The sequence below is a fragment of the Sceloporus undulatus genome, chromosome 1, assembly GCF_019175285.1.
Source record: "Sceloporus undulatus isolate JIND9_A2432 ecotype Alabama chromosome 1, SceUnd_v1.1, whole genome shotgun sequence".
Classification (NCBI taxonomy): Eukaryota; Metazoa; Chordata; class Lepidosauria; order Squamata; family Phrynosomatidae; genus Sceloporus; species Sceloporus undulatus.
The window spans coordinates 230,003,057-230,075,145 of record NC_056522.1 but is presented as its reverse complement, the minus strand read 5'-3'; the positions used below and the strand labels follow the sequence as shown (position 1 = coordinate 230,075,145).

The 72,089-nt window shown below is 40.9% G+C and overlaps 1 protein-coding gene across 2 annotated transcripts; it reads left to right on the top strand.

Moving 5' to 3' along the window:
* The first annotated feature begins 35,080 nt into the window (after window positions 1-35,080).
* LOC121918548 (carnosine N-methyltransferase 2-like) lies at window positions 35,081-61,164 on the top strand. 2 transcript variants are annotated; one of them, XM_042444582.1, is made up of 10 exons: window positions 35,081-35,167; window positions 35,540-35,746; window positions 42,972-43,109; window positions 43,225-43,283; window positions 46,683-46,821; window positions 50,435-50,487; window positions 53,375-53,482; window positions 53,764-53,891; window positions 56,242-56,335; window positions 59,937-61,164. In XM_042444582.1, the coding sequence occupies exons 2-10, from the start codon at window positions 35,721-35,723 to the stop codon at window positions 60,290-60,292; spliced, it is 1,101 nt and encodes a 366-aa protein (XP_042300516.1). In that variant the 5' UTR covers window positions 35,081-35,167; window positions 35,540-35,720; the 3' UTR covers window positions 60,293-61,164. The 2 variants fall into 2 exon arrangements, with proteins under 2 accessions (XP_042300516.1, XP_042300512.1); XM_042444578.1 differs by having other exon boundaries at window positions 42,969-43,109.
* The last annotated feature ends 10,925 nt before the right edge of the window (window positions 61,165-72,089 follow it).

Sequence of the window (72,089 nt, the reverse complement as noted above, 5' to 3'; positions counted from 1 at the left end):
TTCAGGGTTTCTTTTTAGAAATTATAATTATGTCTTTCTTCCACCACCCACCCTACTGTATCCCACCACTCACAGTTCTATAGTTTGCAGTGATATGTTATTTCTTAGTGCAAATTGCTTGTTACAGTTTTTTTTAATGGAAATGTGGAAGGGAAGGGAGGAGAGAAAGAAGGTAACAAAGTAGTGGATCAATGAAAAGAAGATGAAAAGACTGAATTTACAGCACATGGGTTTGTGTGGTGTTCCATGCCACAACTATTATTGATACAGGTTTTTAGTTTGCATATAGTTCAATAAACCTGTGCCAAATTGTTTGCTATTTGTCTTGTTTTTGTAATCTAATACAAAACATCTTTTCATGGGCTACTAGGGGTGTGTGTGTGTGTGTGTGTGTCTCTGTGTCTCTGTGTGTGCGCCTTCAAGTCACCAGCTGACTTATGGCAACACCACAAATTTTATAGGGTTTCTTAAATCCAAGAGTTCATATTCAGGATAGTTTTTCAGTTTTGTAAAATTATGTGTTGAGCCATCACTATGGTTCTGGCAACCCATACACTCTATTACCACCAGTGGCAACTTCTGCAGGAACACGTTTGGGATCGGAAAACTGTTTGAAGGCTGCATGACATAATGCAAGGATGGGAATCATGCTGCTAGATGTAATAACTTTGCTCAAAACTCTGGGGGGAATAATAATAATAATAATAATAATAATAATAATAAGTTTTATTTATAGACCGCTATTCCACGTTGATCATAGCGGTGTACAAGTAAAAAATTGCAATGACAAATACAAAGTACAATCAAAATATTTTAAAAAGAAATAATTGATATTAATTAAAAAAGAATGTTGTCTTCCAGGCGAGCCCTGTTGTTGCTGGCCTGCCTCTCTCCCCCTCAAGATGGTGGTCAGGAGGAGGGCTCTTTGTCTTCCAGGCCAGGCCTCTCTCCCCCTCAAGATGGTGGTCAGGAGGAGGGCTCTTTGTCTTCCAGGCCAGGCCTCTCTCCCCCTCAGGTGGTCGGAGGAGGGCTCTTTGTCTTCCTGGGCGGCTCTCTCTCCCCTCAAGATGGTGTCAGGCAGGAGGCTCTTTGTCTTCCAGGCCAGGCCTCTCTCCCCTCATGGTGGTCAGGAAGGCTCTTTGTCTTCCAGGCCAGGCTCTCTCCCCCTCAAGATGGTGTCAGGAGGAGGTCTTTGTCTCCAGCCAGCCTCTCTCCCCCTCAATGGTGGTCAGGAGGAGGGCTCTTTGTCTTCCAGGCCAGGCCTCTCTCCCCTCAAGATGGTGGTCAGGAGGAGGGCTCTTTTCTTCCAGGCCAGGCCTCTCTCCCCTCAGGATGGTGGTCAGGAGGAGGCTCTTTGTCTTCCAGGCCAGGCTCTCTCCCCCTCAGATGGTGGTCAGGAGGAGGGCTCTTTGTCTTCCAGCCAGCCGCCTCTCTCCCCCTCAGATGGTGGTCAGGAGGAGGGCTCTTTGTCTTCCAGGCCAGGCCTCTCTCCCCCTCAAGATGGTGGTCAGGAGGAGGCTCTTTGTCTTCCAGGCCAGGCCTCTCTCCCCCTCAGATGGTGGTCAGAGGAGGGCCTTTGTCTTCCAGGCCAGGCCTCTCTCCCCCTCAAGATGGTGGTCAGGAGGAGGCTCTTTGTCTTCCAGGCCAGGCCTCTCTCCCCCTCAAGAGGTGGTCGGAGGAGGGCTCTTTGTCTTCCAGGCCGCCTCTCTCCCCTCAGATGGTGGTCAGAGGAGGGCTCTTTGTCTTCCAGGCCAGGCCTCTCCCCCTCAAGATGGTGGTCAGAGGAGGCTCTTTGTCTTCCAGCCAGGCCTCTCTCCCCCTCAAGATGGTTGGTCAGAGGAGGGCTCTTTGTCTTCCAGGCCGCCTCTCTCCCCCTCAAGATGGTGGTCAGGAGGAGGGCTCTTTGTCTTCCAGGCCAGGCCTCTCTCCCCCTCAGATGGTGGTCAGGAGGAGGGCTCTTGTCTTCCAGGCCAGGCCTCTCCCCCCTCAAGATGGTGGTCAGGAGGAGGGCTCTTTGTCTTCCAGGCCAGGCTTCTCTCCCCTCAAGATGGGGTCAGGAGGAGGCTCTTGTCTTCCAGGCCAGGCCCTCTCCCCCTCAAGTGGTGGTCAGGAGGAGGCTCTTTGCTTCCAGCCAGGCTCTCTCCCCCTCAAGATGGTGGTTCAGGAAGGGCTCTTTGTCTTCCAGGCCAGGCCTTCTCCCCCTCAAGATGGTGGTCAGGAGGAGGCTCTTTGTCTCCAGGCCAGGCCTCTCTCCCCTCAAGATGGTGGTCAGGAGGAGGGCTCTTTGTCTTCCAGGCCAGGCCTCTCTCCCCCTCAAGATGGTGGTCAGAGGAGGGCTCTTTGTCTTCAGGCCAGGCCTCTCTCCCCCTCAAGATGGTGGTCAGGAGGAGGGCTCTTTGTCTTCCAGGCCAGGCCCTCTCCCCCTCAAGATGGTGGTCAGGAGGAGGGCTCTTTGTCTTCCAGGCCGGCCTCCTCTCCCCTCAAGATGGTGGTCAGGAGGAGGGCTCTTTGTCTTCAGGCCAGGCCCTCTCCCCCTCAGATGGTGGTCAGGAGGAAGGCTCTTTGTCTTCAGCCAGGCCTCTCTCCCCCTCAAGATGGTAGTTGAGGAGGGCTCTTTGTTTTCAGGCCGGCCTCTCCCCCCTCAAGATGGTGGTCAGGAGGAGGGCTCTTTGTCTTCCAGGCCAGGCCTCTCTCCCCTCAAGATGGTGGTCAGGAGGAGGGCTCTTTGTCTTCCAGGCCGGCCTCTCTCCCCTCAAGATGGTGGTTGTAGGAGGGCTCTTTGTCTTCCGGCCAGGCCTCTCTCCCCCTCAAAATGGGTGTTTGGGGAGGGCTTATTTTAAATAAGCATCCTTAAAATGAATGTCCCACCAAGAATGATTTACACCCACAGATTCCTCCTCTTTCCAATACCCCAGAAAATATAGCACAGCTAGATCAGCTAATTAGGAAACTCCAATACAGTCCAGAGGCAAAGGTATATGCATTATATGCACTATATTAAATCTGCCAGCTTCACCATTACACCTAAATTACACCTGCCAGTTTCACAGCTACCAGCAGATCTTGCAATTACTTCCCTAAAATCACACATACTTGGGAGCACAGATGGAAGTACAGTACTATCAAGAAATCCGCAATGCAGACCATACTAGCGACAAGAAATAGCCTCCAAGTTGCCAGGACAAGCTTTTGGGGCTCGGTGAGGGTGTGAAGGCAGCAGAAGCTGACATTACCCCACCACCCGACACTTCATCCTTCTTCATCTTTGCACGGGCTTCTATGTGACTAGCCAATCAGGATGCAGGACCTTTTCAGGGGTGGGGAAGAGACCAAAGTTTTCCCTCTGGTCCACCAGGGAAAGATTTATTGACCACCCAGCTGGCTCCAATCAGCCCAGCTTTGGCACCTTCCCAGCCCATCTTCTCATTTTGTGTGTTTTGATTCATTACTGTTAATTGCATGGTATGGTTCATTTTTTACTTTGACACAGTAATGGTGATGTAGTATGTGGACTGGGTCCACTAAACTGGGAGGATAACATGGTTGGGGTACCAGATGTGCCTCTCTGGTTTATGGGAGGATCCTCTTAAAGGATTTTGGAGTGTGGCTTCAAGGCCTGGGTCCATCTGAGGAGCCAAGGTTCATGCCACACTACCAGGTGGGCAGGGAAACACACTGTGGTTGTGCACCCACATGATAGCTGCTACCCCTAGATTTCTCTAACAGTCAGATTGGAGAAGATCTATTTGTTCAACAGCTGGGTTGGCTGACCAGCAGATCCAGACCTTATGCCAAGCCAACATTACACAGCTGTTATGAATAAAATTATGGCCTAGTTATATGCAAGAAAGAACATGGTGTGTGTTCTTGTTCAGCTCCCCTCCCTCTGTAACTACTTTAATACTAGGCTCACAGATGTACCAAAGAACTAACAATAAATTTAAACTTTACTCCACACTGGAGTGCTGATCTGCAAGTGTTCGAATCATTCACTTTGTATATGAGGATGAGATTACCACAACAAAAGTAAATGTACAGAATTTATTGGAGCCTGGTTCTTATTGATTAATACATAAGATCCTCGAGGACAAGAGATGGTAACACAAGCATTCACAAACTAATCACATATTCCTACTGTGTATGAGTCAGATCGCAGTCCCTCTGCTGAACAATAGTTAAGGGAAGAATTAACAATGTCTCAGATAAATCTCTTATAACAGAAGATGTGCAAACCTAGAAACACCACATATCCAATATCTGGAAATAGATCAATAGGGAGCCATGGTGGCATGGTGCCGGTACTGCAGCACAAGGTTGTGAGTTTGATCCATGGGCATTGAGGTTGACTCCACCTTCCATTCTTGGTATGTCAATTGGGGGCAATTGGCTTACATATTGTAAACTGCATAGAGAGTACTGAGTTCACTGTTAAGCAGTATAAAAATGTAAATGCTAAATACTATGGGTGGGAAAAGTTTGACCCATGGGCAGATGAGGCTCCAAGGCTTTTTTTGTGACTACTGTCACATTTTTTTAAAAATTGGTGTTGCAAGTGTCTCTTTAAATTCAGTGAAAACAATAGGAAACAGGGAAAGGAGCTAAATACATTGTAGTGGTGTGGTCAGTATCATAATACAGTCGGCCCTTCTTATACACAATGTTTTTGTACACGGATTCAAGTATCCATGGTTTGAAAATGTTCTTAAAAAGTATAAATTTCAATTATCAAACCTTGATTTTCCATTTTTTATAAGGGGCACCATTTTGCTATGTCATTATATTTAATGGGACTTGAACATCCATGGATTTTGTTATCCACAGGGGATTTTGAAACCAAACCCCAGCATATAACAAGGGTCCACTGTTATATTTAGCACTTCTCCATATAATCCTGCCTGAGACTTTCTATAGTTCTTTCATGACATGATCCCATGAGTCCAAACTTTAATCAGAGTTGTTTTATTGCTGTTGTTAAATTCTACTGTGGCTATTGCTTCTTATATTATAGTTTTACTGCTTTAAGTGTATGCCACTCCACTCTTCTCAAGGAAGGAAGGTAGGAAATAAATTATTTTAAATTTAAAAACAAATTAATCAAAGGCTAATTTCATTAAAACATCCCCACTCATAATTAACAAAAATATCCTCCCACTCATATTTATAACAAATTTGTATTTATCTATACATGAATCTTAAATGTACTAAGGTGACTTTAATTAATATAATAAGGACTCATTTAATCATTCATTCTTAATTCTGTCTTCCTGCTGGAAGAGTGCATTTGATCTCACTATGCTGCTGAAACTATGGAGATCCTTGGAGAACAGTGACATCATGCAGATATAAACTGACTACAGGTGTGAAGTTGATTAATGTTCCAACTAACTCAGGGACTCCCCTCATGTGAAAACTAACACAATACATGCAAGCAACAGTGACATGTGGTGGGCACATCTGCAGTAATCTCTGTAATTTGGCACTTAGAGCTGTTAAATTCTTCTGATGCAAAACAAGACACTTGCTGGGAACATTGAATGATGGGTAGCAGCCGCATGAAACAGAGCCTACCCTTGGAGTTGACAGATTGAAGGTCTGAGCTGATTTCAATGGCAAGGTCGCATCTCAGCTCACTCAAGTGATTTACAAGAAATTTGATACTGTTGTTGTGAATCTATGAACTAGCTGGCTCATGAAGTGGTTATTAAAAGTTCAAACATTCACTAAGAGTAGACATGGTCCATCCACTGGCCAATCTGACAAATGAACAAGAAATCTCCTTAACTAAGGATGCTGCTGGTAGGGGGAAAAAATTACCCCAGAATGGGTCTGAAAAGCAGCTCATACCTCAGGGGACATCATAGATGAGTCAGGGTGAGAGGCGGGGGACAGCTGGATTATTTTGCTGTGGCAATCCTCCAAGGAATTAAATTCAGTGAGATATTGCAACCCAATGTGCTGCATAGGAACCTTCTCTGGAGACTCTCCCAGACCTCCAGATCAAGATGCACAGTTAACAGGAGGTGAGACAGTAACCTCTTTCCTGGTTCTCCAAATAAGATGGCTCACTGGCTCCTGGCCTAGATTTTTGGATATGCCCCCTTATTCCAAGGAAAGATCCACAAAACTGTCTGCTTTGCAGTGGGAGTGCATGTACAGATCATACCCTCTGTGTGGGTTGAACCACCACAGGTGTGTTTGAATCTTTCTGAATGACTCTGCCAATTTGAAAAATGCACATAAAATTCACTAAGGCATAAAACTGTAATTTTTGCAGCGGGATCATAAAACCCACTTCACATATTAAGGAAGGCAATCAAAGACATTGTTTGCAAATCACTGTTTCTGTCAGAGAAAATAGTGGAGATGTACTTCCTGGAAGTAACTTAAAATAATCAATTGTGATTTAGCTTTAGGCAAAGACCATGTTGAGAGCTATTAGTGGCCTAAGTGCTGCAGGCATGTTGTTAAAATTATCTCTTTCAGTCCATTAAAAGGATATGGTTTGTCTTCTCCCACAGTGGCAGCTCTGTCTTAGCTCCACTATAACAATTATAATCTGGAAAGTTAAATATGAATTGAAAATAATAATAATAATAATAATAATAATAATAATAATAATTCAAGTGTCTGGTGAGCTATAGCAGCACAATGCTACCTCTTGATTAACATGCTCTGTAACCAAATGTGAATTCAAATAATTTCTGTCACTAATTACATGAGACTGTTTATAAACCAGAACCATTGGCTGAAGAGATGTGCCTTCCTTTCTTGAAAGCCTTGTCTGATAAAGTATTCTTAAAGGACCTTCTCCTTTTGCCTTTGTGAGACATTTAGCCTTCTCTGTCAGAGAGCTCTGGTGCCACCACAAAGTACAGTTCCTAAGATTTCCTAATACTGATGTTAAACTGGATTATTTCTACAGTGTATTTTGGAACTAAGGCGGGGTACAGACTGCCGCTTTGCGGCGGTCTGCCGCCGCCGCCAGTAGGTCTGCGGGGGAGCCGGAGCCTTCACACGGCCCGACTCCCGCGCGGACCGAAAAAGAAGCTCCAAAATGGAGCTTCTTTTTAAGTCGCGTTTATGACGTAGTGAGGCGCCAGGGGCGCACTTACTACGTCACAACGCCCGCGACGCGTACGGACGCTCAGCGTCCGATACGTAAAGATGGCGGCGCCCGTATGAACAGGGCGCCGCCATCTTGTACGTATTCAATACATACTAGGGTTAGGGGGGTGCGGAAGCACCGCCCCTTCCTAACCCTAGTACGTATTGATGACGTACTATTTGGCGGTCTGTAAACCGCCTAAGACTCTTTTATTTGGTAGGCCCTAGGTGAGGTGTTAGAACTGGTTGTTGCTCATCTTCTGCAGGTGAATTCTGATTACAGTTGGCCTTCCACATTTGCTGGACTTGGGGGCACAGGACCTTTGTGAAAGTGGAAAATCAGCAAATAAAAAACACTCTGTTTTTATCTGTGAGAACAACTTTCTAGGAATCTCTAGGTCCTCCATTGCAACTCTGTGATCAACATATGCCAGAAGCTGACCACAGAATCATGCTGGAAGACCTACAAATGCCCAGAGAAGTGTTTTCTCTAGTTCTCCAGTGCAACTCTATGGTCAATTTTCAGCAGAGTTGCACTGGAGAACCGAGAGATTTCTAAAGAGAACATATAAATCAAATCCACAAATAATCAAATCTGCAAGAGTCAAACCCGCAAATATGGAGGGCCGACTCTGCCTGCAAGATACATTGCTATCTCTTACCAACATTGGTTCTTTGGGACCAGACAGCACTGGAGAGATAAGGTACCATTGTAATGTGAAGTCGAAGGCCATGCCAACTACTACCATGTCAGGATGCACAAGGAAGCCATTGAAATCCACAAACACCTGGACAATTTCAACAGGAAAGAGGAATCCCTTAAAGTAAACAAGGTTTGGCTACCAGTCCTGAAAGATAGCAAGATAAAGAATCAGCAAATGCAAATGAGAAATCTCCCAGGGTCAGGGGTTTCCCAGCAGACAATGAGCACTAATCAAGCAGACATTAATCCTCTTGTGCAGACCCTCACACCCTGAGGACTGCCATTAGCAACAAACAATATACATGCAAATCACTCCTGCCTTTCCAGATCACACAATATATATAGCCAAGTCCTTTCCAGGCAAACATTCCCTGAAGATGCCAGTCACAGATGTTGGCAAAACGTCAGGAAGAAACTCTGCCAGAATATGGCCACTTAGACCAAAAAAACCCACAAAAAAACTACCATTGTAATGTTTGCATTATTTTTAAACATGAAAGACAAATCAAAGAGGATGCACCAAAAGGCACACTCCTACAAAGAATGGGAACAGAATGTGGCCTAATTCATTAGGAAGAGTGAGGCCATGACAGAATATTTATAGAAAAGCCATAATATATTTCATTAATAAGTTTCACCTTCCAATGCTTTCACATTAACATTAGGGCGGGACTTTTAATACAGAAAGTTGCTTTTATGCTCTAATGTTGACTGTTAACTATCGTGATTGTCATTATCATCATCAGTTCATACAAAGTCACCAATGCACATAGCACTTCACAAGACCATGTCAGAAACCACAAGCCTGAAACAGAAAAATAGCATTTTGTGCTCCCAAGCAGCATGTTTTGTTAGTGTCTCCTTCAAAAGTGCTCCTTTGCAAGACTGTGCAAGACATTCTACAAACTAGCAAACTATTTCTGCGTGTATGTAGTATTAATTGTATGATTAGCACACAACACTATCTCTTTGCCCCATTTTTAAGTCATTGTTTTTTTGTCATTTCAGTTTAGCATCTTTAAGTAACCTAAATAAAATCTGCCTTGTGAAGATAATTTTATTGTGCCCTATTTTCCTAACTCTGCTTTCAGCTAGATAATCTTCCTTGTGTGCAAGTGTGTGTGCATGTGTGCCTTCAAATTGCCTGTTGATTTATGATGACCTCATGAATTTCACAAGGTTTCCAGGTCCTTCCTCTGAAATATAGTCTACCACATCTGGTATTTTTGGTAGTCTCCCATGGAACTAGTAAACAGGGCTGACCCTGCTTAACTTCCAAGATCAGATGGGATCTGGTGCCTTTAGGGTATTTAGGCAAATTCACAAGTTCCAGATGCATAAAAATTGCAGAAATATAGGGAAGCCTGAACAAATATGAATGCATCCTATGGCCAATCAGCAGCTGGGGAGATGGAGCTGAACCAAGCAGGTCCTGTCTGTTCATTTGCACAAAGGGAAGCAGGAAGACAGAGGGAGCAGCCACCATCTCCCCCCATAAACATACTGATGCAGACTTCAGTGCCTCCTGGATGATGTAGGAGTTTGGCAATAACAAATAATTTGGAAATGTAATTCAATTAAAATAGCAACTGCATTAAAAAGAAGAGACACAAAAACTCCAGAAGGTCCCCTATGAATTCTGAGTAGTTAACACCAAGAACCAGTTGGCAAGTGTTCTGAAAAATATCCAAGAAAGAATACTCAGTCAATGCCCATCATTCAAGGGTAAGGACTGGGGGGATAAAGAATAGGAAGACTTAAAATCTGGTGCCAATGTTCACTGGGTTGCAAAACTTTATTAATCAAGGTCAAAGGGATATTTAGAGTTTTGCTTACCAGTTAAATGATTAATTACAATAAATAGTATTCTAAATAATAAATAGGGTAGTAAATAGTCTATAAAGTATCAAACTAACAACCAGACGCCTTAAAAATAAACATGTGTTGATTCAACTAATAAAACCTGAGCAAGGAGTTGTTTTCTCAGTAGTCAGCTCACCTCTCCAAAGATATATGTTTATTCTTTATGCTTAAATTTCACAGGAATTCCTGTAGAGTTAAGATAGAATTCAAATTTATGAGAGAGTAGATCATTCTTAACAGAGAAGTAAGATTGTAGAAAGTGTATAAAATGTTGAAGGCATACTCATCTTGACATTGCATTGCCATCAGTGAAGCTGTTTGAGAAAACGGGAGTAAGAAGTCCAAATTCTAAAAAGATGGTACGTGACATCTGTTAGAAGGGTCCAGGAAAATAATTCATTTAAACCTCTGCCTTGAGTCCCTATATTGGGAGAAAGGCAGGATATAAGATAATAATAATAATAATAATAATAATAATAATAATAATCTTTCTTTGAAAAATGTAGGGTTTTCTTTTGTTGGGTTTTAGTACACCAGGGGAAAACTGACTGTCAGCCATCCATATCTACCAAATATTGCCTTCCTGTCACTTTGTGATCCCATGTATCAAACTCTAACCATAATGAGTTTTTATATCACATAATTCATTCACATTTGTTTACAAACACACACAGACAAGACATCTATACAACAGCTACAAAACTAGACAATCACTTAGTGAGAGAAGATGTAGGGGAACTGCAACATAAGGAAACCAATAGCTAATGAAGAATGGTTAGCTCCAGTGTATTAGGTTAACTGTCATACCACTCTAAAGAGGTGGAACATATCTTCAGATATTTTTCATTTCCCTACCTTCTAGTTTCTCCTTTGAGCTGAACTCCAATAGGTCTTTTACCTAGCATTGTGTATATGCTGTGATTGTGGATATCTGTGTTTGCAAGATTATTGACTTGGGTACGAGCGTGCTTAGAAAATCCATAATTTGCTATCAGTTTTCCATTCCATAGGTTCACAGAGCTGGAATCCAGCTGATTTTAATGCATTCCTATCTCCTTCACTAAGAAGGTACCCCTGAGAGGTGGGCATTCAAACCTTGCTTAAAGATTTCCAAGGAAAGAGACTCCACTACCTTTCGAGATAATGGTTTTACAATCAGGAAATTCTTCCCAATGTTTACTTGGAATCTCTTTTCCTGTAATTTGAACCCATTGGATCAACTTGGTTGCCCTCTTCTGAATACTTTCCAGCTTGTTAATATCCTTTCTAATTACAGTGTCCCAAACTGGTTGCAATATTCCATTGAGGTCTGGCCAAAACAGAATAGAGTGAGATAGTTATTTCTCTTAAACTGGACACTCTACATCTGTTGATGCTGCCAAGGTGATGCTGCCACAAAATCACATTGTTTATTCATGGTTAGATTGTGGCCTACAGTGGTACCTCGGGATACGAAATACCCAGGTTACGAAATTTTCGGGATACGAAAAAATCTCATAGGAAAACATTGTTCCGGGTTACGAATGTTTTTTCGGGTTACGAAAAAACTTTTGGTGCTTTTTTCGGCTTTTTCGCACGGAATCGCGGCTTTTCCCCATTAGCGCCTATGGCAATTCGGCTTACGAAGGCTTTTCGGGTTACGAACGGTGCCACGGAACGAATTAGTTTCGTAACCCGAGGCACCACTGTATTAAGATCTTAAGATCCTTGTTACACGTAGTGCTATTAAGCCAGGCGTCAACCACTCTATATTTCTTCATCTTACTTTTCTTTGCCTAAGTATAGTACCTTACATTTATTCTTGTTGAAAGCCTGATTTTGTTTATTTCAGCCTTCTCTTCTGAGGTCATCCTGACTCTGTCTTCCAAGATTTAAATACCCCTTTCAGAAAAACTGATGAGTTTTCCCAGAATTACTTCATCCATAGTTGCTGAACATACCCCAGCAGAACCCCATTTGTCATGTCCTTCCAGAATTACAAGTAACTATTAATAAACAAAGCCAGTGTAGTACAGTGGTTTGAGCATTGGATTACTACCTTGGAGACCAGGGTTCACTTCTCCATTTTGCCATGGAAACCTACTGAGTGAACTTGAATGAACTGCACACTCTCAGCCCCAGAAAATCCCAAGATAGGTTTGCCTTAGGGTCTCCATAAGTCAGAAATGATTTGAAGGCACACAACAACAATATTAATGAACATATAATCTTTTGGGTTCAGTGTGTCAACCAGCTACAAATCCTATAAATATTAACAGCATCAAATCCACATGTTATCAGCTTGTCTGCAAGAACATCTTGTTGAAAGTCTCACTGTAATCAGCAGCATCCACAGAATTCCCCTCACCTACCAAGTTTGTAACTCTATAAAAAATAAATAAAAACTCATAAAATAAGGAAAATACGTTTCCTGTTTTTGTTTTGTTTTTTCAAGCAGACTGGTCAGTCATCATATCCTATCCGCCTACCCCTTTTAATGATGAGGACAATATTGATCTTCCTTCAGTCTTTAGCCATCTTATCTGTTTCCTAATAAAGAGGTTTTGATATCACCTTTCATTGGAGACTTAAATTCATTCAAAATAGTTACCATCTTCATTTTTTGTGGGGGTTTTTTTTTGGGGGGGGGGTATGTGGCCACGTTCTAGAAGAGTATTTCTGACATTTCACCAGCATCTGTGGCTGGCATCTTCTGAAGATGCCAGCCACAGATGCTGGTGAAACATCAGGAATAAACTCTTCTAGAACATGTCACATACCCCAAAAAACATCTAGAAGGCAATGCCATAATCACAAAAAGTCAACATGGGTTTCAGAGAAACAAGTCATGCCAGACAAACCTGATCTCTTTTTTTGATAAAATTACCCGCTTGGTAGATGAAGGGAATGCTGTGGATATAGTATATCTTGATTTCAGTAAGGCCTTTGACAAAGTTCCCATGACATTCTTGCAAACAAGCTTGTAAAATGTGGACTAGACAAAGCAACTGTTAGTTGGATTTGTAATTGGTTGACCGGACGAACCCAAAAGGTGCTCAACAATGGCACCTTTTCCTCCTGGAGAGAAGTGACCAGTGGAGTCCCACAGGGCTCTGTCCTGGGCCCAGTACTGTTCAACATCTTTATCAATGACGTGGAGGAAAAAAATTGGGGAATACTTATCAAATTTGCAGATGACACCAAATTAGGAGGAATAGCTAATACTCCAGAGGACAGGATCAAAATTCAAAATGACCTGAATAGACTAGAAAGCTGGGCCACAGCTAACAGAATGAACTTCAACAGGGAGAAATGTAAGGTACTGCACTTAGGGCGAAAAAATGAAATGCACAGATATAGGATTGGGACACCTGGCTTGAGACAACATGTGAAAGGGATCTAGGAGACCAAGTAGACCACAAGTTGAACATGAGTCAACAGTGCGATGTGGTAGCTAACAAGGCTAATGCGATTTTAGGCTGCATCAATAGAAGTATAGTGTCTAGATCAAGGGAAGTAATAGTGCCACTATATTCTGCTCTGGTCAGGCCCCACCTTGAATATTGTGTCCAGTTCTGGGTGCCACAATTCAAGAAGGACGTTGAGAAGCTGGAGCATGTCCAGAGGAGGGCGACTAAGATGGTGGAGGGTCTGGAAACCAAGCCCTATGAGGAACGCCTTAGGGAGCTGGGGATGTTTAGCCTGGAGAAAAGAAGGTTGAGAGGTGATATGATAGCCCTGTTGAAATATTTGAAGGGATGTCATATTGAGGAGGGAGCAAGCTTCTTTTCTGCTGCTCCAGAGACTAGGACCCGGAGCAATGGATGCAAGCTGCAGGAAAAGAGATTCCACCTGAACATTAGGAGGAACTTCCTGACAGTAAGGGCTGTTCGACAGTGGAACACACTCCCTCGGAGTGTAGTGGAGTCTCTTTCCCTGGAGGTCTTCAAACGGAGGCTGGATGGCCATCTGTCGGGGATGCTTTGATTTGGATTTCCTGCATGGCAGGGGGTTGGACTGGATGGCCCTTGCGGTCTCTTCCAACTCTATGATTCTATGATTCTAACTCACAAAAAACTATGGATGCCTGCCATGAAAGCCTTCAACTTCACATTAGTTACCATCTCTTTGCCTATTGTGAGTGGCAGCTCCCTCACCATATTTTTTGGGGGGAAACAGAGACAAAGCTAGTGCTGCATATTCCTCTTTCTTCATGCTGTAGACCTACTGCTTCCTTGTTCTTCCTTTTGTCCTGAACACACCCAACTGTTCCCACTTTTTAAACCTCTCTTGCAAGCCTACACTTATTCTGACCATAAGCCCTTCTTCTTACCTTCTCTTTTAAAATAGTGGTTCCTTGTTTGTCTTAGTCTTTGGTGATTTCCCTTCTCTTCCCTTTCTAATACATCTCACACATTTGAAAACTCTTTAAGCTTTTCTTAGATCCTTCCCACTTCTTTTCTCATTGGAACTGTTTGTGATGAATTGCAATGGCCCTTACAATCACCTGAACTTTGACTTCTCAAAAAATTATATTCAAGCACTAGAAGATGAATCAGAATCTATGCTCTTTGGATTGTCCACCATAAGCAGGAATGGGGATAGATGGTGGGAACAATTTCCTCAGTAAAGATAGTGGAAGTGAAAGAGTAAATTTGAAAATAAAAGGCCAACCTGCAGAAAACTTGGCTCATAGCACCATCTGGCGGCAAACCATTGTTAAGAGCTTTCAAAAAAGTGATTTGTCTGCTGGGATTTTTAAAACTATCTTGACAGTACTGAGGAGCTGTCTACTGTTAATGTCCACTGCTATCTATCTATAAATTCCTGTTAGGAATCTGAAAATGTCTTATCTTGGCTGACCATACTGTCTGCTTGTTCATGTTGAAGGAATTTACAGCAGGAGTGGAAGAGAAATTTGCCGCTCTTGGCAATGTCAAGGTAAAGCTGCTGAAAAAAGTATATCAATCCAAGAACAAGGCTAAATTTGAAACTATGGGTATGACTACATGACTATTTCACCTTTGCAAGTGAGAATGAATAAGTTACACAGTTTCTTCTCCACTGCAGGGAAAACAAATATTTTTGTGTAGTGTTTGCCCAGTTTTTGCATACTCTAACATGAAAGATGGAGCATATTCGAAGAAAGGTGGGATATAAGTTAAATAGATAGATACATATATGTCAAGAAATTATTCTGTACAAAACCGTGTGTGACAACCATCTATACGTTTTGTGTAAGAACATTGTTTCTTGTGTGAAGAACAGTAAACATGAACAAAAAAACCCACCTTTTTGCAAGTTTGCTGGTGTGTGTGTGTGTGTGTGTATGTGTGTGAATAAAATAGTGACCTTACACACACACACAAATGTATCTTGTTTTCTTATAAGATTGTTATTTTTGTGCATAAACATTATGTGCCTTTTTGAGCAAAAGATTATTGCAGAAAAGATTATGCAGAAAACAGCAATTTTACAAACCCAAAAACTTTCACACAACCCCAGCAATCTTGCATACACACACACACAAAACTTCTGACTGTCAGAAAACATTATTATTATTATTATTATGTTTATGTTTATGTTTATGTTTATTTGTATAGCGCCATAGACTTTACATAGCTTGTTACAAAGAAAAGAAAAAAACAATCCAAAATAGAAACAAAAGTCTGCCTGCGGCACATAATCTAAAACCACAAGCAAGATTATAAAATTAATAAAATATTACTATAACAAAATTAAAACAATACTATAAAACTGTAAATTAATGTAAATAATATGTCATGAAATATACAGTCATAAAATCCAGACAAAAGTTGGAAAGTTTGGTCCTTTGCACCAAAAAAAATGTATTTTAGGGACTGTAGTGGAATGAAATTATATGTATTTCCAGATGCTTGAATACCAGGTAAAAACAACACACAATTCTTGCCACTTTGTAGTCTTCCTGACCCAGTTTTCTGAGTGTCAGAAGAAGAAGAAAGCAAAAACATATTTCAAGTTTACAAATGCTTATGCTGCAACTTCTTTCGCACAATTAGACTCAAAGGTGCATACTTTTGCACACTTATATTCCAGACTAACACTACTAGGACTCTGAATTCTACTCAAGCGAAGAGTGACAGGTCTAAAGAGGAGAACATCCTGCTAATTTGAAAAAAGTTCATGCCTGCAAGAACTCAAATATTCCTCCACTCTTGCTCTTGTGGAATCTCCACACAAATGCAAATAATTCCTCTTCAATCTGTTCCTCACCTTTCATGTGAGGAAAGCAACCATGGAGAGGTAGGGCTCAGGAACCTCTCTTGTATTTTTTTAAAACCAGATGTGTAACATCAAGTTAGAGCTTTATATCCTATAGTAAACTGTCACGGTCAGCTAAGGACATATCTGATAGGCAAAAGCCTTCAGGAACACATGGAGGGGAGCATTTCAGATGTTATTTCTTTGGTATGAGAATAGGAGGAATTACCTGTAGTCATTGGCACAATCTCAGTGGGGAGGTGTTTGCTCTCTAGTGCAATTTCATTTCTGTTAGGATATGATTAAGTTCCTGTCTGTCCATTTCCCTTTTTCTGACAAGTTACCTTGGCAACATCCCCTGGCTTGCGTAATGAATGCCAATTTGTGGCCATTTCCTTTTCTCAGCCTATGTGTTAAAAGCAGAAAAGAAAGAAAGACATCTCAGACCCTAAAGTCATTCCACGTACCTCTACACTCAGATCTATCTGCTTGGGTGGGAAAAGCAATTTAGTGCAAGAGGATTACAAATAAAATCAAAAAGGTACAATCAGCCTCAAAGTGATTCAGCTACTGAAGGAAGTTAATCCCTGGTATTAAGCAGCCAAAGACATCACATTCCTTGGGGCTAGGGCACAACAATGCTCTTCCTTTTGTTGCACAGCCGCTCCTGCTGATTTACATGGAATATGATGGCGAATTCACAGAGAAACATGTTTTACAAAGTTCTTCACCATGGTAAATAGGAGCCAGTTGGAAATTGCCACCACGGCCTATCCAATTGTTTTCAGTGGCTCCTTTCATATGCTCAAAACACTTCCACTGTTTTTCTATTAACACTTAGTGAATTGGAAAGAAAAGCCAGTGTGGTGTAGTGGTTTAAGTATTGGAATGAGACTCTGGATACAAGGGTTCAAATCCTCACTCAGCCATGGAAACCCACTGGGTAACCTTGGGCAAGTCACCTTTGCTCAGCCTCAGAAAAAGGCAAGGACAAATCTTGAACAAATCTTGCCAGGAAAACTCTGTGATAGGTTCATCATAGGGTTACCATAAATCAGAAATGACTTCAAGGCACACAACAACAGTATCAGAAATAGAATATTTCCATAGGAATTTTTGATGGATGAAACAGGCCTGGATCTTATTTATAACCCCAACTAGTGTAGTTGTATTGAATCCATTGATGAATGGTGATTCAACACTTAGGTAAAGTCTATTGATTCAATAGTTCTATTCTAGTTGTGACTATCAATCATGTAACAACAATCACAGCAAACATTTTATTGCTTTAGCAGCAAGTCATAGTAAAGAAAAAAAAATGCAACACTATTAAATACAATAAAATTTCCTTTGGAAGTTATAATACATCACATCCATTTATCCAGATAGAGTATATTAAAACAATATATAAAAACAATAAAAGCACAACAACAACACATTATAAATTTGACCAAGAAGTAATAATCTAGATTCTAATAAAATGAAATCCAGAAGGCCTTCATTAAGGTTTGTTGGAACATATAGCCTCATGCCAAATCAGAAGATCACTATAATGGGATCATTATAATGAGATCATAATAATAATCACCAAGAGAAACTCTTTCATTGTAAGGTGCTTGTCTTTGTAATCACGTGTCTGGCAAGGACTTTGGCCCATGTATTACTTTGGTGTCCTTTGTTTTTGGATGAATGGGAAAAACCTTTGGCAGCCCATTTTGGAACAACTTCCAGGAAGAACTGATCAGAAGAACTTAATGATCCAATCATAAGATAAAGACAAATTTATCACACTCTGAATGGCAAGGGTTTGATGGGATAGTCAAAGTTAAAGCTTAACATTTCTTGGAGGGGTGGGGATTGGACAGATCAGTTGCCAAGAGTGAGATTTAGGCATAATAATTAAGCCTAGATAGTGATTATTTATTACTGACCAGAAAGGATACCATCTTGAAAGGAACAAACACAAAACAGGGTTGTTGAGCAGAGAAAGCTTTAGCTTTGTTATTGCAGGGAGGAGAATACTGTAGTGCCTTGGTTGAAGTGGCAGCCCTTGATTGGAAATAAGGTTCAGCATCAGAATAATTCCCATGCAGTCTGGTGCAATGGTAGGGAGACTGCTGTTAAAATTTAGGGTGGATTCTCCAACCTGCAGTAGCATAGCCATGAGATGCCTATGCTCCTGAGCTGAATTCTCAAGAATGTTTCTTAGAGAGGGAGGCATTCCAAAAAGTACTCAGTTTTCTATGTGAAAAGCTATTCTGTAGGAAGGCTGGTTTGCTATGAAAACTAAGCTGGTTTTTATTGTGAAATTTCAACCCCCTCCTCTTTGTACAGGAGAAGTATGCTGTCTCCAGGGTTCTTAAAAAGTGCTCACAGGTTGACATCTTTTATATCAGGTAATCTAGTGACCCCAAACTGGAAGTAGTAATGGGGTGGACAGATGAGGGTTAATACACAAAACTCAATACTGAGAAGATACAGAGGTGCTGTTGGTTTATCATTTCAGTGTGTTCTGGTCAGGCTCAAAGTATCAGGCTCAAAGTATCAGTAAGCCTCTAATGTGCCACTTGGTAATATGGCTTGTTGTATGGCTAGAACATTTAACAGCTTTGGTTGGGAGAGGAATGAACTGGTTACAGTTATCCATGCTCTAGATCAAGTTGGACTGTGATAAATCAGGCTGTCCTGAAAAAGTTTCTGAAGAAGCCATACTCTGGGAACTAGACCTTGTGCCAACGTTATGCCAGCATTGAAAATTCTGCACTGACTTGCAGTTTGTTCCTCTGCAAAATTCAGAGTTTGATCTTCAAGACATAATGATGTGGGACATAAGTGTCTTAACAAGGCACACTTTCCCCACATGAATATTCTCAGTCTCATCTGGTGTCCTGATATCCAGTGTTTGGAAAAAGTCTTCCCAATGATGATGCTCACCTCTGCCTAAATATGCATGGCTTGACTAACAATTTGTCCTTTTCTCTCATTCAGTGGTGCTTGAGTTACTTTTTAGGACAGGGGTAGGCAATCTTTTTGAGCCGGGGACCGGGTTGCTGTCCCTCAGACAACTGGGGGCCCGAAGCCAAAAAATAAATAATTAAATAATTTTTTTAAAAAAAATAAATATATAAATAAACCAGGGCAAATGTAGGACAAAATTTTCAAATGGAAGACACTTTTTTTTAAAAAAAATGGAGGACACACGAAAAAATTTGCTGATTTTTTTAAAAATGTTAATATAAATGCATGTTTCTGAGACTTCTATAGACAATTGCCCCCCAAAGGCCCCGGCGGCAATCGGCGGCAGGACTGGGCTGGGGCTGGTCCCAAGGCCTCGCCGGGCCACATCCGGCCCGCGGGCCGCAGGTTGCCTACCCCTGTTTTAGGACATCTTCTCTCCCACAATTATGTTTGGAGCTCTTGAATTTTGAATTACTAAGGCAATTTTTCCTTAGGCTGTTACCTTGTGGGGTTTTTAAAACTGAATTTTATGGTTAGGCACCTTTAGCAGTATAGTTTCCTCAGTCTGACCAATTCTCTTTTGAAGAGCACTCTTTCACTCAACTGAAAATAAGAGTGCAAGGGATATTATGGCTATAAGTCTATACATATCTACTTTGGAGTACAGTCCGTCCTCGCCTTACGCGGGGGATCCGTTCCGGATCCCTCCGCGTAAGGCGAATTCCGCCTATGCTCGAGCCCCATTGGAAACAATGGGGCTCGTGCACGGCGGCATGGCGGCGTGGGTGCGCGGGTGCGCACGGGGCGCAACCCGCGCGCGCGCCCATTCAATTGAATGGGATGCGCCGGCCCTTCCGCCCCGCGTGCACCCCGCAGCTTGAGCGTGTATGCTCAAGGCTGCATATGTACTACAGTGGTACCCCGGGATACGAAAGCACCGCCTTACGAAATTTCCGGGTTACGAAAAAAATCAATAGGAAAAAACTGTTCCGGGTTACGAAGGTTATTTCGGGTTACGAAAAAAATTTTGGTGCTTTTCGGCGCTATTTCGCACGAAATCGCGGCTTTTCCCCATTAGCGCCTATGGCTTTTTCGGCTTACGAAGGATTTCGGGTTACGAACGCGGCGGCGGAACGAATTATTTTCGTAACCCGGGGTACCACTGTAGTTTATTAGAAGTATGAGTTTATTAGGAGGTTTATCGCATGGGGGGAAAAGCGTTCCCTGATGCGTCCTAACGAGCACGAGCACGGGTGTGCATGGAGTGTGATGAGAACCCGATGGGGCCCAGAACGCGGCTTTACCGCACGGGGAACACCGCCGCCGCCACCGAGCGGTCCCATCGGGTTCCAGAGGGCGCCATTTCTGGGAACGCTTTTGAAACTGTTCCCAGAAATGGCGCCCTCTGGAACCCGATTGGAACACAATGGGAACGCTCGGTGGCGGCAGCGTTCCCCGTGCGGTAAAGTCACGTTCTGGGCCCCATCGGGTTCTCATCACGCTCCATGCGCGCCCGCGCTCGTGCTCATTAGGACGCATCGGGGAACATTCCCCCCCCCATGCGATAAAATTCTAGATGTTGCTGGGGGAATACTAGCATAAAGTAAATACTAAAAGGTTAATTAGGGTCCTATTATTTGAATTAGCTTGTGTGAAAGACATTGGCAGCTTTCCTATGTACATAAGACTTATTTTATGTGACTGGACTAAAACGTTTACCTTTTTGGATTTACAAAGGATGTGAAATATTCAGGGCATGGTCTGAGGGCACATGATAATAACCACTTTGCTGATGATGGCCTACTCTTGAATGGGGAATCTCATGGGAAGCCCATGTTTCATCATGGAACAAGAGTAGCCTATTAGGGACTGAATAAATCAATGTCAATCTTCAAAGATCTGCTGGAATGACCTACTAAATATTATGCAACAGTGACGAAAATCAGATTTACTCCAGACTGGGAAAAATATTTTCTGAGCAGCAGCATTAGCTAATCTGTTTAGGAATGTTTTTGGAAAGAGGTTGGATTATGGACTCTACTCTTAGAATATCTACCTCAAATCTTTCCATTCATTTGCTGTTATTCTCAAAGGGATCATAAAGATTGCATTGCTTTTACCCAGATGCTACCATGGAACTCTTTTGATCATCTTTTTTCCCTAGAGCTCTAACATGTCACTCACTGAAAAAGTGACCAGTTTTTGACTTTTGGCTATTCTCACCAGATCACTTATGGCTATTCAATTTTAAAAATATAAATGTTGAATCTTAGATGTATAAATATGTATTATATACTTGTTTTTACTAAAATGTCTGTTTTATTAAGTTGTTTCAATGTTCTATTGACTGAAGATGATGAAGGTGATACGGTTGATGATGATGGACCTTATTAGGTGACACCTGGCAAAGTAGCATTGTCCAATATACAATGGTTACAAAATAGCATATAATTGCCCCTATTTGATGATAGTTCTGCTTACAAAGTGGGAAAGGCACACTTGTTTCAAAACATTTATCAAAGCTGTATGATCAAATACCTTGCAAAACTCCAATTCCATTATCTTACTGATGCTCTCTCTCTCTCTTTCTCTGTGTGCATCTACACTGGCCTCTTAATGTGGGGCCAGTCCAGAGCATTTTCTCCCTGGCCAGCCCCAGACTGACTACAATGGCAACTGCATGTACCAGGCCAAATGTGGTGTGATAGCACATTGTTACCCAAATATGTTTCTCTATGTCTCCAACTGATGCAGTGACTAAGGATGGCAACCCTCCTCTGAATGCCTGCCTGGAGTCGGTAATGGGCTGGATGAGGGAAAACAAACTCAGACTGAATCCAGAGAAAACGGAAGTACTTGTGATAGGTCCCTCAGGTCTAAGGAAGGAAATTTGCCAACCTGTCCTGGACGGGGTCACACTTCCCTTGAAGGACGAAGTTCGTAGTTTAGGAGTACTTCTGGACTCGTCCCGCAAATTGACATCTCAAGTAGATGCAACGGCCAGAAGTGCTTGCTATTAACTTCGGTTGATACGCCAACTGCGACCCTACCTAGACCGAAGGGACCTTGAAACTGTGGTACATGTTCTGGTAACCTCTCGTCTAGATTTTTGTAACACGCTTTACATGAGGCTACCCTTGTACCAAGTTCAGAAGCTTCAGTTAGTGCAAAATATGGCAGCCAGATTGGTCACCGGTTCATCAAGGTTTGACCATATTACATCTATCTTAAAATATCTTCACTGGCTCCCTATCTGCTTCCAGGCACAGTACAAGGTGTTGGTAATTACCTATAAAGCCCTACATGGCTTGGGCCTGAGTTACTTACAGGACTTTATCTCCCTATATAATCCGCCTCGCATTCTTAGAACATCGGGTAAGAACCTGTTGGAGATAGCAACCTCTAAGTATGTTGCTACTTCGCAAAGAGCATTTTCAACAACAGCTCCGAGAATCTGGAACAGTCTCCCTGAGGTGATCCGCTCGGCGACCTCATTAGAAACATTTGGAAAAGCGATTAAAACCGAGCTTTCTAGCCAAGCATACCCCACCTGATACGAATACCCTCGGTACGAATGACTTGCCCTGTCTGTGTATAATCCCTGCCTCGTTTGTTGATGCTATTGTTACTGTATGTTGTTGTATATTTTATTGTTTTTAGCTGCTTTTAATTGAATTTTTATGTAAACACTTTGTGCTTTTTTAGTCTGTAACCCCGCTTCAATCCACCGGGAGAGGCAGGGAAACATAAATAAATTTTATTATTATTATTATTTACGCACATGGGCCAGTGGGGCTGACCCTTCTGGCCTGTCCCCTATTTTTGGAAACTTCATTGCTGCTTTCTCACAGGCAAGAGCTCCATGTAAATCCTTCCTGGCACACAGCTACTTCTTCTAAGGTCAGAAACAGCCACCGGGACATGTGATCAACAAGACCTGATCAAGCAATATGCATATCAAAAGAACCCAAGGTCACTTTGGGGTTTCTGGGAAACACCAGAATTTACCCTGACTTTGCTTAGTTTGAAGCAATGTTGGGTTAAATGCAGAAAAACATGGATCTTCCTTGGAAGTAGCCACATGTCAGAATTTTCAGCACTAGCTTAGGGGTGAGTGTGGTGTTTTTTTATCAGTGTAGATGAACACTCTATCATCATAGGTATTCTCACATATTATACAGCATACTCAGTCTGCAAACATTTGAAAGCAGAAACCTTTCCCCCTAAATCTCAGTCAACCATTCCTGTGTGCATTACTTAACTTGAACACTTCGCTGTAATTATCCCACTGAGCTTCTCATCTCATTATCGAAATCCTCTCTTGTTCTAACCCTTTTACCTCTCAGTGAACCGTTTCAGATTCTGGAGGCTGTGCTACTCTGCTCCTTTGAAAGTGCATATGAAATATAATTCAAGTAGACTCGCAGAGGAAAAAAAAAGCTAATCCACAGGGAAAAAGGAGAGAGAGTTAAGACAAAATTTAGAGGACATGAAATGCTTAGTGATCAGAAATTGCTGGGGCATTGGCTGGCAATTTGAGCAATTAGGGACAATGGTGGCTTAGGCAAAAATTCTCTTGCTATACCTGAACGTCAGGGAGAAATTTTCCTCTGTCACACTTCCTAGGCATAAAGATTGTGCCTCAGCTACGACAGGGCCAGTTATTACTTCCACTACTACATTGGCTTCCACTCATTCAAAGAATTAGTCTAGGCATTTCATTACATTAAACTCGCTGTAAAATACAAAATGCACTGTAAAATGGAAGAACAACTTACACCACATGTCTTGGCCAACAAGCACATGAGCTGTCCAGCCAGTGTGTAGCTAGCTTAATGTTTTGGCAATATACCAGCATAAAAGCAGGTTTGCAATTGCAATTTAGGTGAAGTGCTGGCATTTGGGCAAAGGTGGGAGAGAGATGATCATGCTTGTTTACTGATTTGTCTGGGGAAAGGTGCTGGGCAAATAGCTGTGTGCCTTCAAGTCATTTTTGACTTATGGCAACCCTAAGGTGAAGCTATCACTGGTTTTCTGGGGCAGAGAGTCTGTGACTCACCTAAGGTTACCCAGTGGGTTTCCATGGCTAAGCAGGGAATTGAATTCTGGTCTCAGAGGTGTAGTCCATAGTCCAAACTACTACACCATGTTGACTCTCATTTGATAGGGTAAATAACACTCATGTTACAAACTGGAACTTCAGCAAAACCCATGGCACAGTCCTACAGAACATCTTTGGAAGAAAAGACTATTTACTAGGAAGAAAGGAAAGAGGGAAAGAGAATAAAATGCCTGCATGAGAAATCAATATGGAAAGAATGTGAAATTGGGAGAGGGAAGGTAAGAGTGGGCAGGCCAGTGGTCTGGGGTTGGTTCCCTGCCAGGAGTCCAGCCACGGGACCAGAAGAAGAAACATGCCAGGGTATGATGGACCTGAGCCATCATATCTTTGGAGAGTGTCTACCCATGCCCAGTGTCAACAAGGTTGTCACCTTCCTCTTATAAGAGCAAGGCAGCACCTCAGTTTAGGGCCCCAATATACACTGGCAGCCATGTTTGCAATGTCCTCTCTGGATACATAGCTGAACTCCAAGGAGAGTCATCTCAGGGAAGTGCTCATGAAGGAGTTTCACTCTAAATCCCCTGAGGCATTCTTTCCTACTACCACACCATTTTCTCTGACCTTCAAGGTCATGGTGACCCAGCATGGAACATTTCAATCAGATGCTCCCTTCAGTAATAAACCCACCAAGGGAACAACAACATCTTATTTGGCTAATTCAAAGGAGGTTATTCACAAATTACATCCATATTTGCATATGCATATCAGTTCCCAGCATGCCTGGGAACAAGTAATGGTCAGGTTAAGAATCCCCTCCACAACTGCATAATCATGACCAGGATAAGGAGAGCAAAAGAGACCCCTGTACCTCCCTGTTCCTGTCACTTCCTGGTTTCAGTCCACTTGTGGAGATCGAGGTGATGACATCAAACCTTGGCATCCAGTCCTGTGCCCGATGACCTTGTGAATGGCACCGCCTGCACTCTGACAAACGTATCAATATCCATATCCTAAGACCTTCAGCCAGCACCAGACTGGAGCCCCAGCATTCTGATGTTGGACTATACTTTTGCCACTTAGACTAATCCTGTCCATTACCTACCCTATTCTTGTGCTCACAATTGATGATTTTGCCTGTATTTGAACCAGTCGTGTTATATTGCCTGCATTCATGTGTTTCGTTTGTATTTAAAATGATTGTCATGTTTTGCCCGCATTCATGTACTGTGGTCCCATTTGCCTTATTGGAAATATTGCCTGCATTCCGTGTTGATCCTATGAGTATGTGTGACTGTTACCTAAGAAATGTTTATATCTTCGACCAAGGTCTTTGCTAAGGGAAGTACGCACTGGCTCCAGACCATTGCAAATTCAAAGAAAATTCAGCACCAAATCTCTGGGCAGTATGATTGGGAAAACTCAATTTTGCGGTGTCCACTCTAAATTCCCCATTTCCCGGGGGGAAATTGTTTCTCCTAGATTTGGCCCTGTTGGTCACCCCCCATATTTTATATCAAAATATGAACATAGAGTTTCTGCACTGGGTGACCTAGAATTGACCCTGCTGTGGAAGCCAAGGCTCCTAGTAAGATTTGCAGGAGACATTATCAGTGGTGCTAGCAGAGGGAAGGGGGCACCACTGATAGGATTAGTGTCCTCAGGAGAATCCTTTTGTTCACAGAGGAAGTCAATGGATTCAGCCAAAACCAAGTATACACACACACACACACACACACACACACACAAAAATACATGATACAACATTTGTTCAAGCTAGTGAACCCTAGTGCCAGGTAAGAATGGGGAGAAATTACTGTCCAGGCTTTAAAGCCACCTCATACTCAAAAATCAAACTTTCTCCTACAGCACTACTTACTCTGACATTTGTCTCCTGCCTGGAGACCCAGGGGAACATGAGGATCCCTGGAGACTTCAGCCTATGCCTTGTGACCTCATCACCCCAATCTAAGAACTGCCAGTTAATGGACAAAAGTATGAAAAGATTGTCACCCACTTTTTCTCAAGGGGTATATAGCCACAATCTGCAAGGATTTGTATTAGGTTTGTCAGGGATTTATGGACCAGATGGTTTACATGATCACTTGCAGGTATAATATTAGGAACTGCTGAAATCCCTCTAGATGATAGACTAATACTATGAGATTTGGCAACATGATGGCTATTGAAGAGCCCTATGATCAGGGTGCCACATTGCAGGTGGAACTCATGCAGGTACTAATTACGTAGTTTGGCTGATCTTACGTGCTCTTTGGTGGCATTCTCCTCTCAGGTTATTGTGCTGTCCAAATAGCCTCTGGTTCAATGGAACAGAAGCCACGATGAAGCCAAGGGCATGAGGCTGAATCACAGAATGTGTTTTCTTCTTTTCCTCCATTTTCTTCCATAATATGCTTGTGTAATTGGGAAGATAATGAGGAGCAATGAGATTTTTAATTGTGCCTGAGATTGCCTGGTTGTTGAGGACAAGCCAAAACATAAACCTTTCCATCAAGTGAAATAAGAGGGCTCTGTGTGAACCACAGGGCAGATTTTCACCCTGCTTCCTGCATGAAAATTAAAAGCAAAAAAGTAAACAAGAATGATTAGAAGCATTGCCTTGCAAAGCATTATTTTTACCTGCTGGTTTTATGTGACACTGGTTTTGACAGATTTAAACAGAAGTTAAGATGCTGATTCTGTTGATTGCAAGATCGGCAGGTTGGCAGTTCGAGGCCCAAGTGCCGCATGATGGGGCAAGCTCCCATCACTAGTACCAACTCCTGCCAACCTAGCAGTTTGAAAGATGTAAATGCAAGTAGATAAACAGATACCATCTTGGTGGGAAGGTGACACCATTCCATGTAGTCACATGATCCACAGTGTTATCTCTGATAATACTGGCTCTTTGGCTTAGTAACAGAGTTGAGCACCACCCTTACAGTCAGCATGATTTGACAGTCAGCCATGTGAATGATGCTGGGCAGCTTCAGGACCACACTGGAATATTCTGGTTAGTATAGACCCACCCTCAGAATAGTGTGGACCAGTGCTTAAAGTGTTGGACCTGGGGGGGGGGGGACCAATGGCCAGTCACTCTGCGCAACTTCATCTACATTGTTGTCCCTCAGATAAGAATTCTGCATCTCCAAATGAAATTTTCTTTCAATCTTCAAATTTTAGAAGGATCAGAATTCTTTTTTGTAGGGCATTCCCCATATAGCTACACCCCTGATGCCAACTTATGTTCACTGGAGGAAAGGTGGACTGTAAATGTAACAAGCAAATGTAAATTAATGTGATTCTTTTAATTCTTACAATCAAAGAGGATGCAGAGATAATGAAAGAGAACAGTGGGAGGAGTGGAGGATGAGAGAGACATTGAGAAAGTGGGGACATTACAACAGATTAGATGCAAGAGACGTGAAAGAGGATGTCTTGTCAACAGACAAGAGAGAATAGAAAGGAGGATAGAAGAAACAAGGCACTAAGTGCCACTTTTGTGGAGTATATCCCAAATTACATTGGGGCAGGAAACAATATTTCTGTGTAGAAATATTACATAGAACATTAGTATTTTCTATACAGAAAATGCAGTTTTCTGTTCAAAACAATCACATATGAATTTTGTGCAGAATAAGTCCTGAATTGCAAATAGGTTTTGAAGATATGTGGTTTTCAAAGATCTTCTCAGAGTGGAAAAACAATTGCTGATACTACACATTCCTTTCTTTGACAAGAAACTTAGTGAAGAATTATCTCCTTCTTTGAAAGAGGTAAGAATTGAGGGGAAAAGAGTATGCAGCACAAAAAGGGAGATTCTAAAGATGGCCAAACTAAACAGTAACAGGATTGATAAAATCAGGGGTTATTTTATATAATTAATTTTCAACATTTGAACAAATATATTTTTGGCTAAAATAGGCCTCCCATGTCTGGTTTTCATCTGTAAAACACAGGAGGACATGCAGACTATAGTTTGGCATTTGCTTCAGAGGCAACTTGTACTGGTTCCCAATCTGCTTCTGTGCTTAATTCAAGGTAGTTGTTTTGGCTTGCAAAGCTCTAAACAGTTTGGAACCATGGATGCATCCACACTGCAAAAACAATCCACTGTGACACCACTTTAACTGTTATGGTTCAGTGCTATGGAATTCTGGGAACTAGTCTTGGGAGCTATTTTGCCTTCTGTTGGACAGCTCTAATGCTACAACAAACTATAAATCCCACACTTCCATAGCATTGAGCCATGGCAGTTAAACTGGTGTCAAACGGGATTATTTCTGTGGAGCCCATGAGCTCTGAAAGACTGTCTCCTCCCCTATGAGCTTATCTGGAATGGTCAGGTAAGGCCCTATTCCATGTTTAGCCTGGTAAGTACATGACACAAGATGTTCTCTATGGCAGAATTTTGATTGTGGAACTCCCTCCCATGGAGATTCCCAGGGGAGTTCAGGGATGGGCAATTCCATCCCTACTGAGGCTGAAGAAGCAGCCAAGCCTGCACTGTTTTGTAGAACCTTTGGTCCTTAACAATTTGATTATGTATGCATGTAGTTTAAGACAAGATTTTAAAAGGTTGTTTTTTTTCAAGGGTTTTTAAAATTAAATTAAATTAAATTTTTTTGCTGTGTATCATCTCTCCAAAATCCCCTAGTAAGTTAGAGAGATGAAGCTGGAGAACACCCAAATAGACTCTCTAAATATCCAGAGAGTTAAACATTTTAGCTGTTTTTCAACTTGTCATGTGCAAAAATTCCAATATGCTTATATATTTTTTCCTTTTCAATTGGCCCAGAAGAGTCAAGTGATTTCCATAGTGCAGTTATAAAACAGTGTGGAAACTGTGCCTTCTAATTGCTGCAGTTCCTGGCTACAAGGGCCATTTCCTCTAATTTTTCCTTTTACTTCAGGGGTGTAGATGTGTTTGTCTGTTTGTCTAAGCCTATGTTCTCTTGTGCTTACACACTGTCAGTGGGTAGAGCCACCCCCTTTCTCTCTTTTTTCCTGCCAGTTCCTCTTTCCAGAACTTGAAAAAGTTACTTTTGGGTATAACAACTCTTTTGCTGGATGGAAAATTCTGAAAGCTTTAGGCGGGTTACAGACCGCCATTTCTGACGTCCTCAGGATGTCCCAGTTTCAAAAAGGGGCGTCTTTTCTAGACACCCCTACTCCTATTACGGACAGAGTCCATAACAAATGGCGGCGGCTGTTCCACACGGCCGCCGCCATTTTGACGTAGCGGATGCTGTGCTTTCGCATGTCGCATGGCGGAAGTGATGCCGCGAGTGCACGACTAGCGCCTCATGGCGTCTCTTTTGGGCCGCAAGAAGGAGCGCGATTTTCGCGCTCCTTCTTGGCAGCATCCAGGAACTGCGCCGTTTGGCTGCTGCGGTTCCTGGACGCTGCAACCGGCGGCAGTGGCAGACCACTGCTTCTCAGCGGTCTGTAACGCACCTTAGTCAACTAAATAACTGGCTGGGAGATTCTAGGTCAGCTACAAAAGTAATGTTTGCTTCCACTCCCTGCAGTGGGATGGTGAGTGGAGGAACAGATTAATATTTCCCAAAGGTCCAGGGCTTTTCAAATCAAATGCAGGTGGATTGATTTAATATGGGAAACCCCATAGTCCAGAGTTTGTAAGACCCTAGCCTGGTTCTTGATGACTGGTGGTCATGGCGGTCTCCCATTCCTAGGATTGCCATAAAGGAAATTTGACTTTAGGGCAAAACAGATGGGCAGGAAAAAGTGGCTTGAAGCTGCCTTTTCTGAAGCCACATTGAAACCCCACCAACTGCACCCAAGACAGCTGGAGTGCTCATGTCATGACCACATGATATGGCTTCAAGCCAGGAAGAAACGGGAAAAAGCTGCTTGTTTTTGAAACAGCTTTTCTCTGCATAAGGTGCCTAGAGGGCACTTTCCTGCTGGCTTCAAGGCATGTGTCATCTAAACGCCACATCTTCAAGTCAGCCTGAAAGCATTTCTTTTTGCTTATCTGTTTAGCCCCTTTGTGACAAATAACAAGAACAAATGGCTGCATGTAATCCTGGAGTCACAAGCTCTCTCCTACTCTAACACTACTGATAGAAATAGTTCGTATTGCTCTGTAGTTTTGAACTCAAGAAGGCTGTAAGTTCTGGCTCCACAACATGTGTAGATAATTTCTAGCTCTCAGTGTAATTGCAGGGTGAAAGATTTCTAGTGTAACACTGCTTAGTTGATGATAAGACCTAAAGGCTTACTAAGAATAGTCAGTATTCTTTATAATTAATCTGGGACTGGAATCCAGGTGTGGAGAGAGTTAGATAAGAAACAACAACAACAACAACAACAACAACTGCTGCTACTACTGTTAACATCCCACTGAAGGCCATACTAGCTCTTTGTAGCACTTGCCAAAATGGAAATACTATATCACAGGTTGGGTATATTTTATCTGGTATTCCAAAATATGAACTACTCCAGAATTATCCACATGGGTGGCTAAGACAGTGGATTCTTTGCTTTCTGGTGGTTCAGTGTACACAAACTTTGTTTCATGCACAGAATTATTTAAGATATTATATATACGATTACCTTCAGGCTATGTGTATAAAGTGTATATGAAACATAAATGAATGTCATGGTTAGACTTGGGCCCCATCTCCAAGATTTCTCATTACACATGTGCAAGTATTCCAAAATTCCCTCCCCCCCCCCAAAAAAAAAAACCCAGAAATCCAAAACAGTTTTGATCTAAAGCATTTTGGATAAGGGAGAGACATCCTGTAGAGACAAGATGGAAGCAGAACTATACATGAATATCAAAATTAGATTTCCGATGGCTTAAATGGAACTGTAATATAAGCAGCAGAAGTACAAAGGGAGGTGAAATATTCAAAGATTCATGGTGGAAATAGTAGAAAAGTGGCTGGCTGATTAAGATATGAAGCCACCTTACCCTTTTGAAACATTTGGTGGGAGTGGACCTGGGAATGAATTTAGCTTCTCTTGAGCCGAACTGCTTTTCATCAGTACATGCATCATGCACCTGATCCTGTTCCTACAGTGGAACATGCATTTCCTCAAATGAACCAAATACAAATGTTTTGCATGTAAAAGTAAGTGGTTGATGACATGAATCCAGAAACTTTGGTAGAAGCAGCTTTGTGCTAGAGTCCAATAAACAGTCAGCTGTTGTTATAAACAGGATAAAACTGTCACGAATATGACTCATGCATCATTGCTCCCTTTGTAGGCAGGGAGGGAATGCAACAAGTGGTCCAATAACTGAACTCATTAAAGAGCCAATTCACCTCCCACAGGAGGCCAAACAGATTTGCTAAGGCTCTACGTTTGCACAGAAAATGACATTTTGGATCTCACTGATACCTCTCTAAAACTGGTAGCACCTGGATGAAGGGAACTGGATGCTTCTCAGGTAAAACTGCCAGTGCAGCCTTCTCATTCTTTGCCACCTGCTTTCATTTGAGTAGAACAAGTGAGGTGCTTAGATTTTAACAATGAAGAGTGGAGTGAGAAATTCTAAAAGTAAGGAGGAAAGCTATTTATCAGATATACTCACCCACCAACACAAACATCCTCTTGTTTCTACTGCTGGTTATAGTAGAGTCCCATTTAAGCAATTGCAGAAGGCCATTTGGAAAAAGAATTGTATGTTAGAAAGATGGGATACTACTTCATAAGATCTTAGTACAGCATCAGTCAGTATGTCATTGCAGGCATACAGTTAGTTATAGCTTAGTTCTCACTGAGGTGGCAAACCTCTGTTCGAGCTATACAGCTTCAGATTTGCAGTTGAGGGTGCATCCTGATGAAATGCTCCTTCATATTTTCTTTAAGATCCATAGAGATAAATAAAATATTTTGAAAAGCAAAGAGGCAGCTAAATCTTTCTCCTTCTTGTCTCATTTTGAATTTGGAGAGCTGTGTTCTCTGTCTGTCTGTCTGTCTGTCTCTCTCTCTCTCTCTCTCTCTATTTTACACGTATGGAAAAAAATATGCAAGTCCTCACTTGCAATCTGAAGTCAAAATAATCTAGACACAGGTTTCCATCTAGCTGCCTTTCTTTGAATTGCCTTTTTCTATTCATGTTCCATATTTTTGCACAGGTGTGGAATAAATGTATGAGTTTTCTTATTTGTCTGAGTTTAGATTTTTTTTCTGCCTTTAATTGCCCCCGTATATCCTTTCATTTAATTTTAAAACTTTAATATGTTTTAGTGCTACTGCCACCCAGGAATGGCATGCTTTGGGAAATGCAGGCTGGAATCCTATAAATATTTACCTGGAAATAAGTCTAACTGAATTCAAAGGTGTCATTCTGAGAAGAGATTGGTAGGAATGCTCTTTTCTAAGCTAGATCTGCTACATGTATACATTTAGAAGGAACTGCCTACCCAACAGAGGGTCTTACTTGAGATTAAGGCTGTAATCCTGGACACACTTTCCTGAGATTAAGTAAGAAGGTTTGAAGGCAAGGGGTTTACTTTTTCATAATTGTGGACAGGATTGCACTGTACGTGCAGGACATGAATGCTCCCTAAAACCTACTGTAAGAAAAGCTTGAGTGACTGGTCAGATTGATCAAATGTATCTCCTTTCTGAAACCTGGCAACTTGTCTTTATACTTTCAAGGGTTGTCCTCATCCCACAGGGTCACTGGCACACTTGTACTCCAGAGAGTACAGGAAATATTTCAACAGTTCCACTCAGCCAGCTGGTCCTTACATGCCCTCTGTCAGGTCTTTCCAGCTGAAACATTCTTCCCAGGTTGCCTCATCTCAGCAGCGGCTGTCCTTAGGCTGTCCCCAAGGATGACAGCTGGAGTCCTTCCTTACCTCCTTCCATTCAGAAAAGCTGTTGGTACATATTGCTGCTTTCTGCTGCCATACAGCTCTTAGTTCAGCCTATCTTGAACAGAAATCTCAGTATGATCTCATTATATTGCTCTTTTTGGTGGCTATGCCCTCTTATTGGCACTGTTAGTTTACCATTATTAATCTTTAAAGAGTGGTGCCTCTCATTAAATGGCAAGTGAGATAAAATCTATTTTTATGGACAGAGGTCTTGCAATAGTTACATTTTAAACTAATCTCCCACAATCTTCCTAGTCACTGATTTGTGACAAGGGGCTTACAAATCACTAATTCTGGCCTGTTACAGACTGCCAAAATAAAGCTGCTTCGAGTCTCTTTGGAGGTATGCTGTTTAAATGATGCATGCATCCTAAGAATCTGGAAGCTGCACCAAAGCTACACTCCAGTGCTTAGGAATAGAATGTGGCTTTGGCACGACCTCTGGACTCTTAGGACCCATGCATCATTTAAATAGCATACCTCCAAAGAGACCCGAAGCAGCTTTATTTTGGCAGTCTGTAACAGGCCTCTGACTTGCTGGTATTCTTGTCTGCAGCAAACGTGGGGGAAATCCAACACTGTTGCTTCTTCACCATCAGCTGGAGAAGTTCAAAATGAAGCATGTGGGGGGAGGCGTCAAGGAAAATTTGGGATTCAAAGCATATCACTGAAACAAGGAGAAAAGTAACTTAGCTCTCAAATTGGTTCAACGCTTGAGAAATTACAGAATAATAAGTTTAATGACATGCAAACTGAGCAGTGGTATGATCATGCTACAAGACCTGTCTTTATCCCATAACCTCTGCTTTGCTATGGATAGATTTTCTGCATCATTCTGTTCATTCATTTTAAGCATAACTTCCCACATTCTCAACAGGTGTACTGTTTTTGCCTTCCCTTAGATATGGTAAGTGAGAAGAGAAAACAATGGAAAAAACAGTATAAGGAACAAAGATAAATGACAGAGGAGCAAGTGAATAGCAAAATGATAGGTAAAAAGGAGACCTGTCCCCATTCTGGCTCATGAAGACTTTGGATTGAGCAGTTATTCCACTATAGATTGTTCTGCCTCTTATTGACTACACACCACTTACGACCCAGTAATATGCACCTTATAATACAATGTATTTTAGAGTAAACTCTCACTGTGTTTATTAGGGTATGGGTAGGACTGTGGCTTGATATTATAGGCTAACTTTTCATCTTCAGATAGAATTGTACTGACTGTTGCTGTACATTTGGCCAGCAGAGGGAACAACAGACCTTACTCTTAGGAAATATAAAATACAAAGGGGAAGCAAGAAGGGAAAATGAGTGATACATCCTTTGCTGTGAATGTTTCCAGTGACCATACACTTTAAGCAAAAAAAGACATGGCTTCACACATTAATCCTGTACATTGTAAAGTGATCTTTTGAGGCCCCCTTGCAGGAAATCCTTATAAGATGGTGTGTTGTAAATAGATTTATTAGTCATCCCTCACAGTCTTAAAGGCTCACCACTTGGGTTTGAGACATGTGTTGGGTGACTCACCAGAGATCCTGACACAGGACTCAGAAGCTGTGAAAATTTCATGCTAGGAGATATTATGAAAGGGTGCCGGGGGGGGGGGGGGAGAAATTGCTGCTATCACAGTGCCTTTATAAAAATGTATGATGCAACAACACTTGGAATTATTTACATGGGATAGACGCTGCATCTTAAAAAGAATATCATATGGCTAGAAAAGGGGGCAGAACAGAGTGATCAAACTGGTGGGGAAAATTGAGTAACTCCCATAAAAGGAAATATTACATTGTTTTGAGGCTTTGTTTTATACTAGTATAAAAGTAAGAGAAGTAAAGATGGAATATGGCAGGAGACTACACTATTGTGCATGCTGGACAGAAAGTGTATAGAGAGTTTTTTCTTGGTTTTTCAAAATATTGCAATCCATGGCTGTTCAGTGAAGCAGAATGACAGGACAGACAAAAGGAAATGCTTCTCCATGCTGCAGTCATGTTGATAAGGGATTCTGGAAACTGTAGTCCAAACAGTAATGTTTTTTTTTTAAGTTCTAGCTTTCTTACATGGCACACACCATGATGGCATCCATGGTGCACAGTACCCAAACGGTGCTGGCGGAAAGGGGCAAGCTATTATAGGTTCGGGGTTAACGGGACTCAGGTTTTTCAAGTAAGTTGTAGGTGTCATGAAAGGGCAGAAAATTGTTAGCTATTAATATGTTATTCCTGCATTTTTACTGTTAGGGAGAGAAGGAAGCCCTTGAGATCTTCTTTATATGAATCAAAATATCTTGGCTCTTTTAAGGTTCTGTACGCTGATTTGAGTATGCAGGAGTGGAGATACCATTTACTGCAACACCCCAGTCAGCAAAATGTCTTGGATTGACCCTAAGTAAGTTTATGATTAATGTTCAGCATACTATAATATTGCTCTGTCTATATTTTATGGTTGCAGTGTGCTAGGTGCAATATATAACAGAGAAGCAATTTGTCCCTTGCCCTCTTTAAACGCCACCCATTTCCCATATATTTCTGATGCCAAGTTTCCTAGATACTCCATACAGGGAAATAGAAGTATGACTGCATATTTAATCTATGGTCTTCAATATCATATATCTTGAGGTGTGATAACAGGTGTGAGAAAGGACACTTGGAGACAGTACATGTCATAGAAAGTTCCTCACAGTGTGCCAGGAGACTGGCATACAGTGACCATAACAGATTGAAATATCAACTTAGAGTCAAATCTGTCTCTAACCTTTAGCACTGCTGAGCCAACACATGCCAGTTTAGAATGAATCGGGGATGCATAGAAAAGTACCAATAGATACCAAAGACAAGCTGTGCCTCTATCCTGTACTTCATTGCCTGGAGTCTTGCTGGAGTATATAAAGAAGAGGAAGAACAAAAAGGGCCAGAGAAATTGGAGAAGGACCACAGAAAACATGGAGTCCAAAGCAAAGGTGAAAAGGTAAGAGAGATGGCAAGAATAAGTGATATTTGAATCAGAACATTAGTATCTTGGATACTATTATAGACTACAGTATTTGTATACCCTACTAATTTTATATTGGTGAAGGGATAGGAAAATCAAGATGTTTTTGTTGGTATTTAGTGTCACTCTACTTATCTAACGATGGTAGTGGTGATTTCAAGTGATGGTGCCTGATCACAGGTTTACCATGTAAATCATGAAAAGTGTTTTCCCCTCCTTCTTACAACACAGCTTTGAACTAATCCATCAATATGTTCATTTAACAGATGTATACTAATATTCAATATCAGCTAATAAGGCTGCATCTGCACTGTAAAAATGATCTAGTTTGACACCACAGCATTCTTTGGAAGGAACTTTTGAGAGTAACTAGAAAGAGTCACACATAGGTCCAATCAACACTGCAGAAATAATCTGGTTTGACACCACTTTTACTGCCCTGGCTCAGTTCTAGAGAATTATGGGAACTATAGTTATGTGAGATATTTAGCTTTCTCTGTCAGAGAGCTCTGGTGGCACAGCAAACTACCAATTGCTGGATTCTATAGCATTAACCCATGGCACTTAAAGTGGTGCCAAACTGGATTATTTCTGCAGCTGTAGTTACATATGTTGCATATGTGTAACAATGTAACATCTTCTGGTCCAGTTCCCCCAAACACTTGAACAGCCAGAAGCCAGATCAAGTGAAGGAGTTGACTTAGCTTCTGATAATGGAGCAAAGAGGATGATCTTTCCACCCTCCTCCCACCAATGAGCAAGAGCATGATAAAGATTTGCAGCAGGGGTCTTGCTTGTGATTGTGGCAGCCTCATTCTCTGGTGGGAGGGGAATAAAAAGGTAATGCCAGACCTCAATTTGAATCTGAATGGACCTCCTTCACCCAATCTGGGTTCTGCTCTTAAGGTGGACTGGGGCGGCATTATGTAGACTTATAGTAGTCATACAGAAAAAAGGACAATTATGAGACTTTAGGTTACCAATCCATAACTGCAATATTGCATGCCAGCTCTAACTTTTAAAACTGTGATAGAACTACTCAGTGAGCTTGGAGGAATTTTACGGTTTATCCTCAGTATTTCTGTATAGGGCCACTCTGTTTCAACTTATGTGCTGCTATAGAATTCGTTCTTTGGTGCACGTATCGCGTCCGCGGAGTCGTGTCCAGCAAAGCTGTTCAGGGTGGTGAGGGAGCTAACTCAGCTCCCTCCTGCTCTGAACCCTATCCTTGAACCATCTAAGGCCTGCTGCGACCAATTTAACAATTTCTTTGTGGATAAAACCTCTCGGATAAGGGAAGGTCTTGATGCTAGTATTGGTGCAGAACCCGGAGTAGAGGCATCCAGAGCTTCCGTGGACTCGGTCTGTAAGTACCGAGGATGTGGACAAGATCCTTAGAAGTGTTAGGAAGACAACTTGCTCCCTCGATCCCTGTCCCTCATGGCTACCGGCTCAGGGGGGACCGGTGGTAACTTCCATGTTACACCATATAATTAATACATCATTGAAGGATGGGCAATTTCCATTTAGCTTGAAATTGGCCATTGTAAAACTATTGCTAAAAAAGCCCTCCCTCGACCCCCTGTTGCATAATAATTATCGGCCAGTATCGCTATTGCCATTTTTGGGGAAGGTGATCAAGAGGGCGGTTGCAATCCAGCTTCAATCGATCTTGGATGAAACGGATTATCTAGACCCATTTCAAACCGGCTTTCGGGCAGGCTATGGGGTTGAGACTGCCCTGGTCGCCCTGGTCGATGATCTCCGTCTGGACATGGACAGGGGTAGCGTGTCCCTGTTAGTGCTCTTAGACATCTCAGCGGCTTTCGATACCATAGACCATGGTATCCTTCTGGAGCGCCTGGCAGAGTTGGGAATCGGGGGCACTGCGCTCCAGTGGTTCCAATCCTACCTTTCTGGGAGGTTCCAGATGGTGCAGCTGGGGGACGTGTGCTCCGATAAGAGGGCCCTTACATCTGGGGTCCCTCAAGGAGCCATTCTGTCCCCCATGCTCTTTAACATTTACATGAAACCGCTGGGAGAGATCATTCGGAGGCATGGGGCGCGGGGTTATCAGTACGCTGATGACACCCAAATAGTCTTCTCTATGTCTCCAACTGATTCAGTGACCAAGGATGGCATCTCTCCTCTTGTTGTCTGTCTGGAGTCGGTAATGGGCTGGATGAGGGAAAACAGACTCAGCCTGAATCCAGAGAAAATGGAAGTGCTCATGATAGGTTCTCCTGGCCCAGGGATGGCAGTATTTCCACCTGTCCTGAATGGGATCACGCTTCCCGTGAAGGACTCTGTACGCAGTCTGGCGGTGCTTCTTGATTCGTCGCTCCACCTTACCTCACAGGTGGTCAGGAGCACCTGTTATCAGCTTCGGCTGATACGCCAGCTGCGTCCCTACCTGAGCCGGGGGGGACCTAGAAACAGTAGTAAATGCTCTGGTAACCTCTCGTTTGGATTTTTGCAATGCGCTCTACATGGGGCAAACCTTGTACCATACCCGGAAGCTGCAACTGGTGCAGAATATGGCGGCAAGACTGGTCACTAATACACCTAGGACCAGTCACATAACACCGGTCTTAAAAGACCTTCATTGGCTGCCTATTCGCTTCCGGGCACAATACAAGGTGTTGGTTATTACCTATAAAGCCCTAAATGGCTTGGGCCCAGGGTACTTGGAGGACCGCCTCTCTCCATATAATCCGCCCCGCACACTCAGATCAGCCGGGAAGCAAATGTTAAGAGTTCCGGAGGCTAGATTGTCTATCACCACCAGGAGGGCCTTTTCTATCTCGGCCCCCAAGCTCTGGAACTCGCTCCCCGGCAGCTCCGCTCGCCACCTCCTTAGTCCAGTTAAAGGACCTGAAAACCCAACAACCTTTTTTGAGCAGGCATCCCCTACTCCCTGACTCCCAAATGCCTCTCACCCCCCGTCTGACAGCACTGTTGAGCTGCATTAGATATTTGTTGATGTTTACTTGGTTTTAAGATATAGATGGTTTGTATATTGTAAGTTTTACAATGTTTGATTAAAAACTGCTTTGATCATGGAAAAGTGGTAAGAAAATAAAATTTTATCATTTCCTTATTATAGTGGGGAATCTTTTCAAGGCTTGTCGGTGTATGGTAACCATTTGTATTCAAAAAAACGACACTCAGGGGCTGAACAGACTGCCTCTTTCAGCGCCGGATCGGGGCTGCAACAACTAAACTTTGAATAAATGTACTGTTCCATCTGAGATCCAGTAGTATGGTAGTTGGAGCATTGGATTAGGACTCTGGGAGACTATGGCTCAGCCATGGAAACCCATTGGGTGATTTTGAGCAAGTTGCACTGTCTCAGCCTAAGAGGAGATCAGTAGGGAAGCTCTTCTCAATAACCCCAGGATATTGTAGCCATAAGTTAGTGTAGAATCAAAGTCACATGACAACAAATATTACTTCAGACCTGAACATAAGTAAATGTTACCTGATGATGTAGGAGAAGACTATACCATATAGACTTTCCAATAACTTGGGCAGAGCTTCAATATTCTGAATAGCATCTAATCCATTCCTTGATAAGAATGTAAATTTGCTTATTTGAGCCATCCCAGAATGAAGAATAAAGAATTTTAAAAGTTTCCATTTTGCTGGGCAAGATCATAAGAAGTTTTGTGCATTTTCCAATGATTTCCCACATTTTGGAACTTTTTCTGGAATGTTTGTTTGTGCAAAAATATTGCCCCCAGCAAAAACAATGTTCTATGAAAAAATTACCTTTTTTTAAAGAAAAAAGTGGCCCCCAAGCAATAGGTTTTACATAAATGACTCCTTTGGCAAAAAGGCCTGAAATGGAAAAACAGTGTTATACTGGCCATATTTTCAACTGGGGTTTTTCAGTCTACTGAAGCTCCCCCTTTCACTGAGAATGAAAAAAAATTGCAAGTATTTCGTACAACCCTACTCCCTAATCAGAAGCTGCAGACTAAGATTTAAATTGATGAGGGATGATTGTGAATGGCAAATATCAAGCATAATAGAAAGCTTAATGTAGCCTCCCTCACTCTAGCAGTGGTGTCACTAGGGCTGGCATCACCCAGAACAGCAACTCATGGTGTCACCCCTATTGACCTCCTCCTATCCCACACCGTACACAACCCTTAATGTTTTTTGTACTAATTTTACCCATAAATTGTGATTTCCATATATGACTGAATGTAATGGCAAGAGTTGTGACACAAACAACTAGCAAAATTAAAAGTATATCTTTAAATTACAGTATCATATGCACAACCTAAATGTATTTACATGTACATAGTTTCATGTGGTTAAAGTGAAAATTTGGTAGGTTATGCTTTTAAAGGAAAATTTAAATTTAAATAAATAAAACATTTAATATTTTTTTAAAATATAGTTTTTTAAAAATATATTTTAATTTAAAATTCAATTTAAAATTTATTTATTTCTTTTTAAAAACTAGGGCCTCTCTTTTCTCCTCCCACTCACACCAATGTTTTAAAGGAACAGAGGTGAACACTCCAACACATTTCTGCCAAAAGACAGTTGTGTCACTTCTCCTTAGGTCAGTTGGGTCACTTCTCCTTAGGCTGTCATCTAGTGTGGTCTGAACTGGTGCACTCCCTAATGATGTCCCTGAATTCTGGGGCACTAGAGTCCCTGCCAATGTACAGTGAAGGCTGGATCTAAGGCGTTGTGAATCCAGAGCCTCACAGTCCACTCCCCACCCACTATGGCCACCTAGCAACAGCAACAGTCCTGGTATCAGTATGCAGGCCAGTATGAGCATACTGAGGCCACCACAGCTGTTGCTGCTCATCACAACATCCTTCTGTATTTTTGAACTACCAAAACAAACTCAAGTTGGTAGATAGTCACCAAATAAATAACCTTTTATTTCCTTTTTATTCTCTCACAGCCCCCAATGCTCTTAATGTTATGCCCACACTATGATGGATTATGTTCTGTAATGTTTCACAAGCTGCTGAGACTGGGAAATCCCCCAACAACTAAAATGATGGTGGCGTGGAAGTAGCGGAGGCAGGTAGCTACCATGCCAGTAGTGTGGTGGATCTGCTTTGGATTTTAATCTGATCATTAAATGAGCTATCCAAAGTGATGAATTCTATCTCTCAAATAGGTACGGTACTTTTGAAAGCCTCTTCCAAATTCAGATGAAAAACCAGAATCACTGGCATCCATTGTATTTGTTGTTGTTGTGTGCCTTCAAGTCATTTCCAAGTCTGACGTATGGAAACTCTAGGGTGAAGTTGTCATGGGGTTTTCTTGGCAAGATTTGTTGAGAGGAGGTTTGCCATTGCCTTGGCCTGAGGTTGAGAGCACTTGACTTGCCAAGGTCACCCAGTGGGTTTCATGGCCAAGTGGGGAATTGAACCCTAGTTTCCAAAGAAGTAGTCCAAGACTAAAACCAGTACACTATGCTGGTATAGCTATAGTCCTGTCCTAGCTATTTGTTGTTCTTTCAAGTCATTTCTGACTTATGGCAATGCTAAGGCAAACCTACCACAGGGTTTTCTTGAAAAATTTCTTCAGAGGGGGTTTGCCACTGCCATCCTCTGAGGCTGAGACAGTGTGACTTGCTCAAGGTCACCCAGTGGGTTTTCATAGCTGATCCTGATTTGAACCCTGGTCTCTAGAGTCCTAGACCAGTGTTCAAACCGGTACACCACACTAGCTCTATCACATCTTAGCTATAGGAATAGCTAATCTCGAAAAATCACTATGGACCAGAAAAATGAATGTCACCTTCTGCATTTTCATTCCCTAACTTTCTTATCCTTTGTAACATGTTTTCCTCAGAAATAAATTCTAATTGCTTCTGGAGGCTCTTGTTAGGTGTACGCTTGGATGATCTGTGTGTGCCTGTGTATGCACATGCATATTGATGCCTCATTTAATGCATCTATGATTTCTGGGTCAAATTAATTCAGTAGAAAGAATATGTTGAATAGTTGGCCCACAAACACAAGAATTTGCAAATCAAACTTGTCATCTTCTCAGTTCGGTGGATGAAGACTGAGTTCTCCCACTTCTGAAAGTTTTCATGCAACCTAAGGTAAGACCATGGGTGAGGAGAATAGGTAGGATGGATAGCACCAAACCCTCTCTCACAAGAATAAGGATAAGTACAAACAACACTTTGCAATTACTCCTTTTCTAAGTACAGGATGGTAAACAAAAGAAAATCCATCTCACTATTCCACTGGGATTTTCAATTTTATTTTGGCTCAACTAGCCCAGCAACTAAGCCCCCTCCCTGCTGGCCTTTCACCAGCAAGCAGAAACATTTTTTATTCTAGCAAGCTTTTAAAAATCATGCAAGCCTGGTTTTATTGAGGGAGCTGTTTGGTTGATTTAAATCATGTTTTTAACTTTTGTATGTTTTAAATTTTAACCTTCTTGTGTTCTTAATTAGGTTATTTTAATTGTTTTAAACATGTTGTTTTAATGTATTTTATATTGTGAGCTGCCTTGTGTCCCTTTTTGGGAAAAAGATGGGATAGAAAACAAACAAACAAACAAACAAATAAATAAATAGTTTTAATAAACAGAATGCATCAGGAAAAAGCTGGGAAACATATAGCATTCCAGAAGTTGTTGGAACACAGATCCCATCCTCCCTCACTTGGTATTGCTGGCTGGGACCAATGAGAGCTGCAATCCAAGGGAGGGAGACATAGGAGATTATCGCACATACTTAATTCCCATAGTTTTCCTGACAGGATACACACATGTTTAACTTCAAAGATGTGTCCTACTGCATTCTCCCAAATGCAGTCTGTATGAAGCCTGTATGCAACCTGGGCTTATCCCAGGGATTTTACTGTCCTTGAAAAGCTGTTAAAAAACCCCAAGTTGTGTATGGGTGGCATACAGAAGAATGCAGTAAGACCCGTCTTTGAAGTTATATGTATGTGTATCCTATTGTGAAAATAGCACATGTGATAATCTCCACATTTCCTTTTTATATCTTAGGCTAGCTGGTGCATCCTGTTCATAGAAGGAAAAATGGAAAAAAAAACACCTTTTTTCTCATTGAATTTAGAACTGTTCAATTGCTACCCTAGTCTTTCCTCAAGTATGGGGTTCACCAGTAAAAAGAAAAATGCAGATAAGGCATTATTTAACCATAATCTGGTTAAAGCAATATTTTATCATATCACAGCAGGATCTTCAAACCAAAGCAGAGCAAAGTTGCAGATGGCTGCCTCAGGGTTGGTGTATTTTCCAAAGAATTTTGCCCAATGAATGGTTCCAGGCTGCCTCTGGTTAGAGCCATCAATGAAGATGATGAGCATGGTTGCAGGTAGGACAGCCCCGCTATCTATCTTATGGATGAGTCATTGCAAGATTATTACACTGGCATGAGAAAAAGGCATGGGTTTGTTCAAATTGCTGAAAAAAGTATGTTTTTGCTGCAGGAAAGTGAAAGATGCAAGTTTTGAGCAAGAGATATTGCTGACTCCTTCAGACAATTCAGGTATTATTATTGTTGTTGTTGTTATTGTTGTTACATAATGGATCATTAAGTCCTATTGTGCAGTTAAGGTGGCCATTACTACATCGGAATTCACATAACTGTAACCAGCTGGGATCCTATACTGCTTCAGTTGCCAAGTCAAGAGCAAGACATATTTCAGTTGCTCAGGCTTTTCCATTCCATCTAGCTATGCTCTTCTCATCCCCACTGATATGGCTGCCTGCTCTTGTTGGTTGGTTTCATTGCAGATGTACTTATTATTTATTCCCTCCCTCCTACACCCTGTTCTCATTCCATGGCAGCTGCACAGGTCCATTCATTTTCTCAGTTATAATACAGAGGACAGAGCCTAGGGCAGCTGGGACTAACACTTCATGATTTACCCACCATCATGACCAGAGGGCACTCCCTAACGGATGCTCTGAGAGGATATTGTGATGGAGAAGACCTTACTCTCCTCACTGTGGGCTCCATCATGAATATAAGAGGGAAACAGAAGGCTTTTTTCTTGGTGACATCAGCAGAGTAGTTCCACAGTTGGAACTGTCACTGTTTTGAGTGAACACTATCAGTTTGTGAATGAGTTATGAAAGCAGCACGTAGTGTAAGAACTCCATCTTGGAGTCAGGGCCAAGACTCCTATTCATCATGCTCTGTGCTGAGATTGTGACTTGCAATAGCCAGTTAGATCCAGCACACTTGTGGCACGAGAGGCAAGAATAGTAGAAACCAACATCATCATGACCATCCTTGGCCCACAGCTAGAATCCATGCTTCCCAAGTCTTTATCCACAAAGGTGACACCTACTTTTACTAGGGACCTACATTTCCATGTCAGCCCATTAATGGAGGCCTTATGCCTGGAGGGAATAATCAGAAACAGCAAGGAAGTGTTAAGCTCTAAGTCTTTAAGACCTCCTCCTCATGTAAGAAGGGGCAGAGCTTGGGAGACTGATATGGGCCTGGAAAGACAAAGGTCCACTTGTAAACTGGTGCAAACTGTTCACTTGGAGTTTTTCTTGGTACTGAAATTACTTGACTGCCTTGCTTCTATCATGTCCTGTGGGCTCATTTTCAAGATCAGGAAAGTTTGGTACATTTTGTATTCTTGCAGATCCCCCTTTTTCTTTAAAAGCTTCACAACATAAAGAAGACTAAGGGGGCAGCTTTCTTCACCATAGTACCTCCTTGTACTGTAAACCTGCACCTGTCTACATTATATCCATCAATACTTTTTCAGTGCACATATGTCATATGACAACAGAATGTGGCAAATATGCTTGGCAACAGTTAATAACCTTTGTTGCTATAGCTCTTGCTTTGGATTGCATGGCACTGGGTGGAAGAACCAGCCTTTGTTCTGTGGTTATCCAATAATTACCTACGTGCCTGCAGAGAAGTATGGTTTGAGAGATGTACTTGGGTAGCATATGCAAAAGACACATGCATGAGAGAGTGTGACAGATTCACTCACTGGGGCTTGTACAGCATTGATAGTGTGTGATAATTTGTCACAGTGTTAACTAGGATTCTACTTTCCAAATACATGGGACAGCTAAGGTCCAAAGGATTTTGCCTCATGAATGGCTCATAGATGAAAAGAGAAGTTGGCAGTTATATGGACCTCTGCAGTAGATTTGCATTCATTAACACTGCCTAGTTTGACTAGTTTAACTTTATTTTAGCCATGAAGGCTATGTCGGACACTTCTCTGTTCCTTATGAACTGTATCACCATCTCCCAGATACAGATTCTGGGAGCTGTAGTCCCAGCATTTAATTTTCCAAGGTCTGTGCCAGCATAACACACCCAGTAATTTAAATTACTACTGGCACAAGTATGCAATTCCATCAATGTAACTCTCTGATGTTGATATAAATTATAGTTATGCCAGGGCAGGGCAGGGGAATTAGAAGCAATTCTACCCTCATCCAGCATAGTTAATTTAAGAATGGAATTGCCCTTCCAAGAAAATCATTCCAATTGTGTAAGTTGCTAAGTAAAGCTATATGGTCTTCATAAGGCCAGCTATATATATATACATTTACTGTCTGTTGTAAAGACAGTAAGAAAGAAAAAAGTCTTGATCTAGTAGAGACAGCCTGTAAGGTCCCTGGGCATTGCAAAGTTGGGTAGGGAGACAGGTGGCAGTTTGCCAAAGGACCTGATGTAGCAATTGATGCATTCTCTCCCACCTAACTATGAAGTTTACTCCATGTACCCCAGTGGAAGCAACAAGCTGATATGGACTTTCCTTTGTGTATTACAATCTTCTGGCATGAGTAAAATGAATGTGGAACATGTCTACTGGCTTAGTGCTCTGAATCAGGATTTTGGCTAGTGTGTTTTAGAACTGGCATATGGAAAAAAGAGCTCTGAATGTTACTTAAAGAAAGAATTAATATAATGATATAATGAAGCCCCACATAACTACCCAGTAGCTCCAGGTCACAGGCCATCATAACAGTGCGTCTCATTGCTCAGTTATCAATATCTTCACCACATAATTCCATTAATTCTCATAAACAACTTTCCCAGTTCTGATGGAAAGATGTATTTTAATTAGTGTTTTCTTCATGTTTTCCTTCAAATACAAACAGATGTGCATGGTCAGAACTTTAATATGGGTTGTTGTTGGTGGTGGATGAACAAAAAATTGTATAATTACAGCTATTTCCTCTGTAATTATATTGATGATCAATCTCAGTTTAATAGGCTAAAATATTCATTAGTCTTTTCTCTATGCGTGCATACACAAACTCCTTGGATGTATCCACACTGCAGAACTAAATCAGTTTGACACCACTTTACCTGTCATGACTCTATCCTACAGAATCCTGGCAGACCAGGCAGAACACCTCACTAAATTACAAATCTCAGGATTCCATAGGATGGAGCCAGGGCAGTTACAATGGCATCAAACTGCTTTAATTCTGCAGTGTGGATACACCCTCCAATTCTCCTTTCACTGCATGTTTTAATTAGCAAGGATGTCTCCAATTAGCATAGTTTCCAGTTTTGTCTGAATCAGGGACGTATGATTTAGAACAAGCCAAGTTCTTAAACTAATCTCAAAGTGTGACATAATGGCTTATCCAGGATGTTTATCACACTATGCTCTTAAAGAGCTACTATTCCAGTGTGACTCCTCTAGCAGCCTCCTGTTGCATGCTGGGATTGGCAGTTTTAAGGAGCTGAACTTCTCTGCCTGAGAATTCTAAATACCCCTCCTTAAAACTGCCAATCCCAGCATGCAACAGGAGGCAGTTAGAGGAGTCACACTGGAATAGTACCTCTTTAAGAGCTCGTCTGATAAACACCCAGGTGTGGCACCAGACGTGGAGACAGTGAACTCATACTGATATGTATCAAATGCTTATTTGTCCTTATTTCCCAAAGAGCCCTGTGCATCCCAGCCTATGAGAAGTCTTACAGTAGAGGAATATGCAAAGGCCTTTAAGTCATTCTTAGAACATTCCACTGAGCACCAATGCATGGAGCAATTCAATGAGGAACAACTGCCAAGTATAGTGGACGGGTAAGGCAGAATTTCCATTTTGCATATACATTTCTATACAGCTTAACAGTGAATCAACACTCTCTAAGCAGTATACAATCTCTAAGCCAATTGCCCCCAACAAGCTGGGTACTCATTTTACTGACCTACTAAAGGGTGGAAGGCTGAGTTAACCTTGGAACCCTGGGATCGAATTCACAATGTTGTGGCTGCAGCACCAGCATTTAACCATTGCACTACCAGGGCTCCTTGATTTCATAACTGAAACATTACCTATTTTGGGATGGCCAAACAATTGTGGCTTTCTGTCCTCACAACCTCCTTAACTTTTAAAAAAGTTTAACATCTATCCTATTTTTTCTCTGAGCCTTCCCCCACTCGCCACCCCTCATATGGAGCTGGGTGTTATCAGTATGCTGATGACACCCAGATCTATTTCTCCGTGTCTCGTTCATCGGCCTCGAATTCTAATGGCATCTCCTCTCTCAATGAATGTCTCCAAGCAGTAATGGGCTGGATGAGGAAAAACAGATTGAAACTGAATCCAGACAAGACGGAGGTGCTCACGGTCGCGGCCCCGAAACCAAGAATTGGGTTGCAACCTCCAGTCCTGGATGGGGTCACACTCTCCTCTAGTGACTGTGTTCGCAGTCTGGGGGTGCTCCTTGACTCATCGCTCCTGATGACAAATCAGGTAAATGTGACAGTCAAGAGCGCCTGTTATCAGCTTTGGCTGATACACCAACTGCGCCCTTTTCTGGAAGTAAGGGATCTTGAGACTGTTGTACACGCGCTGGTAACCTCACATCTAGATTTCTGTAATGCGCTCTACATGGGACAACCCTTGTGCTTGATTCGGAAACTGCAATTAGTGCAGAACATGGTGGCCAGAGTAGTGTCAGGAGCATCGAGGAGGGACCATGTTACTCTGGTATTAAAGTCCCTCCACTGGCTGCCTATTAGTTTCCGGACCAAGTACAAGGTGTTGGTTATCACCTTTAAAGCCCTAAATGGCTTGGGTCCAAACTATCTCAGGGACCGCCTCCTCCCATATAATCCTCCCCGCACACTCTGGTCCTCTGGGAGGAATTTGCTGCAGCCTCAAAGATCTAGGCTTTCGGCTACCTCCCAGAGGGCTTTTTCTGTTGTCGCCCCCAGATTATGGAATGACCTGCCGGACGAGATCCATCAATTGACATCTTTAGACAGCTTTAAAAAGGCTGCCAAGACAGATCTCTTCTGGCAGGCCTTTCCGGGATAGATAACCTTGGCCTCAAGAATCCCTCTTCTCATGAGAGTCCCCAAGGTCCTCCCTGGAAATGCTACCGTAGTTTATTGTTTTATTTGTTTTGTTTTGTTTTGTTCTGTTTTTGTCTTGTAATAATGTGTATGTGTTAATGCTGTTTAATTTGTTGGTTTTAATTATAATTGATTTAATAATTTTTAAGGTGGGGGAATTTTGATGTACAATGTATTGTATTTTATTGCTGTTAGCCACCCCGATTGACCTCAAAGGGGCGGGATATAAATATATTATTATTATTATTATTATTATTATTATTAAATTTAAGGGAAGAAAAGTATTGTATCATATTTCTACCCCACCACTTTTGAAAAGTTCTAGTATTACCCAAGAACATGTAATGATTACTAGCTGTCCTTCATATGTTTATTTAAGAGTTCAGTGGGACCGACTGATTGCAAATAGATGCTTTGTGAAAGTCTCTAATGGAACTCTCTAGTTCAGTAGCAGAGTATATTATTTACAGGCAAAGTGGTGCCAGGATCAATTTATGGTATTTCTAGGTAAAGCCTGGAAAGATTCTTGTCTTAGAAACATGGGATTGATTTGGTATCAGGCTGCTTTCTTAATTTTGCTTTCAAAAGCAGCACTTGCAAACAAACAAACAAGAGCTATTTCTGTGCCTCCATCCAAAAGACATATTTTCAAGCACACATTCCATATCATAATTAAGCAGCTGTTTAAATCTGTCTCATAAATATCATGGAGGGTTAGAATGGTTCATCATACATGGCTGAGGAACACACTTGGTTTCTTTTAGAGATGTGTGCACAGTTTGGTTCATCTAACATTGTGAACTTAGGGCCCGAATAGACAGGCCAAATTAATAATTTTGGAGGTATGCTGTTTAAATGACACACACTTCTTAAGAGTCCAGTACTGTGCCAAAGCTGCACTTTAGTCCTTAGGACTGGAGCGTGGCTTCTGGCCTCTTAAGATGCATGCAGCATTTAAACAGTGACCTGAAGCAGCTTTATTTTGGCCTGTCTGTTCAGGCCCTTAGTTTGCATTTTGTCAATATAAGCATGAACTAGGATTCAATTTGCTGTCAGGATTCATACATATATATACATTTGTGATTTCATAAAAACTAGTACAAATTTATATCTGTATCTATAAATTTCACAAAAATTTGACATTTGGGGGGAAATGTGCACAAACGTGTTTCCCCATTAGAAAAAGTTATCTATTTCAATAATAATAATAAAAATAATAATGAAAACTGTGTAAAATGCATTTTTTAAAAAGTAGCTGGAAACATGCATGCATTTTTGTGAGTTTTTTTAAATGCATCACTGCATAACTGCAATAGACGGGATTTAACATTTGAAATATGAGAACCTGAACATTGCAGAAGTGCTCGCCCCTAGCATCTTGATAGATCACTAGTGTTGGATTATTTTTCTGTTTTTTTGGTCTTATCATTGACAGTGATTGAAGATATTTTTAGAGTCCCAAACCTTGTGAAAAACATACTTGCCTATTGGAATTTTCTTTCTTATTTTAAGGCAGTTTAACTTTACTTAAATATGTTAAAGCTCTGTAGTAAATGGGGAATGCTCCTTAATTCAGAGTAAGAAGACAAACTATAGTCCCTGAGAGGCTTTTTTTCATTAAATAGATTTGATCTCATGCCTATGATATTTAATATCATTAATATTCTGGGCTTAGTCCATAACTCCATTTGGTGTGAGCATATAGCAGAATAAACTGATTGAAGAGAAATGAACTCAAACTACATCTTCTAGAAAACCCCTCATTTATCTTTCTGCATTTTGAAATTTAGAGGGATTTAGAGGAATGTGGTGGCTTAGTGGTTGAGATGCCAATTCTGATTATCGGAAAATTGGAAGGTTGGCAGTTTGAGGTCCAAGTGCTGCATGATGGGGTGAGCACCTGTCACTAGTCCCAGCTTATGCCAGCCTAGCAGTTCAAAAGCGTGCAAATTCAATTAGGTAAATAGATACCACTTCAGTGTGAAGGTAACAGCATTTGGTGCAGTCATGCTGGCCACATGACCCCTGGAGTAGTCCTTGGACAATGCGGGCTCTTTGGCTTAGTAATAGAGATGAGCACTGCCCCCTACAGTTGGTTACGACTAGACATTCATGTCAACGGACTACCTTTACTTTTACCCATTTTGAAATACCTTTAACCACTTGCTATGGGAAAGACTCATGTTGTAGCTTTCAGAAGTCTGTAACATTTTTGTTTTGGTGGAACACCCTGATCTGGTCCCAGAGTTTGAGGATAGTTCAGCAATGCATGACTGAAATAGTGTATTATTGAGCAAATATCTTCTTTGTAAATAATAGATGATTATTATTTCAGCCTTGGAAATGGAAAATCAACTATTAATGTTCTAGGTGTGGGAAGTGGCACAGGTAAGGAACAAAAAGTTTGAAGCACAAATATTCTATAGTTGGTGTGTGTCTTTCCTTTGAAGGAAAGACTCATGGGGGCAAATGCTGACCCTTTGAAAATTAAGGCCTTTGGACTTTGTCTGTCTTCCTTCATCACTGCTGTGTAACTCTGGAACAGTTATAACTGATACTTTACTGTATCACTTGGATTCTGTCCCAAGCCTATTATGCTGCTTTTACTACAACTGTCTACTCTAGTTTTATTTTCAGGGTAAGACATTCATTGGTCTAAATATACACATACTATAAAATCTTTTTAATTGTGCATACTCTTTGCCTAACTGCAACATATGTTGCAATGGGACTGAAGGGGAAGCTTCATCAATAGTCAGTGAATCTGACATAGTCACTGTTATTGCTGGCCCATGTTGTATAAACAGAGTTTCAGGCACATTGTATGTTGGACACAATCATGACCAAATTCCCCCCAAAACCATTAACTGTGTCTAATGAATGACCATTTTCGTATATGGCTCATGAACAGGTATAAGCAAAACAGTCAAGTCTTCTACATGCCTGAAGAAGTAAGTCTCACTGAGTCCAATGGTACTTATTCCTTGGTAAGCTGGTATAGAAATGATGTTAGTACCCTCTGGTACCTGAATGTATCATTGTTACTTTGATTTGTCTTGGGACTGGTTATACAGTGCAGCCAGGACTTGCAGGACTGAGGAAAGGGATTGTTTCATTAGTAAAGATGAATACTTCCTCCAGCTGCCCCTTCCCCCCATTCTTCAGACCTCCACGTTCCTTTCAGCTTTACTGCATTTCTCAAAGAAGACCTCCCCACCAGCCATATATTGTTGTCCATTATTCCTTCATCTGGAATGGACAATTATGACAGTTTTGCTTTAGACAATTGTTCCTAGTGGAGCTGAAAGCTGCTAGAACTAGGTTAATGATATGGATCAGCAAAGCTGCTTGCAGTTTTGTACTCTTCTTTTCTTGCTTGTGTGGCTATGGGGATGTTCAGTAATTTACAGCTTACCACAACACCAAAGCCTAGAACTCAAATGTGAACATCACTAAACGAATGTACAATGGGCTCCTGTTATCCATCAGGGTTTGGTTCCAGGACCCTTCGTGGTTACCAAAATCCATGAATGTTCAAGTCCTATTATATACAATGGCATAATAAAATAATGTCCCTTGTATAAAATGTCAAATTCAAGGTTTGCTTCCAGAAATCCCCCCTCCCCCATATTGTCAAGTCATGGATGGTTGAATCCTTGGATAGAGAGGGCCAGCTATATTCTCTTTCTATATCAGTCACAAGGCAGTGAACGACAGTTTAAACAGCTCAATGTAGAAGCTAAGGGTGCAAATCCTTGACTATTTTATCCTCACATGCAATGACAAATAATTTATGTAGTATTTTCACTGCTGAGAGAGAAAATTAATATATCTGTTAAGGTTTGATTGCATTTGCTGGGAATATAATTCTTCACTAATTTGCTTCCCAAAGGAAGCAAAGAATAATTTTAGCAATGTTTTTCTTTGGAAAAAAAACCTTCAAAAATGTATAGTTTTGGATGGCTATTTGCCATTCAGGACTTACTCTGTGAAAAATTTGAATATGGCTGTTTTGCACAGAAACCAGAATTTTCTCTGAAGAAAATGCTGTTTCTTGTGCAAAACTTTGTCTAGAATAAGTCCTAAACTTCAAAGAGTCTGTGTGGAAGAATCTTTCAAAACACTATAGAGTGTGTTGATACCAGATGAAAACTGCACAAAACTCTGATGTGAAGTTGAATGCTATCACGGCCGGCATCCATAGTTTTTTGTGGGTTTTTTGGCATATGAGGCCTTGTTGTAGAAGAGTTTATGCCTGATAAACTCTTCTAGAACACAGCCTCATAGCCTGAAAAACCCACAAAAAACTATGGACAAAATTCTCTTGTTTCTCAACTGCCAGGAAACCATTTTTTTTTAACCTGGGAAAGAATAATGGTAAATAATGTGACTATTATTCCCATTGCTAGTAGAGAAATGCCCATTTTAAACTACATTTAGTTGTACAGAAAGAAAAGGTACCCTCTGTGATTTTCCCCATGATGTTTCACTCACTTTGTATTGCGCTATACTGTACTGATATTAACAAAGCTGAACTATATGAGATGCTACATGGTTATCTGATTGCTTACTTCTGCAAGAAAAAGGCAGGATTACAGCTTGTCCATTTGAACATAGAGTCTGTTACAGGATACATACAACCAATTCATCCAATTGGCTTCTCACAGAGGCATACGCTGCCTGTACGTACTCTTCCACTAATGGCTGGTGGTATGTATATCATTTGGGGAAGCATTTTAGAGATATTCCCAGAAGCTGTAATATTGATGTTTTTTAGCATAAGAAGTTGGTCTCAGACTGAAATTTATGAAAGTTACTTTTAGGAAAAATGAATATAATGATCTGCTGAAGCCATGCATAAGTTAACAGTAGTAGGGTGATGCTCTTGGTTCCAGCTCCCTAGTTATCAAGGACTTCAGCATATTATATCAATTTTTCTTTTAAAAAACAAGCAAAACATTTTGATCTCCATACCAGACACATAGAACCCAAAGCATTTTACATGGAAAATGCTCCCATTGAGTTCAATGGAGGTCCAGGTGACTGTGGCTGGGATTAAAGGCTTTGTCATTTTAAATGTGATATGGTGAGTTGTTTTGAGCATTGCCCACTCAGTCATGGAAACCCACCATGATAGGCCCCCCTTAAGGTTGCCATACGTCAGAAACACATCAACATGAATACATCAACAACAATAGCAAAGTTTATAAATAAACAAAAACAAGATCATTGGTTTATGTTTCCCTTTTAAAATTATGTTGTGGTTGTTTCACAGGTGAACAGGACTTGAAAATGATTAGGATCATTCAGGCTAAGCACCCAGGAGCCTTGATCAAAAATGAGATCATAGAGCCCAACCCACAACACATTTTAGCATACAAAGGTACAACATTGCATTGCTTCTACACCAAGGTACCTACCCACGTTTGTGAGAAATTCTGTATTATTATTAAGTTTTAATGAGTATTTAAAATCCTGATTGTTTTTCAGAATGCATATTTTGCTTTTCTTTTTGTATTTTCTTATTTGCTTCTAACAAACACTCCACTGTACTCTGTAATTTTTGTGATAACATTTGGCTAAATGTAATGCAATATTGTTTACTTATACTTACCCCAAATATTTACCTATAGGAAATTTGTTCTATTGTTCTTTCATAAACAGATGCAGTTAGGAATTCTGACCTTAAGAATGTCTCATTTACTTGGCACCAACTGACATCTATGGAATACGAAAAGCAGGTAACAGAGCAAAGCCCGAAAAAGAAATATGACTTCATACATCTCATCCAGGTAAATTAAGGACTGGTCATGACACTTTTGGCTTGGGGGAAAATACAGTGGACCCTTGTTATACGCGGGGATTTGGTTCCAAGATCCCCCGTGGATAAAATCTGTGGATGCTCCAGTCCCATTAAATGGTGTCCCTTATAAAAAATGGAAGATCAAGGTTTGATATTTGAAATGTATACTTTTTTTGAACAATCTCAAACTGTGGATGCTTGAATCCATGTATGAAAAAATCCGTGTATAAGAAGGGCCGACTGTAGTACATACAGTATTGTCCAACTGGATGCAGTACTCTAGCCATTGCACTAAGATTTTTCGAAATGGAAAAATTTGGTAAGTCGTAAGTGCTAATTATCCTCCAAAAGCTGTTGATGCATTTACCAGTATGAGAACACACTTTAATAATTGTACCCATCCTAACTCTTATGTTCCCTTTGGCATGACAGACCACACTAAATACATTCATCAAAGCCCTGGAAAATCCCTGCCTCCTCCCATCATGTCTTTAACTGATAAGGATTTAACTGATCAGGATGCACTGAAAAGAAACTGGAAAAAAAAATGATATTTTTTTTTTTGGTCCCCTGAATAGATTTGGGCAGCCATATATGTCCAAGACGTGAGTAGAATTTCACTGTTCCTTCTGAGTTGTACAGATAATTTTTTTTAAAAAAAAAGTTTGATTTGTATTGCTTTCAGGCAAAGACCCTAGATGAAATATTTGTAAGTTTCAGCAGCACCATTACTCATGAAGCTTTTTAAGTGCCCCAAAGTATCTTGCATTCACATCCATTTTATTTGGCCAATGCACTATAAAATCTAAATTTAGTGCAACAGTGAGGAAGCATATGTCAAAGTAGCAATGCTCCATAGCTGATTCAAACAACTGTTTTTGTGTGTATTTGGGATCAGTGGCACCCCCCATGTCTGGTATCACCTGGTGTAGGTGGGGCTGTGGGGGGGGGGGGTAGCAGCAGCAGCCAAATGGGCACACTTGCCCCTTCTCCTTCACTGCAGTGGTGGCTCCCTCCTCAGGAAGAGGCTGTCGCTGTGATGAAACCAGGAGGAGCCCACTTGCCCCTTCTCAACCCACAGTGGGCAGAGGTCCTAACCAAGTGTCACCGATCTTCTGAGGTGTCATCCAGTGCAGGGTGCACCCCCACTACTGTTCGGAATCGAAAAGGATGTTCTGTATTTCTCACTATTGACACTATAGAGACAGCATTTCAAATATAGTGGCTCTCTGTATCCATGGAGCCTTTATCCATGGATTCAAACATGAATGGCTAGAAAATATATATATATTTAAAAACCCTAAAAGTAAACCTTTATTTAGCCATTTTATATAAGGGACACTGTTTTACTATGTCCTTGTATTTAATGGGATTTGAGCATCCATGGATTTTGGTATCCATGGGGGTTCTGGAACCAAAACCCATTGGATGCCAAGGGCCCACTGTATGCTGATAGTGATGGGCAAATCACTTTCTCACTTTCTCTGAATTTCTTATATTTATTTTTTAGCCCTTCCTTTCAGTTGAGTCTCTAAATTTCATAGTAAAGGACCTGGAAAGAATTAGATCTATTACTGCTCTCACTGAACCTTTTGTCTTAGAGTTACTTTCTGTATTTCTACATAGGCTCTTTAACACTACAGAATTTTTATCTACAGAATTCAAACAAAAAGTTAAGTTTTTTAAAAGGGAGGAGTAGCCATGATTCTTTCTATAGTCTTCCTGATATTTTCTTGATACTTTGGTATCCGTGTTCTCTTCAAATTTGGTTGCATCTGTTCCAACAAAAATCTAGGTATTCCCATAAACAGCATGAACTGTGCAGACTTGAAAGATCTTCTGATCTCCAGTGAAAATGAGGCCTAAATTGATAGGACTTAGCTATGTATTAACAAACCAGTCAACAACTGTTTTGATGGGTGTACTTATCTGATGGATCTAGTTAGAGGAGACTAATAGGATTCAGGTCTATGAATTGCATCCAGTGTTATTATTCCACACGTGGAAGACTTTGTGATCCAGTGGAGGCTGCTGTGACTGGAAAAGAGGGGGAAGATGTAGTTTGATGAAACTCTTCTCTTTTGCTGAAGCTGCCACATTAATCCACAGGATTCCCCAACTCTCTAGGGTAGATATGAATGCTGTAGAGGATACTGAGAACATAAAAATATTCCTTTCCCCCCTTTTCCTAATTTGTGAAGCAGGAAATACAAGTGAGCTCTGGTATGGCCTCTGCAGTCAGTGATGGGGCACAGGCTGTTTATATATATATAGGTTCTCAGAGAAGTTCATTGTGAAATATTAACAATACATTTTCTTTGTGGCAATGTGTCTTTTAGATGCTGTACCGTGTGGAGAATATTGCAAGCACTATCAAGTTTTTTCACAGCTGCCTAAATAGTTATGCTAAACTTCTGATTATAATTTTGTCAGGTGAGATACCCTGCCTTCCCTACATAGACACACAAGTACATATTCTATATTCTGCAAAGTAGAAAAAATAACACCTAAAGTCATCCTTTAAAGTGATATCCAGGTATTTTCAACTGAGGAACAGTTATATTGGAGGAACAGAAAGCTCTGGCATCTAGGCTATTGGAGGCCCCCAATCTCCTTTTTGTGCTCCCAACCACTTCCAACTCTACCCATCTCACACCACATACACCCCCTAAAACCTGGGGTGAAAGATGACCTCAAAAATGAACACCAAGAGGCTCAAATGCATTTCAAACAGTCAAGTGGAACACCCTCACCAGGTGCAAAATTCGACTGAAGCACTGGTTGCTACTGGAAATCACTTCTGGTTCTGATTGACTTTTTGAGAATCTATAGCTTGAAAATTAGGCAGTTTGGCATGTTATGGGACAACAAGTACCCTCCACTCCTGTTTTCCACCCCTGGATTATATGGTATGGATCTGATCTTTTCCTTGAATCTGATATAGCAGAAAGGGTTTTGCGACATATAACACATTGGAGAATACTTCTGATACTTTGTCATCTGTGATCATTGTGTTCTTTCTACTCATTCTATATTCACACAGTAATCCATCCATCCATCCATCCATCCATCCATCCATCCATCCATCCATCCCAATATCCTACCCCAGTATAAAGTTATTCAGAATGATTTAACAACACAGAAATGTAAGATCAGACCACATATTTTTCTGTTCCACCATCCAGTATCGCAAAGCAGCCAAGCATGTGTCCATGTGAAATCTTCAGGGATATCTCTTAAGGATAATTGCTCTTTCCCACTGCTTTCTGTCTCTTGGTATTGAGAAGCATATGATCTCTGAACCTGAAGATAGGACACTGACATCATGATTACCCATTTATAGTTTGTTCTTGCTCTTGTTCTTGTGTGTCTTCAAGTTGTTTCTCACTTATGACAACCCTACCATGGGATTTTCTTGACAAGATTTGTTCAGAGGGGATTTACCCTCCTGCCTCTAAGGCTGAGATAGTGTGACTTGCCCAAGGTCACACAGTGGGTTGTCATGGCCAAGTAAGGATTAGAACCCTAGTGTACAGAGTCACAGTCGAATGCTCAAATCACTACATGATGCTGGCTCTATTCATAGTTATATCCTCTATTAATTCATTTAATTCCCTATAAGGCATCCTGAAAATGTGGTTATGTGTACTGTGTGAAGAAGTCTTCCCTTTTTGCCTGGCCTGATTTTATACCATTCAGGTTCATGGATGACCCTAAAGTCTGGCATTATAACAAAGTAGAAAATATGTTACCCTAATTAACTTAACTCTATCCACTTCCTATGCTTCATGTAATTGTATACATCATTGTCATGTTACCTCTATTATTTATCTTACAAGCTAAAAAGACCAAGATGTCACAGTCTTTCCCCACAAGGAAGTTTTTTTTTTCAGACCCCTATTCAGCTTGGCTGCTGTTTCCTGCACTTTTCCATCTCTAGAATATTCTTTTTCAAGCACAGTAGCCAGACATCACCCTGGAAGCCAAGATGGTCAAATTAAGATTGTCATACTTTGGCTATATCATGAGAAGGCATGACTCATTAGAAAAGACAATATTGCTAGAAAAGGTGGAGGGCAGTAGAAAGAGAGGAAGACTTGCTGTCAGATGGACAGATTCAATCAGAGAGGTCACATGTCTGAAATTACAGGACCTAAGCAGAGCAGTAGAGGACAGGGGGTCTTGGAGATGTCTCATCCACAGGGTCACCATGAGTCAGGGAAGACTTGAGGACAGTTAACAACAACAAAAGCCAGAACTCTATATTATATGTGATCACACCATAAATGTGTACCTCTAGTCGTTTAATGGGAGAGAAGGTCAAAAGTATCCAACACCCTTCAATGAAAAAAGCTACAGAAATATGACTACAAAGATAACATTTGTAGTTCTTCAGATGAAGAAGAAGGGTGAAGCTGGCCCTAGGGAGGACTCTCCACTGCTTCAAAGCAGAACAGCCAGAACCTTCCTCCAAGTTGTCATTCTATATGTCTGCCATAAAGATGGCACAGATGATAAGGCCTGCTGACTAGACCACAACAAATAAGTGGAAATATTTGGAAAATGCTCCTTAAAATATGAGGTTCCCAGTTACTTGGGCTAAGCCTGGAAGAAGAGGTTGTCAAGTAATACAATGAACTGAACATGATAGTACCTTGCTGCAACAGTAAGAAGGCACACAGGATTCTACACTGGCTGCAGCTTCTATGTAGAATCATTGCAGTAATTAAACCTAGAAGCTGTAGAAGACTGTTACCAGAGTGGCATGATTTGACAAGCCTTTTCAGTTAAGCCTTCTAGCATTATGCTTATGTCCTGCTGATCATCCAATCAATCATTTGATGATATATCTTGACATACCAGGAAGCAGCTAATGCAGTTTGCATTCCTTATCAAGTGATATCTCTGGATATGGTTCCAGCATAGGATGTGATTGTTCTAGTAACCACCTGAGGTTTAGTTTCCACATCACAACGCATGGACAAACTTCACAAGGAAGAAGCACTGGGCCTTTGAACCTACACTAAGAGAATATACTTGTGACTTGTCACCTTACCAACTAAAGTGGAAAGCTGCTGTACCTGTTCACAAGTAAATTATTACTCTTAGTCCTTCACTTCAGCTGAGCTGCTCCTTTAGGCATGATTTACTTAATTTGATTTAACAAATGAAGAACAACTTTGGAATTTAGTTTTGGGGGGACAAACACATATTATGCTTATGTGTTTTGGTTTTTAGGATGTAAATATTCAACTATTTCATCTTTGCAAGTAAAGACAAATAATTACTGCAGTTTTCTCCCCATCACGGGAAGAAAATATTTCTGTGCAGTTCTTGCCTACTATTTGCACGTCCTGATGTGTCAGGAAATTACTTTGCATAGACATTCATGTGTGTTTTATGGTGTGTAAATCATGGTTTTTATGCAACCTGCACCCCAGATTTCTCCACAGAAATCTCTATGAGGTAACTATTCAGGTTTTTGTTCAAGATTGCTATTTTGGGGGGGTGACATACAACAAACTTGCACAAAAGCAACAATTTTCCAAATAGAAAATTATTGTTTTATGCAACACCTCCAAGCAGTCTTGTATTTATTTTGAAAACAATATTTTAAGATAGTCATGTTTTTGTTTTGTTTTTTAAACTACGAAACACAATTTTCATGTAAACATGTACTTCTGTGCTAGATAATTTCCTGAAATGTCCATATGCTAAACAAAAACTGTAAAATTCCTGCCAATGTGTTCTTCTTTCCCACTGGATTTTTCCAGTGTCTGACCCCACCTCACTCCTTTTTTGCCCAGGAAGTGGATAGCGCTAACTATTCTTACCATCCATTTTCTTTTCACACTGTTCAGTCACCCTATAATAGCCCTGGAACAAGCCTTACAATTCAGTCCTAGCCAGTAAATGTGGAATTATGCAAATCACATGATGTCAGTGAAGTAAATTTGTCCTCAACATTTCCTTTCTGAAACTGAATTAACTACACAATGCATTAATGAAACTAAAAATTCCATGTATTGTATAGGTAACAGTGGATGGGCCGCCATGTGGAAGAAATACAGACACTGTCTTCCCCCAACTGACTGTGGCCATTACATCACTGCAGATGATGTCAAAGTTATCTTGGAGGGAATGGGACTGGAATACCAGATTTATGAGTTCCCTTCAGATTGGGACATCACTGAATGCTTTACTGATGGAGATACCATTGGAGGTCATACACTGGACTTCCTGACAGGGACTAAAGACTTTATGAACACAGCGCCCCATGGCCTCAAGCAGAGTCTTCGGCAAGCTTTGGGCCAGCCAGAGTGCAGCAGCAAGAAGGATGGAAGGATTGTTTTCAGAAATGATTTGAGCATGATTGTGGTGAATTCGTAATACTGGTTGTTGTGCTTCCCTTCTGATGGGCCAGCAGATCCACTGAATCAGTTATCTGTTGTGAAGGTAAATTGTTTGATGCTGGAAAAGAGCATGAGATGGCCAAAGGGGAAGGCAAAAAAGAGCTGAACATGAAGCCTCATAGACATAAAGAAATTAAAATAAACATAGTAGTAATTCCTTGCAGATTTATTTTTAAAATGACACATACCTAGTATTCACAGTGTGAAATTAAACGACTTTACACTGACTGCATCTCAGTCATAGGAAAGAGTCAGAACATACAGCCTAGTAATGTATTTTGAGGATGTCTATAAAGTGAGGAATCATCAATATGTTCAAATTATAAGAATGCATATGTGAGGAAGCAGAAGCAAACATTAAATTATGTCAACATAGAAGAAAATAGTACAAGGACTAATTTTTAATTTGATGTATAATGTTTAGAAAGTAGGAAAACCTGCATTGGATGTATGGGCATCTTTACATTATATGTTCTCAGGTCAATTAATACAATTAGTTCTATATTATATATTATATTTGGATAAGAAGGGTTTCTTTTGATTGCCACGTACAGATGCTGAAGACAATCAGGCCTTAAAGCGAAATGGAATTTGTACCATTTCCCTGTTCAGGCCCACAGCAAGGATGGGTGAAGGTACACCAGGCAGCTTCTATGCAGCTGTCTGAGGAATTAGACTGAGAAATTCTAGAGTTTCATTTCCTCTTAGTATGAGGCATCTTCCTTTGTTATTGTTATTGAATACTACTGATATGTAGATTGCTTAATCCCCCTCCCCCAAATGCAGTGGATTTGGAAGAGAAGATGGATGGTGCAAACACTGTGCCAGTTGGGAAGAAGAAAAATTACTCAGCAGGAAATGGTAAAGCTCCACGCAAATCAGGCCCCAATGCAACATAGCAAGCCTGACACTTTAATTTTTGTATTTTCATACTGTGTTTCATTTTCTTTTTTTAAAAAAGAAATAAATTGTTTCACAGCAAGAGATAATGCTTTCTTCTGTCACCATGTTACAGGCTTTAGTTTTCAATTACAAAGAAGGGTGCTGGAATTCAGAAAATATAACTCTTAGAATAAAAGTAAAGCATAAAGGTCAAGGAAGGAAGGATTGGTTCACTAAGTCCCACATGCCAAGCTGTAGAGGTGGCTGCTGGCTGTGGTATCATTGGACAGTGAATTCACTATAGGTTTTATTCTGAAAGTTAAAGGAGCTATCTAAAGGGCCAAACATACTTTGAGGATAGTTCAGCACCTTGGATAGTAATGACGTCACAACCATCAGCTACCCTTACCAAGCCATTATAATCCTGCACAATGCCATGCCTGATATTAGCATACAGTGGAAAGCAAGAACTATAAACCTTATATAATCTTTAACTGGTATTTTCTTTCACCGGTCTGGAGGTAGTGGCCTGGACAAGGTGACTGCCAAGATAATCTCAAGTCACTCTCCTTCCCCCTGTGCTTTGCCGCTGCCACCATTTTACTCCCTTCTTTTGCCTCCACGTGACTGAGATGTCTTGGCTAGGTATGCAAAAACTGAGTAGACTACCTCTTTTCAAACCACCAGATGAGATTCCTACTCCCTTCTTCCCAATCTCATGTTTCATGAACTATTGAATTCTACTGTCATCACATCTAGGGCTGTTCTGGTTGCATGTCTTGGCCCCATCCTTGACAAATTGCCTTTGCCTCCCTCCATTGATCTCCAGCTCAGAGCCCAGTCCCAGAAGAGGTGGCAGCTTATGGCACTGTTTCAAGAGAGTTTCTCTCTGTGTATGTGTGCATGCCATTTTAATGCAGTTTGGGCTTTTCTGGGCTTGGTGTTTTCCCTTCCCTTCTTTGGCAGACCAAGATGGTTTCCTAACAGTGGCACTCAGAGAAAAAATACATATCTGGCATTAATGAAAGGTAGCACTCCAAGGAATCAAAGCAATTAAAACAGATCAGAAAAATGTAAGACAAAGCACAAAATATTAATACTGTCTCAGTTGTTTTCCTTGTAAAATGTTTCACTTTAAAAAGAGGTGGTTTGTTCTATAAGAGTTTCCTTATTTCCTGCCTGTGTGGGGTGCTTTTGCCTGTAACATAAACTGTGTTTCTGTGTTGTTAGGACTTAATATAGCTGGCATTTTCCAACAGCAAATCAATAATGAACACAGCTCAAGTGTGGCGGAATTAGTATGGCCACTAGAGGGCTATGTAACTCAACACTTTTGATCTGCTCAGTTTCAAAGCTGTGTTAAGTTTCAACTGAAACATGCAGCCTGTCACAAGGGTTTGCTTCAGGCTTCATTTGCCGGATCAGAGCACTCAAGGCACCAGCTGCTCCAAAGAAAAATCTGACCTATGTCAGAGTCCAGTTGTCGCCTTGATCATTTCTTTCTGCAGGCTGCCCGACCACTCTCCCAGTGTCTTTTTTTTGCTTAACTGGAATGCATTGTAGGAAGACTAAAAAGGTAAATCAGGAATCTTTGGATTTCAGTAAATCACATGGAGTAGGGTTATCAATGTTGCTCAGTTAAATAAATCTTTTGCTGAGCTTTAATCCGTGGAGTAAACATTAGTTTTCAAAAGCATAAAGCAATAGTTTGGAAGGCAACAAATCTTTATCTTATGAAATCCTAGTCCACATATATCTGCACTGGCCAGCCACTCTCTCATCTGCCAAGATTTTGGTGTATCCCACAAACAATATATTGCTGCAGAAATGTTGGTTGCAGCACCAGCCACATAGATGTAAGTAAAGAGACCAGTATTGTGGAAAACCCACACACCTCTGGAAGAATTCAGAAAATACTTTGGAAGAATTTCTCTAGCCAAGAATTGAATACTTGTGTTGAAGACCAATTCCTACCACTGGTAGGCTGTAGTACCCCACTTTTGACTGAAATTCAGAAGTGGAAGCTACGCCCAGTTCCAATATCTGGGTGTTAAAGGGAGGGAGGATGGTATTTTTACAAACCACCACTCCTGGGAGCCTCAAGGAGGAACTGTCCTTTTCTATTTGTGTTTTCATGCCAGGTTTAAGGGGCTTTAGGGGAGTGGTATGAGCTCCACCCTGGGGGCCATGTCCTCTGTTTCTCCCGTTCTAGTTCCACAGAAAATGCATGGTCCTGGCTGTGGGATGTAATAACTTTTCTGTTGTTACTTATGAAAGTTTTATTTAATTTAAAATAATCAAGGCAGCTTGCAACATGTATTTTTTAAAAAATGAAGATATATAGAACCAATGGTGCACTCTTGTGCCTCTGTTGAACTGGGCCTGCTGGCAATAGCCATGGTTAACTCCTAGCATCAAAATGTCAATGCTTTCAAACATGCTTAATATACTTTAAACTGATACTTATCACTGTAGAATTCAGAGATATAGTTGTGTTAGTCTAGAATATCAGTATGCAAAGGGATCTTGTAGTACCTTTGAGACTAACTGTGCAAAATAACTTGTAGCATAAGCTTTTGTAGAGTTGGTCTACTTCCTCAGATACCTGGGTATCAGTTCATATATCTGAGGAAATAGTATGTAAAGAGGTCTTGTAGTACCTTTGAGACTAACTGAAAGAAAGAAATTGGCAGCCTGAGCTTTCATAGACTTCAGTCTACTTCCTCAGATGCGTTTGGTGGAGTGGAAGCCAGGGACAGACATATATATGACATTGGGATGTGAGGATGTCAATACAAATGACAAATCCTTTGTGTATGGAAATGAAGTTGCAGGTCCAATTTTAACAATGGTCATTAGTGCACAAAAGCATAGGAAACTGGTCTTTGTGCATGGAGATGAAGTGGCAGATCCAGTTTGGCAATGGGACTACCCTGTGATAAGGGGAATAGATTAATGTAGGGCACCCCCATGATAATTGAAGTGCATGTAGTGTGTCAGGAAACTATTGTCTTTGTTCAATCCATTGCTGAAGGACTGTAGTTTGTGGATGAATTCCAGTTCTGCTGTTTCTCTTTCCAATCTACCTTTGCAGTTCTTTTGTTCAGTGATTGCTGTTCTGAGGTCTGAGATGGATTGCCCAGGGAGATTGAATTGTTCTGCCACTGATTTGTGTCCTTTTATACTCTGGTGCATAGACTGGCCTGTTTGCCCAATGTAGAGTGCTAAAGGGCATTGTTGACACAGTATGGCATAGATCACATTGGAAGATGAGCATGTGAAGGCCCTCCTAATATTGTGGGTGATACCATTAGGTCTTGTGATGACATTTCCTGGATAAATGTGTGGGAAGAATTGGCATCTTGGTTTGTGGCAAGGCTTGGTACCTGTGTCACCATCTCTGTGGTGTGTTGTCCTGTAGGTGAGTACCCGTTTGAGGTTTGGACACTATTAGTAAGCCACCAAGGGCCCCTGAAAAAATGGTATTATTGTCCAGAATAAGTTGTAGTTCATTGATGATGTGCTTTAGTGGTCCCAGTTGGGAGCTGTATGTGACCACTACTGGGGTTCTGTCATTTTTCCTCTTCATTTTGTTCTGTAATAGATCAGTTCTGGGTACACGTTTTGCCTTGTTGATTTGTTTTTTCACTTCATGTGGTTGGTACTGTAGTTTGAGGAATGTTTGTTGTAATTCCTTGCGTTTGGCATCCCTGTCTTGTGGGTCTGACCCCTGTCATTGCCTCCCCCCTCCCAGTGGCTGAGAGCATTTGACTTGCCCAAAGACACCTAGTGGGAAGTGGGACAGATCATTACAGGTACAGCTACTACTTTCAGTGGCATAAACTGAATAAGCAAAGTTGTGGAATAAGAAAAATGACAGCAGAAATATGTATAACAGTTTTTACATAATCTGTTGCATTTTTGTAAACCATCAATTTTGAGTTTTTAAATGTAGCTGATACATAAATACATACATATAAATGATTTGTTTTGTTTTTTTAAAAAGTAAAGTGTATAGCCATGTCAAGCCGGACTGTAACATGGCTTAAGGAAACATCTTAAGTAAAGATGATGTGCGTGTGTGTGTTATGTGCCTTCAAGTCATTTCTGACTTATGAACACCTTAAGGCAAACATCTAATGGGTTTTTTTAAAGCAAGATTTGTTCAGAGGAGGTTTGCTATTGCCTTCCCCTGAGGCTGAGAGCATGTGACTTGCCCATGGTCACCCAGTGGGTTTCATGGCCAAATTGACTATCAAACTCTGTCTCCAGAGGTATAGCCCAATGATCAAGCCACTATGTCATGCTGGCTGTCATAGTAAACAAGACAGTAGAAAAATGGTCTGGGGAAAAAAAATCAGGTTTCCTAACGTGGAGAGTTTCCTCATCTGACAGTCACTCTTCACGTATGAACAGTGTCCACAGAAAGAAGCAGTTCTAGTTCACTCTCTTCCTTGTTTACTTAACCTATATTGCAGGTTGCCTGAATAATGCTTAACTAATACTGCCGTGTAATGCAACTGAACTGAAATGCATGTCCCAATGTGTCCAATGACTTGTGTATTTAGGACTGCAATTTATGAAGGCTGCTGTTATCAGATGAAGGTGGTATTTGAAACAACCCATGGAAAAATAAGGTCTGGGATATTATCAGCACTTCAGTTTGAAATGTATCTACTCAGGAGCAAGCCCCAGTCAGTTAAGTGGTGCTCACCTCCTGTATTGAATTGTAACTGTACAGAAAAATCCTATGCATGCCTGCTCAGATTGCAGTCTTCAATCCCAGACCCACTTATCTTCCAAGAGCAGACACGTTTAGAACTGTGTTGTAAATGAATTAACTAGCATAAAAGAGAAATAACTTTGTTTTCAATCTAAGACAGCTAACTCGCCATAGTTTCCAGTTTGAAAGCCTTGACAAACTTTCCCCTTTTCTTCTGTTCCAGGCTGGCCACATTAAATGGCTGTTTTTCTAAAGGTTACCGAATCAATCTGTTGGTTTGCTTCAGTGACTTTCCACATGGCCCTTAAAACACTGAGCAATATCAAGTTGATCCAGGGATTAGCTCGCTTGCTGTAGCAAATGTGTTTATGGAACTCTGTGTGGGAATTTGGGGTTAACAAACACTCTATTATATAATAGCAATTCCATGAGGAGCCACCAAGTCATCTGTGCCCCATTCATTAGCTAAGGTCACTGCTTTATATAAGGCAGCACAATTCAGTTTTCTTGTCCCAATCTGGTCACCATTCCCCCTTCAACTGAGCAGGCAGTGTCAACCATTGAAGCAAACTCAATAGAAGAAAATGACTTAAAAATGTATTTGATACCTGAAGTAAAATGTTTACAGAAAAACTGGGATAGTCGGACCCATGGGGACTAATTCTGTAGCAATTTCTAAGGTAACAGAACATATGATGAGAGAGTCATCTCCTCTCTTTGCTTCTTGATCATCTGATACAAATTTCAACATGATTCATGAGAAATGTCAGGGTGTTCTGTCATCTTTTGCAAAGATATCACTTCTGGTACCATTTCTGCTAAAAACTATTAGCATTGACTGATTTAATCCTCTGCAGACTTCCTCAGTTTTAGTTAGCATTCCATTCCTAATGCCTTTTATGGCCCTTTAGTTTTAACAGGATAAGTTATTCACAACTAACTCCCACCCACCCCTTCAGAACATGAAAATAATGAATCAGTAGAATACATGCATACATACCCTCTGTTTTTAAACAGATTTTAAATGATTCCAGTGCCAGAATATAAATAACACACACACACACACACACACACACACATATTAATCGTGTGCTTTTAGACCTCTGTTAAAGAATAGTTCTGGAGTGTTTTAATTGGTTTTTAATTATGCATTTAATGTTTTAAGTATTTTTATCCACTGTGCATTGTCTCAGGGGCCCTGCTGGGTCACAAGTTGACAAACAAATGCCTTAAATAAATAAATTCAAATATTATTTAGTATTTATTATTTATTAGAGGGAAATACAAGAACTACTTAATGAGAAAAATGTAAGACACATGGAGGAGACAAATAATCAATTTGATTGTTTACTTTAATAGTTTTTTTATTACCTGCAGGGTTTACTTTTATGTATCTCTTTGCTTTGTTTGCTTTATGTAATAAAAACAACATTATCCTGATTTCTCTTTTAAAGAAGCTTTATATTTCCAATGTTGTTGAGATGTATATATATATATATATATATATATTGAACAAAGAAGTAAAAAAAAAAAAACCCAAAAAACTAAAAGGGAGAACAGGGAAGGAGCATACGATGGAGTCTTTCCTAGTTTTCACTCCCTTGACTTTGGCCACTCTTTAATTTATACTTCTTCAGAGCTCACCATCCCTATTCAGCATAGGTACTCATCATTTGTGAATGGGCCTATGGTACTTGTAGCTGAAAACATCAGGAGGAAACCAAGTTGAGAAAGCTGCTTTAACACAATGTTTACATGAATCCAAACTGTTTTTTTGTTTGTTTGTTTATCAGGAATAATCCTTGTGATTCCCTCTTTTTGGAGATGTTTCAGGGGAATTTGCAGCTGTGCACCTTCAAGTTGTTTCCAACTTATAGATACCTTAAGGCAAACCTATCATGGAGGTTTCTTGGAAAGATTTGTCCTGAGGCAGTTTGCTTTTGCATTCCTCTGAGGCTGAGAGAGTGTGACTTGCCCAAGGTAACCTAATGGGTTTCCATGGCCAAGCAGGGATTTGGACTCTGTTCTTCAGACTTGTAGTCCAGTACTCAAACCACCACACCACATTGGTTCTCTTCAAGGGGATACCTTTCATAAATATAATCAGTGTACACATAATAGCAGTACTCAAGTCCCTATATTGGGAGAAAGGTAGAATATGAAACAACAACAACAACAACAACAACACAGTTCTTCAGATCTTATCATTCTCCCAGCAATCTAGCTGAGCTCTTTACGTGGAGGAGGGGGACATATTAGTGGTAGATGCATCTTGACTCTAACGGATATAACTGTATGTTTCTTTATTACATTTTTATCCTGCTTCTCCCCCCCACCCCTCCTTCCCTCTCCCAATATATATTAAGTAAAGGAAGTGAGTTAATACAACTCTCTCTATATCTATATCTATATCTTAAGATAACAAGTAATAACATGAAAACACATCAGACAAAAAATTATGTAAAGTTAAATGTTTGTATGCATAGCATTTCAGCTATCCCAAAGACCATCTTCTATACCCAGATATATAGAAGAGGGTATGAGGCCTATGGCAGAACACCACAGATTTCCCAAAACCTTTGACATGGAAAGTCTGTGGTTTTTGACTGCCTGGCCAACAGCCTGATTTCTTTCTCATTAGGGTGGACTTCATCTCCAGAACTGCTAATACATGTCAGAAATGTTTGGGTGCCAACTGGAAAAAAAAATCCACAGTCAGCATGGTCACTAGGTGGTTGGTTCAGGAACTGTGGTCCAAAAACAAAACAAAACAAAACCCTGACACACCTTTCCATTTTCTAATCCACATATTGTTTACATTACCTTGCACTGACACAATTAGGCAGGGGCATTCCCAGTTAATCCTCTGCTGTCCCACCTTTTCAACTGTTTTTCAAAGTGCCACTATTTCCCCTCCTCCTCCTAGCACCCTTCCTTGTTATCCTATGTCTACTTCAATTGCAAAAAGCAAAGCTTTTGACTTCGATAGATTATGAAAGGCTCTGGAACACCCTTCAAGACATGGGAGTGGCAACACATCTGTTAGTACTGATGAAGAATCTGTACTCAGGATAAAAGGCTACTGTCAGAACAGAACATGGAAAAACAGAATGGTTGCCAGTTGGCAAAGGGGTCAGACTATTTTGCATCTTATCACCCTACTTGTTTAACTTATATGCAGAACATATTGTAAGAAAAGCAGACTGGGACACAAAAGAAGGAGGAGTGAAAATAAGAAGAAGGAATATCAACAATCTGAGATAAACAGACAACACCATAATACTAGCAGAAAATCTCCAAGACCTGGAACAACTACTAAAAAAGATCAAGGAAGAAAACACAAAGGCAGGCTTACTGTTGAACACAAAGAAAACAAAAATAATGACCACAAAGAATCTATACAAATTCAACCTAAATAATGGAGACATAGAAATAGTTAAAGAATTCTCATACCTGGGATCAAAGATTGATAGCAATGGGGAATGAAGCCAGGAAATTACGAGCAGCTATGAAAGAACTAGAAAAGATCCTAAAATGCAAAGACATACAATTGAGCACAAAAGTTAGAATCATACAAGCCATTGTACATCCCATTACGATGTATGGATGTGAGAGATGGACAGTTAACCAATTCTCACAAAACCAATTCATTGGAGATGTGGTGCAGGAGAGGAGTGCTGAGGATTCTATGGACACCCAAAAAGACAAACAAGTGGTTCCCAGGCCAGATCAAGCCAGAAACCTCCCTGGAAGCCAAGATGACACGGCTGAGGTGTCATACTTCAGACACATCATGAGAAGACACAACTCATGGGAAAAACAATAATGGTAGGAAAGGGAGGAAGGCCACATGATAGATGGATGGACTCTATTAAGGAGGTCATCAATATGACTTTGCAGGAACTAAGCAAAACAGTGGAGGACAGGGAGCCTTGAAGATGCCTCATCCACAGAGTCAACATGGGTTGAGATTGACTCAAGGGCTGTTAACAACAGAGGACAACAACTTCAATTGCTGCAAACTGAGTTCAAATTGCAAATACAGTTTGCACTCAGTTAACTCAGCAAGGGGAGATGAGAGGATGGGGTCAAATCTTGCCCTTCTCAGTAGGCTCAGGCAAAAAGACACTGCTGCAGCCTCTCCTTGGTTGTGAGTTCTTCCTCTGCAACAGCTTTTGCTGTCTTGTTCACAATCTGATGTTGTTTGGCACATGTGTCCTAATTTTCATCTGTTAAATGTTGGAAGCTTTGTGGTTTGTGCACAACATAAGAAGAAGAGGCAAGGTGTGAGGGTAGGGGAGGCCCAGGCAGTGGTCTGTGAATAAGCTTGTGATAACGTTCCTTGTTTTCAGTTAATCTTCTCTCACAGTTCTTGCTAGATTTCTGCCTCAGGAAGGGAGTGATTTTGGAGCATGTCAAATATAGTTCTGTGTAACAGTTCATGCAAAATGAAGAACACTAGATTAATCTCCATTCTTTTTCAACACAGACTTTGAGTTTATGTTGCTTAGGGAATATGTACAAAGCTAGGGAAAAGTCATCAAGAGTTCATTTGACTGGAAGTTTTTAATTCTTTAGGGAAGGCAAAACCAATCTCTTCAATATGACATTGAAAATGTTTTCTGCTAACATCTGGCAAATCTGTTTGTTTGTGTTATCCACCATTGCAGAACTGTTATTTATAGAGTTTGTATTCTAATTTACATTTTAATTTTATGAGCGGATTGAGAATTCTTTAGAAGCTGCTTCAGTTGGTGTCATTCAGCATAGAGTAGAATAAGCAGCCCAGTACTACATTTGGAAATTATATTTTAAAAAGACACCTTAATTAAAGTTTAACTTAACACTTCAGTAAACTCTTTACCCACTAGTATATATTTTCCCCTTGTCAAGCTGAGCTTTTCCCTTTTTTTCTGTAGAGATAAGGACCCTTTGAAATATAAAGTATGGATCCAATTTTGGAGTCATTTTGTTTGATAAATGCTGCTGGGGTTTGTTGGAATGCTGACTGAAACATTGTTGCAAAAGTTACTGTTTTGGATGATGGCCCCTGGAATTTACCCAGACGGCACACAGGACACTCTAGTCCAAAGGGGGTAACATTTCAAAGCTCAAACAACTGAACGTGAGTTGCAAAACTGGTCTCTCTGAATTTTCTCTTTCTGGTTGTGAGACAAAATTAGATTAGAAAGGCTCTTAAGTGAGAATTTTTGCCTAATTTTTTTGTGAAATCAGATTTGAGAATTTCTCCACAGTTGGAACAAGGAAAATAGGCATATCTCAATCTTGTAACACCATGAACAAACCTGATCTTGTCTGATTTTGTAAGCCAAACATGGTTGGATCTAGCTGCTACAACAGAATGGAATTGTTGTTGTTGTATGCCTTAAAGTCATTTCAAACCTATTGCAACCCTAAGGTGAATCTTTCATGGAATTTTCTGGGGCTGAGAGTGCGTGACTGACCTAAGGTCACCCAGTGTGACTGACCTAAGGTCACTTCCATGGACAAGCAGGGAATTGAACCCTGATCTCCAAAGATTAAACCACCACACTACACTGGTCCTAACACCATGGAATATCACTGAGTAAATGGATGGGACAACATCATGGAATCTCAAAGATTTCCAGGTAGGGCTATGAAAGAATACTGTCTCAAACTGTAGAGAGCCACTACAAATCAAAGTTCACAATATGGAGGTGGATGGACCAATTGGACTGATTTACTATAAGGCTGCTTCCTGTGTATTTTACTTACACAGTTCCCAAACTCTTGAGTAGGACTGGTGTTTCCTACATAGCCAGATGCCACAATTGTTTAGGACAATAGTGGCACCATGCCTGGAAAGAGAACTGCTTGAAACCTGAGGACTCAGTGCTGGTCTGTGTTGATAATATTGATCTAGAACTATGTAGGCAATGAGTTTCAAGAACATGATGAAATCAATGGGGACAAGTGAAATCAAATGAAAATAAATGAAGATGATGTAACTGAAAATGACAACAATGTAATGGAAAGCAAATTAAGACAATCCAAAATCAGATAACCATTTGGCATTCAACATATTGTTTGAAATTATAGGATTCACAACTGATTGGGATAAAATTAAGCTATTGTCTTAAAAATGACATTTAATATTCTGAGAAAGTATTGAGATATTAAAGAGATT

Bases quoted from the DNA above. Each gene is read 5' to 3' on its own strand.
- LOC121918548 (XM_042444578.1), top strand. From the start codon at position 35,721: ATGGAGTCCAAAGCAAAGGTGAAAAG. The intron at 46,822-50,434 runs GTAAGGCAGAAT...TTATTATTTCAG, and splicing joins CTGCCAAGTATAGTGGACGG to CCTTGGAAATGGAAAATCAA. The intron at 50,488-53,374 runs GTAAGGAACAAA...GTTGTTTCACAG, and splicing joins AGGTGTGGGAAGTGGCACAG to GTGAACAGGACTTGAAAATG.